Source organism: Mesitornis unicolor, unplaced genomic scaffold (assembly GCF_000695765.1).
Source record: "Mesitornis unicolor isolate BGI_N332 unplaced genomic scaffold, ASM69576v1 scaffold8319, whole genome shotgun sequence".
Lineage (NCBI taxonomy): Eukaryota > Metazoa > Chordata > Aves > Mesitornithiformes > Mesitornithidae > Mesitornis > Mesitornis unicolor.
Genome location: NW_010205184.1, coordinates 16,561 through 87,338, shown reverse-complemented (window position 1 = coordinate 87,338; position 70,778 = coordinate 16,561). Strand labels below are relative to the sequence as shown.

Here is a 70,778-nt window from a genome sequence, read left to right as displayed (position 1 = left end):
GGGAGATACCGCTATCCGGTCAGCCCTCCCCCGGCCGAGTTATCGTGACATGAAGTGTGGGGTAGCACGACCCTGGGCTGGGTCAGAGCACACGGGCGGGGGTGGGAAGGAGTGTTCAGGATTTTATATGAGTCGGGGTAAGTTCAGAGCACCAAGAGTGTTGCCTCGCAGTAGACAGAGACCTGCTTTACATGGTGGGCAAACAGATGCTGTTTATTTGATATCATGAGTGTTTGGCTTTTTTTCTTTTTTCCTGGCAGCAGACGCTGGAAAAGCAATTATATAGTTATATTTTAAACCAAGATGAGTTGTGATGATAAGTAATAGTTTGAAGTAACTTGTCCCTGTGTGTTCAATAGTAGTTACTGGCCTGGTGAAATTCTGTGGGTGTTTATCTATTCAGGAGTTCCCTATGCTGACAAAAGGTGGCTTTGCACAGGTTTTATTTCCCCCTTCTTCTGTTCCTATGCTAAACTGAGGGGCTTTGCTATCACAGAGATAGAAGAGATGGAAGCTGTTTCTTTTCAAATGAGATAGGTGGATAAGCTGGCAGTCAAATGTTTTGGAGCCCTGTGGTTTTTGAGTTTCGCTCATGACTGGAAAGTGTCATAGGATGCACAATGATTGTTTTATTTTTTTCTTATTGCCGCCTGCCTCTGCAGCTGGCTTGATTTTTAGTAGTATTGTGGTGTTTTGTTTCTAAGCAAAATGGGCTTAACTTTCTGTTCACATCAAGCAGCGATTTGCCACCTTTTTTGATATATAGATCTATTGTGTTTTTTTAATTCATTGTGCACATTTTTGCTTAATGAACTTCAACTCACTAGAGGTTTTTAAAAATCTTTATTACTTCTCAGCAGACCATTAGAAATAATACATGCACCAAAGGTTGAAAACTACTGACACTGCTGATACTTTTGTATTATCTTCATGCCAAATGATTTAATTTTTGACCCTTTTAAAACATCAGATACGTAACAGTGAGGAGTAGGAAAATACATTGTTTCTCAGAGCTTTCTCAAGACAACACACATGCATTTTTTTAATGTATTATTGTAAGGTTTAGTATCTGTGATAATATAGCCAGAGGACTTCCGTAGGCACATCTACATGAGCAGTACTGGCTTGTACCCTTCTTCTATAAATTGGTATGATTCACATGGGAGCCAAAACTGCTTGAGTGAGTTGGGACCATCAAGTACCACAGTATAATATGGTACAGAAGTTGATGATTGCTTGTGATCTTTACTAGCAGTGTCTCTAGTTGCTCTGAAAAATAGTTCATGTTTCTGGAATAAAGAATTAGACTTAATTTATGTTTGGTTTTTTGTTTGTTGGGTTTGTTTTGGTTTTTTTTAAGGAAGATCTTTTGCAGAAGCAGAACTTGCTACTTTGTACAGCCTCTGCGCATCCCCGCATGCGGGTTGTCCGCAGTCTTGCTCTGAAGTTTGCTAAAGCTGGGTCACTTGAATTGAAAGGGTGCCCTCTGGTGACATCTGTATTTAGAGCTTGGACTGTATGTAAAGAAGCACTCCTGCTAGTCTGAAATTAAATATTCCTCCCAACAAGGCTGGAAATATATTCTGCATCAAAATGCTGGTGTGGCATGGCTGGGGTGGGGGGATGAGCAGTTACTTGCAAATACATATGGAAGATGTACAGCAGTCACTTGGAGTCTGTTAGCTCCCTTGTGAAATACTCTGCCATTTATTTTGCTGGATTTTGATGAGAAATGTTTGATTTCTTAGTCTAATGCAGGAAAAAAAAAAAGAAAAAAGCCTCTTCATGAGGTTATAATGTTTATTGTCAGGTTTTGTTTATTTTTTTTTTTTGTTCTCTGAAATCAGCCTTTGTGCAGAATTTTTTGAGAGAACTCTTCCCTTCCACAGTTATCTTCCTGGTGACTGTGTAGACTGAAAATCCCAATGTTTAGATATTTTATTCACCTTGATGCTTTTCAGCATCAAGGAACAAGAATGAAGATACAGGGCTAACTCTTTAACTTCAGGTGCTTGTGTAAACTTTGATTTTAAAGTTGGCTGTGTTTGTAATAAATGTAAGACTTCAGAAAGCTAATGAAGTCTTAGTGTGCTAATGACATGTCTTTGAATATTAAAACATTTGAATTGATAAGGGCACACCTCTATCTTAAGCAGTTTCTTTCCTTATTTTTTTTTTCATTGAGATTAGGGATTAATCTTTTTCTTTGTTTGCTTGGAGCTGAGTCATTTTGGCTCCTACTTTCATTCAATAAATAAAGCTCAGCTGAAAACTTCCTTTAAGGGTGGGGAGTGTAATTGGTTGCATTTTGTCGAAGTAAAAGACATCAAAGGCATGGCATATTTCTGCTTTGAGTGTTGTTTTCCAGCCTTTGTTGGAAAAGATACTTAAAAATGCATTTTCAAAATAATGAGTAAACATTTCTGTTGATAACCTTTACATTTAAATACTTGGAACTGCTGCAGTAAAAATCTTTCAATATTTATGCGTGTATAGTATTTATTGAACAGAAGCTTTGTGGGCTACATGTTTTGTCTGTTTATGAACTAATCACCTCAAAAGACTGGAAGCAAGAGAGTCCTACTGTTACCGTTGGGCGTTTTTAAGTAGATGCTCTGTATGCTTCATCCCCTAGAACATGTAGGTGTCCGACTGCAACTCTTTTTCCTTTACAAAGACCCTTAAAGGCCTTGTAGGACTCTGGAGAAAATGGCATTGGAATCCTTCCTGTGGGCAAGCTGCTACCAGCAGGTGTTCTGCAGAGCAGGAAGAGGACAAGTGACATCGGAGCTGGAGTGAGCGAGGCAGCGGGGTGTCAGATGGAGCTCTCGCAGTGGCAGTCTCCTCGCTGGGCTAAGCTGGTGGCAGCAGCTTTGTGCAGTCAGGAGAAGCCGCATAACACAGAGAAGGCAGAGGGGAGGAAAAGGAGAGAGTGGCCCTAAGTCACAGGATGGGAGGAGATGTTCAGCATCATGGTGTGTTCTGAACACTGGAGCTTCTTGCTGTGACTTTCAGAAGTTGGCATGGTGCAAATGGTGGTCATTGAACCTTGCTGGCTGAGGAAGAGGGAGACTGACCCATTTGCTGATAGTATGGCAGAATAAAATACTGGGAAATGTAGTGGGCCGGTACTTAGTATTTTAAAAGACAATGTTCGTTATATGCATAGAAGGCGAATATTTACCCTCTTGGGCTCACTGTTCTGAGGTGTGCTACTCTAGTGCACTCACAGCCGGTCATTTCAAAACTCCTTGCAGGCTCCCAGATGGGCTGTAGTCTGCACAAATGGTATCTTCCTTGAACCCACAGAGATGCCTTGAGAATGCTCTCAGAATCCTTGCTGTCCCAGCTTTTCTGTCAGTGTAACTTTTGCTGTTGCTGTAACTTCAGTGCAGAGAAGTGACAGCCTCCATGCTTACTGTGTGCCTTTGTGTAACCATAGGATTCCCTTTTCCTTCCTGTCTGTCTTGTTATACAGTCCCGACTACAAGAATGACAGTTTAGGTAAAACTGCAGGGCAATAGTGCTCAGAAAAAATAAGCTGTGTACCTTGCAGGTCCTAGAAACTTTGCCCTTACTTCTGTAGGGCTGTGTCAATCAGGCTGTGTTTTGGCTCTTTGTGACTCTGTTGGGTACATCAACAAGTCAAGGTTTCTTGGCCCAGAAAATCTCTGGCTGTGCTGCAGTGCACCTCTCTGCCTGACACTGAGAGGCTCAAGAGCTGCTTAGTCAGAATATCAAGAAATGCTTTTGTCAGCCCTGCCATATGCAACATGTTCGTGGTTTAAAAATCTGCTTATTTCTCAGTGGTGAAGTGCAGCCTCCTTTGTTAGAGATTAAGCATGTAACATGGCAGTTGATTTGATGCCAGATTTGAGAGAGCAATGCATCTGTTGCTGCTTGATGGTTAAATTGAAGGCCCCTCCTTTTTTCTCTTGAAGGCAGGTGTTGCTTACAGTCCCCTATGGTAGGATTTATTTTGGTGCAAACTCTTAATAATAGTTAGTTACTCTGTTTCTTTGAGGTGTTGGACTTGTCACCTATTCTCCATGCCTGTTTCAGCATTTCATGTACATGTACAAATACAATTCGTTGGCAGTGTAACTTCAGGTTGCAAGTGAGTTGGGAGTTGCCTGCCTTATTTTCTCTGGTTTATATGGGGAGACTGTAAGTCTCCCCCATATATTGCAAGTGTGACCACAACAGTTAATGTAGCTCAGTTTCTCATCAGCATGTAGCTGAGATTTGAACATGGATTAGAACAAGCTGGTTGAAGTTCAATCCAGATTAAAAAAAAAATACATGATGATGTGGATGTAATTATCAGTGTTCCTAATTGAAGGAGTGCATTTGCCATTAGGCAGAGGTGCTAATTAGTGCCCTCTGGTGACTCCAGTTTCTTAGTTGATGCATCACTTTTATTGATGCAGTAAAATCAGTTTTCTTTGACTGGAAGATTGAGACCTCATAACCTGATTACAGCTGACCAGAATTTGGCTGGAGTTTGTCTTTGCCACTCCCATTGTTTTTAGATCATTACAGCAGTTTCTCAGTGCATGTAATGAAATACTACTTGGGGAGAGTCTGGGTCAGTTAAGGGAGAAAGTACAGCATTCCCCGGGGATAAGCAGAAATTCCAGAGGAGATTGATTGTTAAGTTTACTATGGGATCCTCTGCTGAAAAGTGGCCGGCTCAATTTAGTCATTTCTTGGAGCTTGTGAATCTCTTCACTTACACTGCTCATCCTGATGTCTGTAGGCTGTCTGAGGGCTGAAGCGCTCACAGTGGCAGAGAAGAGGTTTGACAGATGCTGGCTTTCATGCTGTAACTCCATTTTAAACCGATTTGGAGGCAAAATGTGGTGCAGGAGGTTTGACGGCATTGGAGCCATCTCGGGAGGAGTCGGTGGCATAGACGCTTTGGGATGTGGATGTGTTGCCTCTTTTCCTCTTTAATAGAGCTGTGGTGTTCGCAGCAATCAATTAAATCTTAAGTGACCTAGGACTGGCTGTCAACTCTGACCATTGTAGTCCTGTGGCATTAAAAGCTGTTTGATTTGTGCCTCTCTCATTATTCATTAAGGGACAGCTTTGAAACTATGGAATTTGCTCTCGTTGAGATTGGCTTGGATTGATCGTGCTGTGGAAAAAGAATATTGATCTTTTTTTAGAAGTGGAAGGTGTGTTTCTTAGATAATAGTGGCTAGATAAAACTGGCAAAGATCCTGAAAAGTGATCTTAATGCAGTTTGTAAATTGGATTGCTTTTATCACATTATTAAGATGCCAAGGATTTGGGATAATTGTCTAAATTATAGTATGATATTTTCATTTAGATTTAGAGTAAGTGGTATAATATCACAGAGTGACTAGAGTTGGATGAATAAGGGAATGAACAGGACTACTACAAAGCACATTTTCTGCTGTGATACAGCCTTTTCAGATTAATGTATTGGCTGGCAGAGGCCTCCAGTGAAAAGCCAAAAGTCTCAACTTACTAGGTTTTTCTTTGTAAGCTTCATAGCTGAATTTGTAGCTGAAGAGCCAAAGAGCCATGTAAGCACAGGTGGACTTTTGACTTTTTAGTTCCCTGTAAAACTCAAATTTATAAACTCTTAAGGACTTTGTGTTTCTATTCAAATTGTTTTATTGCCAAGTTGTTAGTTTAATCTTCTAATTGCTCTTAAGTTCTGTTGCTTGTTTTATAAGGTTGGGGTCCTCCACAGTTGTAACTAATTTAAATTGGTTTGTAATTGAATTAGGTTGTGACCCCACACGCAGTGGAGCAGTTTATTTATTGGCTGCTCGCTTCTCGCACTGTTTTGACAGAAATACAAGAAAAGTGAACTGCATCAGGGAACTGACTCTGCTTTTTTTTTTTCTTCCTTGCCTTAATTTTCAGTTTGATAGCTCCCCCAAACTGTTTATTCTTCAGCCATTCAAAATCCTGTGCTGATGACATGGCAGAGAAATGAATGAACAAAAGCAATTAGTGGTGGTGATGACTGGCAAGTACAAAATCAGAGTTCCCATAAACCAGCTGAAATCAGTTGTCTCTGGTCATAGCTGAGCTTGTGGAGTGCAGATTTTTGGTATTGGAGCACAAGCTCAACTCTCACCTTGAATCCCTAGCTGGGTTTGCAAGCTTGGGAAAGATTTCTTAGTGTCACGTTTCATGCAGAAATACTTGATGCATAGTAGGATCCTTGAGACATCTTTGAAAATTGATTTTGCATAGAGCTAAACGTAACAATTGTGGCATCTTTTACGGTAGGCTGGTGGAGTAAGTTGGGAGTGATGTTGGTGTTACTGGGAACTCGGCAATAGAACCATTTGTCTGATCAAGCAAAAACTAATCCAGAAGCCGGTAAAGTATTTTGAGGAATCCAAAAGCATCTGCAGTCCAGCTTACTTGAGTGAAGTGTTAGAGTGCTGGTAGCATTGTGTAGCTTCGTAGATGTACGTTTGGATTTTAAAATCCATATAAATTTTTTAAGTGCTAAAACAATAAAAGAAAAAAATGACCAAAAGATTTGGACTACTCTCCCATTAATGTATCACTCTTTTGTGCTGTCACTAATTAGTAGGTCTAATATCATGAGGTGTATTGATAAAGCATATGGTTAAGTGAATGATTCAGAATAATTTTATTTCCCTTCCTATTCTGTCACATAATTAACTTTCTCTGTGTGATTAAAGGGCACCTGAGCTGTGCAGCTGTTGCTAGCAAGTCCAGATCACTCTGCCACCAGCCTTGTCTTGGATTACCAGCCAGTTTTCCCATGTGCTTTATTGGTAAGTATACCTGAGTAGTGGCAGCTATCTCGTGTATTTTTAGAGTAATAGTCATGTATTCTTAGACTGACTAATTTGTTTGGGTGCTAGTTGTCAGGCTTGTCTGGTGAGTACCTTTAAATAATCATGACATTCTTACCAGATTTTATGGAAATATACAACAGGTATTTTGGAAAGGAATAGTGTATAAGAAGAGTAGAATCTATTGAGTTCAGTCCTTCTGTGTGGTTGAGGTGAACTTCGAGTGTCTTCTGGAGCTCAGAGTGCAAAATTACTGAAGGCTTAGCAAGATTTCTTCTTAGCTACACACTGACCCTGTACTGCTGAGAGCTGTGAATGTGGTGGACAGTGAGCAGCCCACAACTTTCGATGTTTGTTAGTAGGGCAGATAAGACCTGGGCCTTGTGGGTCTGCCTTAAGATGGGATGAGGATAAACATTATCTAGGTATATGGCTTTATTATTATTACTTTTTAATATGCTGTGCATGGATGGTGTCAGATATGCGGTTTCTAATAAACCTGATTTCCATTTTATTTATAAAATAGCAAATGTCCCTCTGCAGTAGAAGTGGTTTTACTGCTTTGTTTGAAAAGTGCTTGGCTAGCCACCCTTTGCTGGTTGATTCCCCCGTTAATGATACGTAATTTCTTCTGGTCCTCCTGTATTTTTTCCCTCATAGTCTGGGCCTATTTTGGATTTATTTTTTTTTGAGCAGATTTTGCCAGCTAACTCTTTGATAATAGATTTTGGTATTCTTAGTGATATCTCTTGCTAAAAGTGCTTTTCTCCTTACTAGTGGGCAATAACTTTCTTTCTAATCCAGTCTAGTGTATACTATTTCCAGTCATGGTAATAGATAGTATTTAATGGTACTTTAAACAAGTACATAATATGTAATGTAGGACAAGGTCTTAATTACAAACTTACCAAAGGTAGTAGTACCGAATCTAATCGCAGTATGAAACTGTGATTCTTTGTTGTTGGGGTTTTTTATACCCTTGTGTAGATCTGTCTGTGCTAGCAGAGTGTGATTTTATTTGTGGAAATTGTTCAGCTCTACTGGCAATATCTATTAAAGTGTTCAAAGTGTCCACTCAGAATACTTCTAAAGGAATTTGGAGAGGAAAATGATGTTACCCAAATTGTAGTCAGAAGATCAAACAAAAAATAAGCTTGATACTGTTTTCACTTGAGATGGGTGCCAGATGTACAATGTTTTATAAAGTTGAAGGCATATTAAAACGATACCAAAGAAGTGGAAAAACTGCTTCTGAGGTACAGTATTTCTTTACCTTTGAAGAATGGCAGCTATTCATAAGCAGAAAGTGTGCTGTAGGACCTGCTTGCAGATAGCGCTTCCTCAATGTCTGCATGTAATGGCTTGCCCTTGCGCTTAATTAACTTGTTGACTTAATTTTTTTTTACTGTGGATAGGGTCTGTGTGATGACAGAACTCAAACTGTACTTCATGTTGTGACTTGTGTTTAATACTTCTGAGAAATCAATCTTGACTTTTTCTGAAGCTGTTTTAATGGTGGAAAGGCTTCTTCATTAGGACATAGTTCATGTTTCGGATAAGGTAATTTCACTTCTCTTAAAAACAGTGTTCATATAAATCTGTGTATAAGGTTGCAGTCAGGGTCTTCAGTTTGTTAAAGAGAGATGTCTAAAAACTGTTAGAGACCAGCAGTCAGAACTGTTTTCGTTTCTTCTCTTTTCAGTAACAAATGCTATAACTAGGAGAGGGAAAAGAAATATCCACATATTTGTTGTTACACGATCCCAAATTACTTATTTTTTCATGTGCACAGTGGAAAGCTTTAAAGTATTTAAGGTGTCAATATGCCAGGACACCTAGAGAAACTTACTTTCCTAGAGAAATCTCGAGTGTGCCTTTTGTCCTGTGAAATTGTGTGCCTTCCCTGATCGGTTTGATTAGCTAATAGGAGAAAACTGGAACACCCGCAGGTGTGGAAGCAGAGTTGTATGCTTGCAGCATGTGCCTGTTAGAAGTCCAAAGTGAATATATGCAAAAAGGGTATGAATTCTTAAACAAATTTAGACTCAGAGTAACGAAGGTGTATGTGCTAATGATTTGAGGCCGACGCAGTTTTGTTGAAGAATACTTCTTGATCAGAATCATGTTAGCTTAGTTGTAAGATGACAAAAACATAAATTGAAAGGGTATTGCTGAGGCCAAAAAGCCTTTTATAAAGGACAGCTTAGGAAAATGTGAAATCTGTTGTGCAGGTCTAAATAGTAATTCAGAGGTGTGTCATACTTGTGTTATGCTTAGTTAGATAGACACAGGCATCTAGTTAGCCTGTGTTAAGTGATACTGCTAAAAAGAGAAGCTTCTTTGATAAATAATGCAAGTAGCTAACATGAAACGTCTTGCAAAGCTGTTGCGCCCACAAAACCTTTGTTAAATCTCTCCTTTAGTAAGCAAAGGTATATTGTAGAAAACTTAAAAGATTTAAGTAATTATTTCAGCTGCATCTATTTTTTTTAAAAAAGCTAGCTCTTATTTTAATGACTTGGAAAAAAAATCCATGGTTTTACTTTCCTTCCCTTTCTATGAAATGATAGTCTTAAGAGGGAAACGGAATCAGGCAGTAATGGATTTAAAGGACATGGACAAAGTGAGATCTCTCCAGGTAACAAGGGAAAAAGACAGACCTGCCTTGTTGTCTTGGGAGGTGCTGGAGTTTGTGTTGCTTTTAGGTGTCAGATGTCTGTGTGGACTGGTACCGAGTGTCCTGGGTATCTTCTTGATTTTACTTGTTGGAGTGAGGGAGGGAAGATGAAGACAAGTGATGGGCTTCAGCAACTGAAGTTTTTGTTGGTGATGTCTCTCTGGTGTTGTCTTTTCCTGTTACATTCCAGGTCATTAATGGAACTGGGTATCTTTTTTTTATTTTCCCCTAGGGCAATAGGGTGTGTTTCTAGGATCTTATCATTGGACTAGCTGATTGGTAGTTCTTTGCAGCTTTTTCTGTATTTATGATTCTCCTAATGTTGGTAGAAGTGCTTTGCTTACAGGAAGAAAATTGCATTCCTTTGGTTTTCATAATTGGCATCTCCTCTATTGCAGAGGAGGCTGACCTTTTTTTTAATGTAACAATCCTCAAAATCAGAATACACATCTTGGAAGAGAAAAGGGGGTCTTGCCTAGATTGGAGATGCCATTTGCAAACTGTGTTCCTTTTTGGAGACTAGGGCTGGGCTAAGCATGCAGTTGTGTCCCAGAGTGAATTGATGCTGTTTGCTTCATTCCGCAGTGAGGGAGCTGGCTTACGTGGCAGTCTCTGTGGTAGGGCAGCCCCGCTGCCTGCTATTTGATAGCTTTGTCACGTTTGTGATGTTTGTTAGACACATGCAACTCAGCTGGGAAACCCTGCTCTGAAGAAACTAGATTCTTAGATTGAAAAGATCCTGTAAATCACTACATGAATATTGCATTTAAATTGGTAGCTGCATTTGCTGGTTTGCTGAGGCTGAGGTTTTCCCTGTTGCCTTGGAGGCAGTAGAAGATAAGTATGTGTAGCTCATTAAAATATCTTGGCTTTTAAGTGATAAAGCTGTTTCACAAGTGTCCCACCTGCCAAAACCACACTAACCGTGTTGTGGCTAGTGACTTCAGTCATATTTCAACAGCAAGGTACCGATAATCTCTTTATGATGTGGCTGGCTCTTCTTTATGTTTAAGTAACATTCACAACCAAAATGAACTTCCCCCATGTGGCAAGCTGAATATGAAACTTTAAAAAAAAAAAAAGATAAAAAAAATTTCAAAGTGCAGCCAAGGTATTGGCTTTTTCGACCATTCTTTTAGCAGTCAACTCACTTTCAGGAGTAAACTCATTTCCTGATAGAATAGAATGGGGAAATAAGTTACTAATTTGTGTGGTGTTTGTGGGTTGGTCTTTTTTTGGGGAGGGGGAGAGGTTTGGCTTTTTTTTTTAAGTTGTTCACCAAATATATCTTGACTTTGAGAAAACACTGACAGATTTGAATTTATTTAGTTAAAATATATCTGTGTTTTTAAACTGTGGAAAAACTTATCCATGTTCTCATTTCTTTCACCAAATAATTTGTAGTTAAGATTTTTCAAATCTTCATGGACAGTATCAGTTGCATCTGTCCTGGTGCTGACACCATGAAGTGTTGCGATATCACCAAGTATCAAAAAACAATGAAACCTTTTGTCAAAGATGGACCAGGAGAAGTGGTACAGGTGGGACTTGCTTGTTGTCTCTCTCTGCTTCCTCCCTTACGTGGTTCCCAGCTGATTTGCTGTTATTTGCTCATTGGACTCTGCTTCACAACATGAGAGGTTGCAGCTTTTCTTTCCTATTCCTGAGTTACGGCCTTCCATCACCAGTACATGGACCAGGACACATTTCTCCTTCTGGGGTCTACAGGCTTGCTCACCTCTGAGCCTGTGTATGCATGTTTGGCAGTCTTGCTTTTCTCTGATGTTTTTTCAAGAAGGACAGAACGGGCTGTGATGTACCTTTGGTGCCCATTAATGTTAGAGGGGATATGCTACACAAATAACATTTTCATCTGGGTTGATTATCCATTGCAGTGCTATTTCTCCTTAGCAAGGAAAACATACCCATCCCACAAGTTGATTACTTTAAGTGATGGGTTTAGAAGTAGCTTTCTGTGACTGTTCTGCAGGATCTTCTTTGTATTTATTACAAAGAGTGTTTTTGTTAGAGACTTGAAGCCAAATTTTACCAAATCTTACTAGAAGGAAATAAGGGTAAATTCAAACATGTTCAAACAGATCTCAAGCTCTTAAAAATAATGTTTAGTCACACTTTTGGAATCTGAAAAAAACCACACATAAAATTCATATCATCAAGAGAGCAAGAAGTGAAGTAGATTGTGTGGTTCAGTTCTGCTTGGTCAGTATATTTGGATATGCTGCTTTGTCTCTGAACCTACACACTGTTTTAATTAGATTGTTAATGTGTTTTGTCTTTTCTTTAAACTAGTGAATCGGAATACTTTAGGAGGGACATCTGGGGGTCATCTAGTTCATGCTGTTGCTCAGGGCATGGCAAAGAGTTTATTAGTAGAGCAGTCTGAACATACTGCAAGGTGAAGTATTTTAATGTATTTAGTATGTCATCAAAGAACTTTCTGAAACTTTGCATTCTGGAACTGCAAATTCACACAATTTCTGAGCTGGGAATCAAGTTCACTCTTGCTGCAGTGTTGCAGGGATAAGATAACTTGTCCTAAACTCACAATAATTGGACACTAACAATGCTTAAACGGTGCAGAACTTAAAAACACATAATTCCACACAAAAGAGTTCTCCAACTGGCAGCCCGTGGGCTGTGATCTGCCCCGACGGGGCAACAGAATGTGCTGCTGGTGACTGGGCTCCCTGTCCAGCTCTCCCAGCTCAGTTTGTTTACTGGCACATCCTTCTCTTCACTGGGGCTTTTTTGTTGCTTAAAGCAAGGCTAGTTGCTGTCTGTGTACTTTGTCCGCCTCTATTTCTTATGTTGACAGATTTCCTTGTACCTCAGGACAAGGACAGTTTAATGTCAATAATGATGAAGCAGCATCAAAGCCTTGTTCAAATTGTAACTTGGGCTACTGGTTCCAGATACTCAAACTTCCTGAGACCCTTTCAGTTCTCTGTATTAGTCATGGCCTTTTTTCATGTGTTTTTTCTCCTATTCTAGGTGAACCTTGCATGACCGCAAAAACGCTTCTTTTGGCCAAGCTATGTATTTATTTGGGTAGCTGAATTATTTTGGTGGTTTTTCACTAAAACTCTTAAGGCAGCAATACTGGACGTGACAGGGTCTCAGAGAGGTGTTAGTTGAGGTGAAGAATCAGCTTTCATTGGTTTGTCCAGGGTGGCTGATCTCTGTTGTTTAAGAGTAAACCAGTGCTATTGATGAGTCTGGGCCAGAAGATCCCCACTCTGTACGAGGGGGGAATAATGAGACTTTTGTGCAAAATTTAGCACAGAACTCCTGCAAGTCTTCCTGTCACAAGTTGTGGAGAACAGAAAAGCTTCTCTGGTAGATGTTTTAGGATCTCAGGATCTTTGCTTTTGTTCTAATTGTGATTTCCCCAAGATTTGCACTACTGCTTTGTTTTAGCACTGTGGTGGTTTTGGTTATCCTAGAAAGGAAAGCAAATTATTTTCTAATTGGTGTGCTAAATTAGAGATTTCAGCTGTTAATACTGAAGTAGCAGTTTATAGTGGCTTTTTTGGGAAGGTGCCAGTCTGTGAGTTTTTTAAAGATACAGTTAATGACGGTGAATGGTCACATAATAATGATTTCTGTGTTCCTAATTGTGCTACTCTGCCATCTCCTCGTGTGGACTTTGCTGCATTATAGCATTCTAGATTTACTTTTTATCAGTTAAAAGATTAACACAAAGACTACTGTAATTTTCTTTTTAGTGAAATGAACCGTTAAACAGCATGAATTCCTTAAGAAGAAATAGTGTCATCTGCTGTAGAACAGTAGATTTGCATTCAAAACACTGTTCTCTTCCAAATCTCTTAGCAAAACTGTATTGTGTACAGGCAATCTCTCTGCCATTGCTCTTGGAACCAAGTTTTCAGCTTGCACGTCTCTGCATTTAAATTGATTTTTAATGCATGCATCCATTGATTTGGCAGAAATAGACAGAGCTGCATTTTATAAGCTGAAGGATATGTTTGAATAATAATTATCCAGTCATCCACTGAATATCTCAAATATCCAAGTAGAATTTGGATAGGATATCACTTCTGCAATTACTGTGCTGAGTTCGTATTGCTGGAATAGTCTTAAAAATCCATGCACATGTGCAGCTTGTGCCTTGACTTCTTTAATGCCAGTAAACTGTGTCCAGGTTTGTGTTCTCCTTTCCTGCCTTGTTGATCATATTGCCACTAAATCTGATGTAGAGCAAATTGATATATGCACCTTTTTACTAGTTAATTTTTTGTAGTCCTCATTTGAAGCATGGCTCACAAACAAAATAGCATACCTCTGCCTCCTGAGGAAGTAATTTGAGAAATTATTTGATTTCATTGGTCCCTGGGTAGTTTAAAGTTGTCATGTGTGCTTTATCATTAATCTTTTTTCCTGGTTTTGTAATGAGAGATTGAGGCTTGCCCTTACTACCATTAGAGGTATACAGGTGGTTTTGCATAGTTGGTTCTCATGCTTTGCTAGCTATGCTCTTCAAATTAATGCTTGTGCTACATCTCAGCATCTTTTTGATGTCTGCTGGAAAACACTGTATTCTACATCAGTTATACAAATTCTACAAGCTTTAGATATTTATTATGTCATTCCCTCTTTAGAGCAGATCCTTTCATCAGTAATGTAGATAGACGGCTTAGAAATGGCTCCAGCAGGACTCTTGGTTATACTGTCCATTTACCTGAAAGTGCATTTTGTTTTTCTGATTCAACTGTTGTTCTTAGTGCACAAGAAGTAAGGTGGGTGTTCCAGAATTCCATGCCTTCAAATAAGTTTCTGTCTTCCCTGAGTATCTAAAAAGACAAATTTCCCCTGCAATCTACTATAAGTTTCTGTTTTGATAACAGGAAAAAAGGTCTGATACCATCTTAAATATACTATCCTCCTTCATGAAGATATTCACTCTAAATCATTTAAGTTCAAGTGAACTTATGCTTGGTTTCCACTTTCAGGGACTTCGAGTAGGTCATTGACCTCTGGTTGGGCCATGGATTTATCTCGTTCTTGAACATTTAATTTAACAGTTCCAACACCCGTTTGGTTTGTTGAAGCCCTGGATTTGTGTGAATGATCTTGGATTTTCTCAGTTTCTGTAGCATGTTTTATTAGGCAGATGCTTTGGTGGTCAGCAGTTACTGACTCTTCCTGAGTGAAGAAGAGTATTTAATAGTAAGCTATTGATATTTGGGTCCTTACCTGCTCTCTCATTAGTCGCCTGATTTACTGATTTTTCCAAAGGGAATTAGAAATGTGGGAAAGATGTGGATGCTTGGATGGCTAAGTAACTGGTCTGGGGGGTATTTGCTTGTGGAAATTGGATACTCTGAGCTCGACACATTCTCATAAACAAATGTGGGGGATAGCGGCACAGGCAGAAAATCCAGCTGTCTTCCCCAGTTGTCTGTTGTAGTTCCCCATAAGTCATTGTACCAAATATAGGCAATTCATACGCTGTTAGATTTGTTTCCTGTTAACACCATTTCTATAGCAACGATGCAAACTTCCATATAGATGCAGGATGTTAATAAAAGAATAATTATAGAGAACATTGAAGTGCTGTCATTACAGGTGTTATTGATGAAGACTGTACTCATCTCTCTGGAAGTTGAATTTTAAAGCAGACTAAGATACTGTTTATGTCTTGTTCAATAAAGATCCTCATTGTCTATTAATGGCTTTACAAAAAAAACCTTAAAATGTTTTCTCAATAGTATTCTTCCTGAATGCAGAAGTCAGGCATTCTGTGTGGGAGGAGAAGTGCCTCCTTTTTCCTAAATGTAAATCTTTTTGTCTTACTGCACAAACAAAGTGTGCAGTTGAGGCAAGTGTATGTACTGAGTCTTGAGTTCTGTGCATTTTGAGGCTGTAACTCGGCAGCAGTTGATACTTTGTCATCTCTTGCTTGTTAAAAATCCATCCTAGGATGTTTTGATCATCTTGGTTTTGATTTGGCTGGTCACAGTTTTGACTCTAGCACTTAATGCCTGCAGGCTCAGTTTTCACCACTGCTTTGTCTTCTGTGTGCTTTTGGCACGTGAGTTGTGGCAGTTGCTGGTGACAGAGTTCCTGTAGTGTGATGGTAACAGAGTTCATGCTGTCAGTTGTCATCTGCGTTTCAGAACTTGTAAGTGTGCAGTTGCACATAAAGTTTTATTTAAACATTTTTCCCAAGTCTTTTTCCTGTGAAGTGCTTTTTCTGTTCAGAGAGAAGGCTCGCCATCCACGTGGGCTGTTTGTAGATTGTTACGATGGTTTTCAAGTTTGTGTTCTGTTGGATTTTTTTAGTGCTGCCTTATTAAAAAACAAATAAGCAACCCAAAAAAAACCCCAACCAAACAAAAACCCACAAAACCAACAAACAAAAACCAACCAACCAAAACAAAACCCCCCAAAACCAACCACAGACAAAACCAACAAAACTGATAGCTACATGGCTATGTGGGTGGGGGTCTTGGAAAAGATAGTTGAGGAAGGGTTATCATTTACGGAACTGCCTAATTAATTAGAAGTATCTGCTTCTAGTTTAAATCATTCCTATTCATTTTTTAATTTGACCTCTCTTTACTTTGTATTCATGGAAATAAATATGAGTAGTTTCTGTCTTTCAAAAATGTTTCTAGGGTATAATTTCTCCTGGTGTGTGTGTTTGGGGTGAGGAGGGATCCTCCTCTGATCCTTGACTGCGCAAGCCTGAGTTTCTTCTTCAGATACTCAAAGAAATGTTGCTCAGTCGGGCTAAACTCTCAGTAGGCTTGAATTCTGGAGAGGGAGGTTGAGGAGGACAAAACCTTAGCATACTCCATGTGCTTTCTGTGCTAAAATGATTTGGTTCCCTAATGCTTACCCTTCTGGCACATGGGAGGAGAAACAAGCCATACATCGTAACTTCAGATGTTCAGTCTGTTCTGACAGCAATTGTAAAATAATAGCCAGATCCAAAGGAATAAAACATTCTTCTATGCAGTGACCTTCCTGAAGAACTACTAAGTGGAATAGAGGCTTGTAGGTTATCTCTGAAGAAAGAAGCTCTGGGAACCGGATAATTTCTAAGCAGTCTGTGAGCAGAAACTTCAATTCTTACGCAGCTATTTACTTAGTGAACCTATATTTTGTCTTTTAACTCTCCAACTCTGCTGGAGAGACCTTTTGTAAGAAGGCGGCAAACCTCTTACAACCCCAGGCTAAACTTCAATAGCATGTACACATGCTCACATTTTTGGCTTACTCCATTTGTTGTCTGCAGTGATTCTTTCCTCCTTGATTCATGCCTGCATTGTGTGAGGGCCAGGATCTGCCCCTGCCCGCAGCTGTGCAGCAATGCTGGCGCTACAATGTGGCGTCTTGTGCTACAGTATCTACCAGTTAACCCATTAAGCAGAGCTGACTTCTACCATTCAAAAGTCAGAACACTGAGGAGCTCCTGCTTGCTTGTAACTAATTCTTTAAAACTTCCATTTTGAGCCGAACTTCTTTATTGTTGATGCAAGTTGATTACAAACTGATACTAATAATTTGATTTTTGTATTAGGATTTAGTAAACACGCAGCTGGTGCCCCTGTCCAGAGGGATATTCTCCTGGATTTTTGATTTTTTTTTTCCTTTATCTGAGGGAATTGAAACTATGAGTTTTACCAGCTTTTGAGATTAAAAAGGAGAGCAGGGGGGTACTGGAGCACCATAAAGAAAGTATCTTGATAGCTGGAAACTGAGTAAGACATGATTGAGACAGAGCCTTACTATGTATTAGCTTAATGTTACCTCTCTCTTTTCTCTCCCCACTCCTTCCCACACCAAAGTCAGAGAATGAAGTGCGTAAAAGCATCAGTAAGAAGATTTTTGTTGTCCAGAATCTGAGTGCACAAATGATAGTGAAAGTGCTGTGTGGGTAGTGTCTACTTAAAATTATTATTAATTTCACTTCATTGTTTGTCCAGATAAAGGCTTTTCTAGGCTAAGAGAAAAGAATCTAAATTCAGGACTGTATTTGAACGAAGCTGTTGGTTTTTTTTATTTCTTTAAAACCTCATTGTCAAACCTATTGAAATGATTTTTTTTTGTTGTTCTGTTTGTTGCTATTCTATGAGATTCTGATTTCATCTTTGAGCTTGAACAGCGGGTACTACTGTGACTGCTGTGCAACAGATGCTTAGGGAAAAAGTGGATGCGTGACATAACTTTGAGTGCTGGAGTTGTATGGGGGATGATGTTTGCAGCAGAACAATCAAACCAGTGAAAAAACAAGTCTGTGTTACTGGGTTGGCTGTATTGCTGGTGCAGGCCCCGTATGACACTATTTCTTTCAGGAAGGAGTCTTATCAACTTAAGCAGCTATGGTTTTTTGCTTTTAATACTGTTTTCTGGAAACTGTTCAAGAACCCAATTGCTGTATTCTGACTTTGAGCATAAATTTACATTTTATTCTTACTCCTGCTTTATCCTCTTGATATTTAAACATGACAAGCATATCCTCATGCAGATTTCAGTTTAGCATAAGCAAGCTGAGGTCTCCTGGTTTCCACTTCTGCAGTGGAGTCTTCAGAGAACTTGGAATCCCTTCTCTGTATGTATTTTGTTCAAAAATATTTGCAGGCCAGGTGACCAGACCTGCAGAGAGTACAGCATCAATGTCTCTGTTGTGGAGGCCGTATTTGTCTGTAGCTACTGCAAGTGTCTTGATCTCATCTGGCTGCTTCATGCTTACAGCGTTGGTGGCAGTCATTTCCAACTGATGTGCTGAAATGCGTAGCAAGAGTTTTACAGGTATCAACCCAAATGATCCTTTAATGATGTATTTTAATTTTTCATTCTCTTGTCCTTCAGGTAGTTTTATTTGTCCTGTATTACAGTGCTTTTCTGTATTTCCAAATACTTTATCATGGTAATATTTGTACCAGTGTGGCATATTTGATAACTGCTAGTAGTCTCTCCACACTCTGTTGTTATGCTCCTCTGTCTCTGTTTTTGTCATGTCTTCTCGTAGCATCTCTTATCTCATTTGTCACTACTGGCAGCTTATCAGATGCTTTACTGAGATTCATGCATCTGACTGGAGATTTCGTAGTATGTGAAATTTTAGATCTGGGATCTGATTGCCTTCAATGATAAATTTCCTTCAGGAGGATGAGAAGTAAACTTCCTTGAGCTTTTACTCCATCTCTATGATGGAAGTTTCTATTTTTATCGGTTTTGTTATCTTTTATTACCTCAAAATTATATTATGCTTACAGAAAACTGAATTAAAGCATGTGTTTAGGTGCTTTCCTATTTTCTTTTACTGCTGTATACATGGTGTCTTTATTCTTACAGTGAGGTAACCTGGTTTGTTGGTTAGGTGGGTTTTTTTGTTTGTTTGGTTTTTTTTTGTGGGTCAAGTGTAAAACTGAAGAATATAGTTTGGAAGGTGCAACTTGGTTTGACTTGACAAAATCTTCTTTCACAGTTATATTCACATTGTTTGTCCCATTGTCTATCCCTTGTTGACTTTCTGCTTAATTGTGGGGCTTCTGTGTGTGATGTTTTCTGTTTTGGTGTGGGGTGTATGTTTTGGTTTTTTAGTGTGTTTTGTAGGTTTTCTGTTTTGGTTTGGTATTTTAGCAGTTATCTTTAATTTTTTGCCTTCTAGCCAATAAGCTTTCTTCCCATCTCTAGACACGTTTCTAGCGTTACCTGCCTGTATGTAGCTCCTGTAGACTTTGAGAGCTTCTAATGGGAAGTAATTATTAAAGGACAGCGGCTTCTGGGGCAAGAGAAGGCCACACATTGCTCCAAGTCAGGAGCATTAAAAGCCTCTGGGGAGTTTCCTGTATCCTCGCTTGCGCAAGGTGCAGCACATTACCTGAGTGAGCCTCACATCACCTACATAGTGATCTTATGGGAAGTGTAATCCATCTTCTGTTTAAAGAACCAAAAAACCCCAGGAATCAGTCTGAAAAGTATGCAATAACTGTATGCCTTATAAAGTTTAAGGAGAAAGTACCTGGAGCATGCATTAAAGTGCCAGCATCTGAGCACCGTCTTTTTAGTATCATTGGGTTTGGCCATATTGTTGTGACTTTTTAGCAGAGAGATGTTACCTCAAGATACTGAGGGGGTGAAGCACACAGGAACTCGGCACGCAGAACCACAAATGTTTCTGGGTGTTCTTCGTGTAGGATAGGAATGAAAGTGTACAGAATGAGAATTTGTAATAGAGGCTGTGTCTTGTAGCTGTGTGTGGTAGGGAACTTGAGATTAATTGGCTTGTTTTGTGTTTTACAACTTCTGATCAAAGGAGGGGTGAGGCTGGGCTGTATTGTTTGCAGGGAGGAATGACGACTCTGTGAAGCCCAATACATTTCTGTTCCTTGTCTAGAAAAAATAGGTTTTTTCTGTACTGTTTGTCAGAATACCACTGAAAGTTTCCACAAGATCAGGAGCTCAGGTTGATTGTGTCTAGAACTGATTATTTGGTTCCTACTTTTCTTTGGTCCCCAAAGTTTTTGGTAGTGGCTCTACATTCGTAGTTGATTATAATCTATGGAAGGCACTTTTCTTTTCTTCATGGGTATCTGTGATCAAAACAAATGACATTTTGTACTGACATTATGAACAAAAACGAAGGTATATTGGTCATCGGGACTCTTGAACCATTCATGAATATACACAGTGGCTATGCTTCCTCAAAGCTTTTGTACTGTTCTGGACAGGAAGTTTTTAATGTCGTTTTAGGGTCATCTCTTAAAACGCTGCTTGTGTGGTATGTTTTTGGGTTAGTGTTTGACCCAAGCTGACCCAAGAATGTCCCTCAGTTTTTTTGTGGAAAGGGCTTGGGCTTAGGTAAGTCAGATACTCTGACCAAGTTCTTTTAGATATACACACATGGAGGGTGTGGTGTTTAATATTAAATTCACTTACCTGAAGGTAGTTGATGTTACAGATTGACTTCTAATTAAGCAGAGTTATACAAAAGATACTGAAATCACAATGCACATGCAAGCAAAACTTAGCAAAATACAGCAATTGCAATGTACAGTTTGAACACAAGACTGATGTGATCCCCATTACTGGTCTCTAAAATATGATCACCATCATGATGTTGGGCGTGCTCAGTCACCAGGAAGGAATATGTGGGTTGAAGCCAGCTTAAGCACGTTGCTCTTTTTGAAATGCCCTTGTTAGTAGTTTACTTTTTGTACTCTGTATTGGGCTGAGTCACACATTCATTCCCCCATGCTGGGCTGGCTAATGCAGGAAGACATTCACTTTTTTAATGAACTCAGGGAGACACATTTACACCACTGGTTGATTCACTCAGCTGCTGTGTAGTCAGATGATCTGCTTAACTGCCACAGCTGTTTGTGTCAAACAAAGGCCACCCTCTGGAGCCTTTGTGCTGAGATGAAGTCAGCTTCTCTGCGCCAGCTGTGGTCACTCACACCCTTCATTGTGCCAGGCTTCGTGGGCACCATGCCCTTGCTCATCTCCACCAAGCTGCCTTCATTTCGAGGGTTTACGGGTCAGTTGCTGGCGTGGAACGATCATCAAATACTGCCGTGGGTGTCTTTGCAGAAAAGCTCAGACTCATTCGAGACAGCAAACCCTGCTTATTCTAGACATTGTCATTCTTTGGCGATGATGGCTCTTTTTTTTTAACTGTATTTTTAGTTTGCTTTTTACTGTGCAGTGTGCATGGCATGAAGAGGTAGGAAGATACCACGCAGTGTGTCCAGGCTTCAGGTTGGCATATATGCATGCTTAAGTATTTTCTGTATCATGTAAAGCATTTTACATTCCACATTTAATGCATTTCTGAGCACAGGGGCATTTATTAAATTGAAGAGGAGCAACAGACTGGAAGTTCAAATTACTCTGTGTAATGTAGTTTTTGTAATTGGATACACAGGGTATGCAGTGGAAATGGTGTGAGTCACTTGCACGGCGACAGTCATTCCGCATATCCAGCTCTGCTGCTCTGAACAGCTCTGCTCTTGTTCACTTGCTGATACTGCTCTTTGCTACTGACTGGTGTTGAGCAGAAGGGTGGTATAGCAAGCAAATTATTTCTTTGTTGCGGTGCTAGGATTTTTTCCATATTTGTCTGAAGTGCTACCCTGGCCGAAATTGTTGCTGTGACGTTTCGTTGTTGTAGGAGCGGTGATGATCTTATGTCTAACGCAGTTTTCAAGAGTACGTTTGGAATGTTGCGAATTATGGAACTTTAGAGTCATCAAATGCTAGTTTGTAGCACTTCAGTACTAATTCTGCCCTCTACTGTATCTCCACAAGGTGGGAAAAAGTAGAAATGTATTGGAACATACTGCTGTAATGCAGCAGTGGGTGCAAATTTAACATTGTGTGGACAGCTTCGTTATGGTGCAGCCTGACTGGCAGATACTATATTTTGTAATCTCTTTTTCCTTTGCATGCAGGATTTTTCGAAGTGATTTTCTACTTACTAAAAATAAAAATAAAAATCCACCTTTTATGTGCCTCATAGGAGTCTGTTCTCAGCACAGTGGCCACTTTCAACCGTATTTGGTTAAGGGGCAGAGTTCTCACAGTTCTCATCACAGCCTGTAACAGGGTAGGAAAGGACAACGTGTGTCAGTGTGCCCCCCATCTGTACCTGCCCGGTACCGTCCTCTAATTGGCAAGTCTCATGTTGTTGCCAGGCTCACGGACCCCATTTAGGTTGCTGATTGGTGAATGTGTGTGTGCTGTGTTCAGGTAGCACAGGAGGAAGTGTCCGTCTGTCTGGCATGTAGAATGGGTGGGCAGATGCAAACAAAACTCCTCATAGCTTAGGGAACAGGTAGCAGACTGGAGCTGTTATGTTAAGAGAGCAAGGGTAAGGCTTGAGATGGTGCATTGGGAAATACGGTGGGGAGGGAGGTTGCTAGGGCCTGTCTGGGTGCCTTCATCACTAGGAAGCAGGGCTTTACCCCTGTTGCTAATAGAGGAATTATTTACTCTTCTTTATCTGGCTGCTCTGCCAACTCCATAGGCTTCTATAATATCCATAACTTACTTTAAATAGCATCATCTAAATCTCTCCACAATAAAAAGCCTAAACTTCAGTTTGTACTTTTCCTTGGTCAGAAACTGTTCTCCAATTCTGTTGTCGCCCACTGTTAGTGTGGGGAAGGGGAACAACTGAAGTGTATGTGAGACAAGGATCAAATGTGTAACCTTTAGTTTAAGATTAGCGTTGTATGATACGATTATGGGCCGTATAGTATGATAAAATTGTGCAAAATGTCCATTTCCCTTATAATAATAGTGGTCCAAAAATACAAATTTTTAAAGGGTAGTATTTTCAGCAGAGGATATTATTAAATGGGGACAAGACTACCATTTTGAACATGTGGAGAGCCTGAAACTGATTTTGGAGATGATAGCTCTGTCCTCTACTGTCATTGTGTAAATGAAAATTATGACCCATCAGTTAGAGTTTTATTTCCTTGCTTTTTTCAGTTCAGTAAAAGAAAAGGATATAGGGGAGCGGCACTGGGGAGCTGGGCATTTGGGAATATTCCATGAGACAATCTGAAGGGTAATTGAGATAGGGAAGAACAGGACAGCAGTAACACAAGCTAAAGACTGTAAGCTAAGTATTTTTTCCTCTTTGTATGGTTTCTTAGTATAATACCAGCTGAAATCTAAGCGCAGTTAATGTGTTTTTAGTGAAGGAAGCAGAATCTTAATGATAGCCTATATGCAAGGAGGATAAAGTGAAATACGGTGTCATCTGTCCTGTGAGTGAGACAGTCCCATCATTGTTTTTTTTCTAAAAACCAACAAACCAAAACAAGAAGGCGTAGCATGTGAATAGTTGTTCTGAACTGCGGAAGTGCAGCTCAGTGTAGATCAGATAGGGGCTGTATCCAAAAATACACAGAAGCTGCAGCGTTTGGCTGAAACTTGCGATGTGACTTCTCCAGCCTGCCTTTCTGTATTGCATTCCTACAATGGCACTTCAAAGTTACTGCTTTTAAATTATATTTTATTGTTTAAATATTGCAGTTTCTTGCCTTCCAGGCTCTTTTGATACACCTGGTTTAGGTCACCTGGGGAAGGAGCTCTTAGGATTTCTTTATTTGGTTTATTTCATTGTGCAGAGGTGTTCAGTATGAAGTACTGTAACAGGATTTGTCATGTGGCATTACTGAGTTGCCGGTCACCTTCTCTATTTATTTGCAGACTGTGCAATAGTCCTGAGTTAAACTGCAAACCTAAAGTGAATTTCATAAATAATGGCAAATTTGGGAGCAGTCGTGCTTGTTCTAAACATTCACCCATGGAAATTGATTTATAAGAGTTTTCCCACTAGAGGGCACTAACATCCCATGAAATTTAAGCCCAAACCATTTTTTATTCTCTCTGTAACTCTTAGGTGTTGGGAAGTCTCACTGGTTTTATAGTAGCTGCCAAAAGTTTCCCTTTCTTTGTAGCCTTTTCTCTGTAGAACTGAAAACTAAAAGTTATAGCATTCTTACAAGGATGCATTAAAAGTTAGTGTGTGGAGTTTTCTCTTGGTTGTGTTTTTTTACAAAACAATAATTTGGGTAATTTGTGGAGAAAAGTGTAAGTTCCATTTGTACTCTTAAATTGCTTTTAATGTAATCTTCACTTGAAGCTGGTGAATAGGCATATAAGAGAGGAAACTACTGAATAACGTTTTTCTTAAAAGATATCTAATAGAGTGAACATCTGGAATATACTTTTTAAAGCTGGTAATCAAAGGAAAAGATTCATATGTGAACAGATGTGGCATGCCGAACTTTAGGTTAGCATTAATGCATACACTTACACATTGAAACCCGGCGTATAGAATATAGTATGGAAAAGAATATGAAAGCCTACGCTGCCAGTAAGTAATGGATTGCAGTGGAACCTTCAGTTGTTTGTCTTGTGATGCTTTTAAGTAGGGAATTTTGGAATATGTGTCCAAATCCAAAGTTCAGACCTCAAAGTGATGTAGCCATTTTGGAAGTACTTTATTTTTGTTACGGATTTAAGATACTGAATCTGTTCAAAACAAGTGACAGAAATGACTTGTGATTCCTTTTTGCAGGAATGGTTATTCAGCTGCCTTGGAGATGATCCTGCTGCTGTAGATGTAGGGCCAAAGATTAATGGTGTGGGCAGTATGGACCTAACGAACGGACAGTCAAGCAGTGTTAATATTGCAGCTACTGCTTCAGAGGTAAGGATTGAAAAACTCAGTTGTTGCATACCTAAGACCGTAAGTACTCCATTTTTTCTAAGTGCATCAAAAGTTAGTTTTTCTTCTGATTTCATGCAGCAGATTCCTGATTTCTGTGTTGGTTTCATGTGAATAACTGAAAGTTCTGACCTTTTTATACCAAAATAAAGCATGAGCTACCATTTACAGCCTTGCCGTAGCTGAAGGTACCTTTTTTATGTTCTCTGCCATCGCAGCTAGGCAAGAAAGCTTTTTCTTTTCAAGTTCTAACTTTAATAGATGCTCTCAGTGCAATAAACTGGGCTGGCAAGGCCTGTGGGAAATGCTCTCTCCTTTGACAGGTACTTGTGTGTGTGTATGTGTGTGTGTGTGTGTGTGTGTGTGTGGAGGGGCAGTGTGCCTCAGTAGCACTGGAATAAGGTTTTTCCCTTTGTCTCTCACACTATATTCAGGCGTTGGTGTGGGTCCCCTCCTGCCCACTGCAGTTCCTGCCCCCGAGAAGTGAACAACTCATAAGTTGTTAGCTTTTATGTCAGCCAGGCGATGGAGTTTGGCGTCCTATGATGCCTCTTATTTTGAAGTTAAGACGGTTTTCTGTGTTTTCCGTTTGTCACCTACTTACGAAAAAGGGGTGGGAGGACGTTAGTACCAGAACCGAGTTCCTTTTGCCAGGATCATGTGAGGAGCTGCTGAGAGTTGTGACTGATTCCTAAATACTTAGCAGTGTTGGAGGGTTTGCAAGACCTAGTTGGTTTGTTTTTTGTAGTTTTAGTTTTATTTTCCAGAACTCTTGCAAATCACATGCTCTTCAAGTTTTTTTTTGTTAATGGCTTGTAGTACTGGGATGAAGGGAGCTGAAAATCTGCCTCCAGTACACATTGAGTGATCGTTCCAGATGCGTTGTTTGCCGTTTTTCTTTGGCGTCACTGAATATATCGTTTGGCTTGTACAGGTGTACAGATCTAACCTAAGCTTTCTGCTCAGGGGAGGCAGTTACTTTATTGCTGATGCATTTTATTCTTAGTGCTTCTGCCACAGTGTGAAACATGTTTTTACCGTAGTGGATTTCAGTTTCTTGTTTTCTTCTTCATTTGTCTTTGGTTTGAAAGACAAGGTATTCAAGAACACTACAAAATCAGAAGTGATGAGAGCCATAAAATCCTGAAAACAGTTGCTTCCTTGAATGAATCTTTGCACCTTGCTAGAGGTGTTCACTTTATTTATATATTTAAACATGTTTTTGTGGGAGGGCTGCATGTGTGCCATGCAATTGCATGTGCAAATGGCAAGTACCACAAACAAGGTGAAAGGAAAACTGGAATACTGTGTTATCAAAAGGAACGAAATAATCTGTAGCACAATTTCACAAGGATTGTCAAGATCTAAACAAGAAAGCTGGCATCAGTCTCCAGGACCACTGATTGTTTTTATACAGATTCTTGTACTTCCCTTATCATCGTATTATGAATCATTGATTGACCATTTGTCAGCATGCAGCTGAAAAATGTTCTTGGAGGAAAGCTCTTTTTTTACTTGGCAAGGCAGTCTTGAATGTTTACGCGTTGTCCGATAAAAACTGAGTGCAATATATATATTGGCAAAGTTACATGAATCTGCTTTCAGCAAGTGGAGGTTTTTTCCCCTTATCTTGACTAACACGAGGGAGGGAGGACTTGTAACTGAAGTGTTTCTGTAAATATGTTGGTTACTGAACATGCCTGTCTGGGCTGGAGCTTTTGCTGGTGTTTTCAAACACAGGTTTTTCAGAGAGTTGGCATTGTTAGAATAACCTAACTAAAACCAGGCATGATTATGAACAGAATACATATTTTCATTATTTGTCCTTATCACAAAACTGCTTAAAAGTGAACGTGGCTGAACTCAAGGAGTTCAAATGCTCTTGTTTCTGTGAGTGGGAAACCAAAGTCAATACATAGCGCAGCTCTAAATTACTGCCTTGTTAGGCTTTCAGAAGACATTAGCACAGTACAAGTGTTTGCCAGCATCAGTGACTGTGTGCTGTCTTTCTTCCTGCTTTGGCATCAGCAGACGTGATCCACATGTTACTGACAGTGCAGTGGAATGGTGCTGAAATTTGGCTTCCACCAGAAGCGATCTGGTGAAGTGGTTGTTCATGAGCGTCTTGTGTGTGTGACCCACAGCCATGGTCTTGAAAACTTTCAACTTTAGCAGTAAAATTACACAAAAATTACCCTTCATTATGTGGGCCAGAGTCTAATCTTTTCAGCTTTCTAAGAGATCAGTTCCCCTGCAATGGTGATTAGGATCGAGTGCTTGAGGATACGCCGGTCTCCAGCGTAGGATTGGGCAGGTTTTGGGTTGTGCTCAGTGTGTTTTGCTGCAGCTCTACCAATAGCAGTTTTCTTTCTCTCAAATCTCTCTGAACAAAGTATTAACAAAAGCGTCATGGAAGCTCTGTTAGTGCTTCCATCGAGGCTGTGCCATTGCTGAAGCGTGCAGGTGCCATGCTGTACTTCAGGCATTGAATTTGATACAGTTATTGACTGTAGTAACTGTGGTCCTTCATGATGGTGTGTCTCAACTTATTTCTTACTTTTTAGTTGAGAATTTGCTTTACATTGGGTTTCTGAAAGTGAGAAGAAACTTGAGAAGCAAGAAACATGCTTAGTCTTTCAGGTTTTCAGAGGAGAGTGTGAGGCAGGAAAATGCCTGCATGCTGTATGCCCATTTCTGACATAAATGTGCCTGGGGTTCAGGTGTCCAGCGTACATCTGGGAGTGACATCTGCACCTCCATGAGAAAAAACCCTTCTTTCTTGTAATGCCTGACCAGAGCCGAGGTTTGCATCTATACACCAGAGTAAGCGGTTACTGGTAAGACAGATGTATTGTTTTTGTATGAAACATGTGAAAACAATACGTGAAAGGTACAAAACCAGTACAAAGTGTTAATTTCATACAAAGTGCTTGTTTTTTGAACCATATTTGTATTTTGCAGGGAAGCTAAATATGTTGTAGATAAAGAGTAATAGAATAATATCCTAGGGTCTTGTATTTTTTGCAGATGGGAATTACTAGCATTGAAGAAAAAGCAAAGCTAAAATTGTTTATACCAAGTGTCTTCAACAGGAACACATGCGTAGTTCACAGTGTAATTTTTGTCAGTTTTAACGCTTCTAAGAGAAACAAGAAGAGGCTGATACCGTTCATTGGTGTTAACTGTTCCTTTGGGGCAGACCCTGTGTTTTTCTTCACCATAGTGGTATTTTTTCTGCTTGAAATTCAGTGTGACTGTATTGTTGTTGTTGTTAATGTTAACTTTGCTGTCAAAAAGATTGGGATTTAATTATGCATTGAAACATAACTGTTGTTTTGAGGAAAACCTTTGGAATACATTGAAGTTAGTTTCAGAGCGTCTGATTTCAGTGGTGTTTGTCAGGAGAAAGTACATCTTGGGACTGACTTCTAACTGATGACTTGCCCAGTAGAAAAATTCTGTGGACAGTGATGTTTGAAGAGAAATTTTGCTTCTGAGAGTGTAAAACCAAAAAAGAGGAGGAGAAAACCAAAATATCCAGCAGTGTTTTTGTTTGTTTCTGCAGAAAAGTAGCAGTTCTGAATCCTTGAGTGACAAAGGTTCAGCTGAACTGAAGAAGAGCTTTGATGCAGTGGTGTTTGATGTTCTGAAGGTTACACCAGAAGAGTATGCGGTAAGCAATTAAAGTAGTTTTTGTTACGTACTGTGAGTCTTGGTGGTGACTTTTCTCTGTTTCTCTGTTTCTGTGCTTAACTTCTTTCATCCGTGGGTTTCAGAAATGGATCCTGCACTATTGTCTGTTGCCTGTATTCTGTTTACTGCTGAGTGATATTTTTTGGTCTGTCCCTTCCAGGCATTTTTCACACTTATGTGTAACATAGAGCAAAGATTCTTAAATCTATATGATGCAGGTTAATTCTGACATGCATATTTTAGCCGCAATAATATCCTTTTTTTTTTTCCTGGAGGTATTTTAATTTTTAACTCTGGTAATTCTTATACCTAGAGAGTTTTCTTCTTTCAGCTGCAATGGTGCCTAATAATGAGGTGGATATCCTGCAGAGAACCAAGACAAACGAGTAAAAATGTTTAACCAAAACAGAGTGATTGTTTAAATTTTTTCATTTTTTTTTAAGATGACAGATGATTCCTGTAGGTGGTTCAAGTGTGTTACTAGAAAGACTGCTAACAAACTCTTGCTCTTATGGCATTTGTAATTCAAGTGACGCGATTCATGATGGGTTGTCCTGGGAAGATTACTGATGCGTGTTAGTACATATCACAGAATATTCCCGTTAAGTTTGTTCTGTTTTTTAATTGTCAGTAACTATTTTAGTCAATTATTAATGGCTAAATTGATTTTAATGAGCACACTGAAAATTTAAAGCATCTGGATTATGAAGTGGTGCTTACACATTAAATTCTTCTCGGATACTTAATGGGATTTATTCCTGACTGAGGTTCAAGTAATGTAGTTTGGGCGTCTTCCTTCCTCCATTGTCAGGAACAGTTGGGCAGGGAATCACCTACTTTTGATGGGAAGTAGGTGAAGTAGGTCTCTTTTTTATGAGACTGCTGTCTTTTCAGTTTTGTCGTAAGGTATCTCTAAATACTCAGGGAATTCGGGGCTAGGTGCGTGAATTCAAGTAGAATTACGCGTTCAGGCCAGAATATCTACAGGTTCCTTTGAGTAGCTCGGCTATTTAGCCAGTGGTGGTTGCTGCTGAGCAGCAGAGTGTATCACTTCGTCTCTGGAGCTGCTGTCATTCAGTTGGACAGCAAAGAAAATAGACACAGGTACTTTGTCTTGTATTGCATTTCATAATCCTTCTGCTCTACTGTTCTCAGCTGTCTAATCCTCCATCTCTTGTGCAGGAACCTTTTACTTTCCTTGGTGTTCTACATTCTGCCTACTTAGTAAATCTTGGTTAGATAAAAATCTTTCTTAAAATCCAGTGGTTTTACCGTTTTCATGTTATGCCTCAATCTGTAGAGTTCCACTCACAAACAGGAATCTTTAAGTGTTTCACATTACAATTACAGACCTGTGGTTGTATTTTTGGTTTATGCTACTTGATACAATTTTGCTGCTTTCTCAGTTCCCCAAAAGAAAACATCTTTACTTTTAGCCTTCTCTCTTTTAAAGTATCTCGTTCTTCATATTGGGTTTCATTCACTGTAATGGATCTGAAATGTCTTATAGATAGAACTCTGAACAACTGAGCAAAATGGCCGGTAGTCAGTGTCCAGCCCTTTGGCAAGGCTACAATTACTTTAATTTCTCTTTGGGTGTTTCTGTACACAGCTGTACTTTGTTGAGGTTTGCTTCCTCAGGCAAGGTTGTCTGCTTTTCCAGTAGGGCTTGCTAGCTTTGAATGCTGTCTTCTTCTGATTATTCGTGCTGAAGGTCATAGAAATAAGTAAATTTGCCAAAAAATGAGATACCTTGGAGTAAATGTACCTTTGACCCTTAAGCTTGTTTTTATTTTATTGGCCATTTCCTTTTCTTCCTGTTTTCAGTCCTACCATAACAGAGAAGTATAAAATCTTCGTTTGGATCTCAGTGTTAATGTGAAGACTGGCAGAATGCTGCACTATGGCCGAGCTCTTTGAGGATAACCAGCACTGGTGGGAGTGCAGACTGGTAGTAGGGTTGTCATTATAGTAGTGGGTATGTACCTCTCAGATTGGACGTGGACACGCTACCTTCTCAAAGTATGAAAAAGCTGCTAGTTTAGTGATAGGTCTTGTAAAACGTCAGTGGTCTGCACTGCATCCATCTGTGACTTAGCAAGGGCTGAATTCTGTTACCAACTGTGGAATGAATACTGTTTTCAAAAACTTTTTGAAGTGGTGACCTGAGGAAATAATCTGTGGGCTGTATAAGTACCTTATTCAGGGAGAGAAAAGATTAAAACCAGTGATAGAGTCAGTAAAGCAACAATAAAATCAAGTTGCTGCACAAGAGCTTGCTAGACAGCTGTCTGATTAATGGTTAGGAGACCTTGACTCGAATGAAAAAATAATCCCAGTGCATAGGTAGCATAAAGATGAGAGTTAACTGATAACGTCAGCATCGGCATTGGGAAGTCTCATCCTGTACCTTACGTGTTTTGTTGCATTTTGATTAAAATGGGTCACTGTGTACAAACGGGACAACTAGAATTATGCTGGAGAAAGAAGAGCAGAAATCTGAAAGATAATTAAGTTTGAGAGATACTGGAAATGGGGTTCATGCCAGTAATTTCAGTACTGATATGAGACACAGATGTCTTCAGTTCCCACTGTTTTAGACATCGTTGTTGTTTCAAAGGTCGATCTGTTTAGTCAGTTAGTGGGTAAGAGACAAGTTGGACTACGAAAGCTATTGCTTGTAATCCTGTATTTTTAAGAAGCTGCTTACCAGGCCAAAGAGAAACCCAAGTGTAAATATTTTTTGTGATTTGATTTCCATCTTCATCCCTTTGGCAGTCGTCTGACGCTATCCTGAGTGCACAGTTGCTGTGTCATTTCATGTAATGGCCCTTTGTTCAGTCTTGTACTGACTTTCTAGTAAAAGTACGCTGGCCCTCTGAGGGATCTTGTTAGTACAGAAACGGAAATTCTTATTGTAATATGTGTGATAGTCCAGTTATCCTGTTGTTACCAACCGTGTGTGTTAAATCGTTCGTGAGGTTGAAGGCTGCCTTAAAAAGGGCCAAGTTAGAGCTGAAACAGGTGAGGTCTTCAGGGGTAGCTGCTGCTGTTGCAAATTTAGAGTTTGCTGTATCCCTCTGAAGCTTATGAAACCACAGTTTCCAGGGGATATATTGAATGCCTGCATCTTTCATGAATTTGGGGGAGAAAGAATCCCATTCAATGAATATGAAGTTGGACACATTTGTTTTCTGCTAAGAATCCTACAGACAGAAGGCTTTCTAGCTGTACCTAATAGACTGTGTCTGCCTTAAATACCTGCTTTTAGACTGCTCACTTCTTTATTAAACAGCTAAAAGCCACAAAATCAATTGGTGCCAGGATTCCCCACTGGTGTCTGGCCCTGCCGATGGAGCCGTGGTGTGCGTGCAGGGTGGACGCAGTCACGGTGAATGCGGTCCATTTTCATTGAAGGGAAAAGTGTGGTTTCGAGTGTACAGGGCACAATTTGTGGGGGAGGGATGTGTTACTGGTGCAGAGGCAGCAGAAAGGGGGGGCTGGCGAGACTGAAAGAAAAAGGGAAAGTGCTTTGGGGACATGAGCTCCAAATTAAGGTGCTGGCGAACCTCAGGTTGAAGAAATATTTATTTTTTGCTTTACAGTAAATTCTTATTCCTTAGACTGCTACTGTTTAATTATTTGACTGTTTATTACTTTTTTGACTCACTTCTCCATTTTATGCCTTAACTTAGCCACAGTGGTGTAAATATTTGAGGTAGAATTAAGGGAAGCGCAGCTGTATAAATCCATTGCTTTTTTTTTTCCACCTAGTTATCTGAGAAGGATTCTTTGTTCTTTGCCCTGGTCTCTGAAAGCATTACAAAGTAAGTCTGCGTTAAAATGTATGTGTATTTCTTTTCTTTTTGATTCCAGTTAAGCTTTGTGAAGTGGATGTTGGGAAAAAGATTACTGCTGAACTTGGAAACAATACACAGATCGAGTTTATTTTTAAAATGCTTAGACGAAATGAGGGATTTTTTTCGGAGCTGTTCTTATGACAGTTAAGTATCAAGTTATCTGGATCTGAAAAAACAGCATAAGAGTGTGTTTTGTAAAGGAAGGAGGTCTCGAGAGTTCTGGAACCGTGTCACGTGTGTAATAAAAGTGCAGCAACAGGTTTTTAAGTGTGTGGGGTTCAACAAACCCATTTTCTGCTGCTTTGAACAGAATAAAATAACTCAAACTGGCCTGAGTTCCCCTCAGGAAATCTTTGGCTCATGTGCAGGACTGAGGCAGATTCCCAGTCCCCTCTGTGGGTTCCTGTGCAGCTACTGGTGCGAGTGGCGCTACTGGTGCGAGGGGTTCCTGGCAGCAGCGTTGGTTTTGGCCTCTCCTGATCCTGGTTGTTGGTGGATTTGGGAGTTTGAGGCAAGTCTGTCTGCCGCATCCGAGAGCAGTTGGAATGCAGTGAGGTACTGTGCCCTGGGAGCTTTTGATGAAAAAGGACCTCTGCTTCTATGTGTTCCTGTTAATGTTATTTTATGGAAGAATGCTGAAGAGTATGTTCCCAGTGACAGCAAGAAGAAGTAACTTAGTTATAGTGTGTGGAGGAACTATTAATGATAGGAGTTCTGGGGCAGGCTTTGTGAGAAATCAAGTAGAGTTTCAACACAGGAACTTTAATCCCCCAGCATTCATTTTGGACAGCAGAATTATTCTCCTACTGATGCAGCGCTTAACAGAGGCTTAGCTATTTTTTCAGTGAGGAAAATTATTCTGGCAGCCTGGAGAGACAGGGCTAAGCCAAGTTGGAAGGCTTAAATATAATTCCGTCTAAAAATTCAGATTAGGGAACAATTTATGAAGTGCTGCTTGAACCAACATGGCTTCAAGGAAAATCAGATTATGGTGGTATTCTTCAATAACCAAAATGTAGGCATTTTATTTTTTTTACCTTGGACAGAAGCTTAGTTTTTCTTTTCACAGTGAGAGTCTGTCCACTGCCCTCACAGCAGGGACATGGCAGGTACAGCAAGTGGCCTGTCAGGAGGAGTTTGTGATTGAGAAGGTCTAGGGACTAGAAAGGTGGGAGTATGAGGAGTGCTGAGGGAGCTGGGGTTTAGTCTGGAGAAAAGGAGACTGAGGGGAGACCTTATCGCCCTCTACAACTGGCTGGAAGGAGGGTGTAGCAAGGTGGGGGTCGGTCCCTTCTCCCTTGTAACTGGTGATAAGACAAGGGGAAATGGCCTCTAATTGCACCAGGGGAGGTTTCGGTTGGATATTAGGAGGAATTTCTTTACTGAAACGATTGTCAAGCACTGGAGCAGGCTTCCCAGGGAGGTGGTGGAGTCACCATCCCTGAAGGTGTTTAAAAGACAAGTGGATGTCATGCTAGGGGACGTGGTCTAGTGGTGGACTTAGAGCTGGTTCGATGGTTGGACTCAATGATCTTAAAGGTCTTTTCCAACTGAAGCCATTCTATGATTCTAGTCCAGGTCAAGTGGGAGCTTTCATATAAGAGCTATGGAGAGGAGCTTGATGCAGTGGTGTTAACTGCAGCTAGAAGTTCTTAAGTTTCAGGGCTTTATGGAAGGTGGGTGATCCATAGACATTCACAGAGAAGAGAGAAGGAACTGGGGAATATTTTAAAATTTCACGTCATTGAACTTCTCCATATTCCTCAGAGCAGCACAATGAGATGTGGCTCTTAATCATCTGCTGGTAAAGTTTCTAGCCTGACAACCTTGTGTGAGAGGGGGTAAGTCTGGTTATATGAAGCTGTGTTGTTAATAAATTTTGAAGTACTTGTTAACAAGTCCAACATCTCACCACGGGACAGCTGTAAGGTTTTGTTGGGGACTGTCCCCAGGCAAGGTCTTTCAACTGCACACAAAAGCTCCCATGGCTGTGCAGGGGAGTAAAAAGTTACCTTCCACCTACCACTCCAATGCCTTAAGAGCAAGATGACTGTTCACCATTTTTAAAGGATGGTTTTTCCTTGTAGGGTTCCTCAAGTGATTGAGGATTGGGAAATATTTTAGTTGTATATTAACAACAAACCTATCAATCATATTCTAAGATTATTATCTGGAGTAAACATAACTTTAGTGAGTAGGATTTGTACTGAAATGTTAATGACTGTTGAAATGCCTGCGTCTTTGCTAAGGATGTTTTAATATAACCAATATTCAGATTTGATTGCAGCGCACATTTGTTTGGTTTCACCTTCCCCGCCCCAGCCACTTTTCTGATTAAGTTCTTCTATTGAGAAGATACATTCATTCAGCCACATATTTACCTAAAATAGTACATTTCTGAGAGCTCGGTATACTTTAGCACACAAATGGGAGAATAGAGATTGAGTTCTCTGGCTGGTGCTTCAGGACTGGGCTCTTCACCTTGGAAACCCAAAGGGAAGAGCCAACTCTTGCTGTAAGTTGGGGCTGCTTTATGGTCAGAGTTGGCTCAGGTGAGCAAAAAGAGTCTTCCCTTCTGTCCTCGTGTCACGAGTGTTCTCCCTTAGTGCCTGTGCCTGCACAGACATGGGTACGTGATTAGATGATCTGCAGAAGTGGAGCATTACCTTGCTCCTTCCTGGTGAGTGGGAAGTTTGCAAATAACAGGCACCCCCAAATATCAGGCAAGTTTCTCCTACACAGTGGTACAGACTTTCGGTATTCAGGTAAGTGCTGCTCTCATACAGAAACCCTTTTCTTAAGTGCTCTCAACTTACAGTCTTAAACTTCTAAGTAAGATTTGGAAATAAACAAACTTGTCTCTTTTAGGATAAATGTCCTCTGAACACATCTTGATTATTAGCTTCAAGTCCATCTTAACTCTAGAAATTAGTTAGATTTTCCCCTTCTTAAATATCTTTCTTTAGGAGAAAAATCTTGGTCCACTGACTTGTCAGATGTCTTTCCCTGCCCCAGTGAAGATAGGCCTTGCCTGTCTGCTTCCTCTAAAAAGCCTTATGTAGATATCTCAGATAAGAGGGCATACTATTAAATTGTCAGGATTGCTCACCTGGGTACAGTGTAACATAGCCCAGGATGACATCAATGACATGTAAAAGTTTCTAAAGCTCTTCTGTGTGTAACATAAAGACCCAGCTGTACCCTTCACCTATAGCAGCGCAGTTTCAAGCATGTTGTGGCTTTTGACAAGGTGGTGCTTGTCCTAGGCCCTTCCCAGATAACCTGCTTACGTTAGGAAATTGTGGGAAATAGCACCAAAATTTACCAGCATTGTCTGTACACACGTTCAAAATCCTTCAAAAGCAAAGTGTTATTAACCACAGCTGGAATAGTTCACGTTGTGTGGACAAATCTGTCCACTCCTCTTGCTAGGAATGACTTGCTGCCAGTACTTCTTGGCAAGATAAAACTTGATAAAATCCTCTTGAAAAGAGGCTTCGTGTGAAGATTTCTGCGTTTCTGACCTTGCTAGTCTATAATAATAATAGTAAAAATATATTTAATGCTGTCTTTAATTTTAGGAAAATAAACCATTTTTATTTCCTCATGAATAAATCATTTTTTCATAAGCCTCAAAATAAAACAATAGGCTGGTTTTGGTTAGCAAGGCTGCTTTCACTTTGAAAGGCATCTTTTGGTTTTGGCAAAACTTTATTGTGTGTATTTTACTGCAGTTGCTGTGGCTGCAAGTCAAGTTATGTTGAAGGCAAAGAGTATTTTAGCCTACTGTATTCCTGATCATTACTGGTCTCTGCTGCTTAAAACAGATTTGAGGGGTATGTCTGTCCCATATCCTTGCCTTATCTAAACTTCTATGTTACACTCTAATTTGTGCTGTCGAGACAGATGCTGCAGCTGAGAAGCTGGTTGTTAAACCACATTAAGAATGGTAATTTGTAGGTTAATTTTTAAGTTGGCATTTAAATATCTTCAGGGTATTAATGAATAGCAGGTAGAAATCATATGGCTCGTACCACATGGGGGTGTATTTGTGTTACAGGACTAAGAATGCCTCGTTTATGTAGAGGTTTGTACAGGATTTACTGTTACAAAGGTGTTCAGATGTGCACGTTTGTGAATGTGTATTGTCTTATTTGCAGTTGAGTATGTGGGTTCATTAAATTGGTTTGATTTAATTGGTCTGACATTAGCCCAAGACTAGAAAAATCTAGTATAGCTTTAAAACATCATTGCTTGGAAGAAGGAGCTGCCAACTGAAGCAGAGCCCAGGCAAGAAACTTTGTGAAGTGGAAGCTCAGAAAGGGCTCATTACTGCTGTGATGTTGTACTGCAGAACACCAGAGGATTGCGTCCAGTGTCGCTTAGAGAAACTGGCACTAATCTATGTCAATTGTTTTGATGGTCATGTGTGATTGCTAGAATACAGACCTAAAAATTAGATTTAGAGGTCAAGGAGATCTGCTACAAAATGCAGATCTGGTCGGTTTTGGCCAAACGCATCATTTCTTGTCTCATTAAGGTAGGTGTTCTCATTAGAGTAGGTGCATCTCTTCGCACCTGATTTGTTTCAACTAGAACATCCCAGCTAAAACTTTCCTGCAAGGCTGTTCTGTCTGAGAAGCTGTTCTGGTCTCCAGCAGTGGCATTCAGTGGAAACTGCCATTTGTGAGGGTCACAGAGCTGTCAGTGTGTGCCGCCGAGTGTATAAATATGGGAACCGCCGTTTTCAAGGAGTCCGTGGGAATAAAGCTGTGCAGCTCGCATCTGAGGAAACTGAACAAGGTTTCTGGATTCATTGTTAGAAGGGTCTTTGTGATATTTAACTTGGCTGGCACTGGTATTTATGTACTACCTATGTACTCTATGAAGGAGGTGGTCTTTTTCTTTGGAATAAATAGACAGCAATCCTAAATTGTAGGCTTAAAATAAGGCTTTGTGAATATGTTTCAAAACACAAAAGCTGGTCTTTGACTCTGTAAGTTCCTCTTGACCCTTTTCAGAGCGGGACAGACATCCCAGAATGGAAGTGGACACGTTGGTTCTGACTTGCTGGAACTGAGATGGCTGTATTTGATTTTTTAACTGCTGCTGTGCAACTGAAACATTGCTTACCTTAGTTATTAAAATACAACCTGAGTATTGATTGAAAATCTTAGGGAAGTTTCAATAGAATTGTGTTTGAAATGAAACTGTCCTTGAGCAACTGAAGCGGGTTCCTTGTATTCTTGGATAGCTGCTTGTATAGTGCTTCTGAGGTCAAGCTTTGACTTGCATACAGAAGTGCAGGATTATGCTCCTGAGAATAATTTAACATAATTTATTTTATTAAGTGTAAAATTTGGAGTAGTTTATGCTCTGGTTTTGCAGGACAGCTCTGTGGTAGGAGCTGAATTAGCTACAAAATGGAAGTCAAATAATAAAAGGAAACAGAACAAATACAGCTCTCATGCAGCACAGCAGCGTAATGAGACGCAAGATTAATTTTCAGCTTAACTTACGATTTATTTTTTATTCCATTTCAGGGTCAGATAACGCTAATGGATGTCCCTGTATTTAAAGCAATTCAGCCAGAGGTAAGCAGTTAATCGGTTTAATATTCAAATTTAAATGAGAGAGTGTCATGTGTCAGTGTATTTGTTGTGGTTTAGGCCCAGTGCGTAACTGAGCACCACGATGCCCCCCAAAAAGGCTGGTCAAAATAAGGGCTGGGAGGGCTTCTCTCCGTTTAAAAAGGTCACGGGTCGCTCCACCCGCACTTGGGGCCGTGCTGGTCAGGGCCGGTGCCAGAGAGAGTGAGGCATGCCCTGCACCCCCCTTGAATCCATGAATTCGCAGGGGCACTGATTGGCTTGGCCCTGGCCAGAGGTGGGTCTGACAAAGGCAAAGGGGGAGCTTTTCAGGTAGCTTCTTAAAGGGCCATCTCCATGACCTTCCCCTGTTACCAAACACACAACCAAAAACCCCTCACAGAAAACCCAATACAGTATTGATTATGGAACTGCAAAGTGTAAGTATGTCAATAAATCTTAATGTCTGTCATTCATATAGCTCTGAAGCAGATGGTTTTATAACACAAAAATATCTGAAACTAAGAATTTGTTTGGGGAATGAATTATTAGTATTTAAATATGTTCATCTAGTGCTGGATATGAAGTATCTAGGTTTTAATGTTTCTGAATAGTAAACATTTTGATTTGACTCTTCTGGTCATAACGTCTTGGGTTTCAGCTCCTGATACCCCATGCCGTGCCTCATCCTGTCCTCTGTTTCTCTCACTGGTTTATATTTTTTTTGGGGGGGTAGGGGGAGAAAAAGTGGCTGTAACGGCATCTTCAAGCTGGACGTGACATACGGGTTAATAGATTGATGACTTGTGTTCTCTGTTTTGTTTTCATATAATGCCATATTCTTTTTTCGTTGTGCCTGACTGGAACTGATGTTTTCAGAACCTTCAAGTGACTATAACAGATGATGGATTTGTTTCTCTTTATTTCTGTATGGTTAGCGTTTTCCTCTGAGCATTGTTTTGCACTTCTGAAGGTTTGTTTTTCAGTTTATTGTCCACTTTGTCAGTGATGTGGAAGTCTTTTTCAGCTCATCGGTCACCTTTAGACTATCATAAGCTATTTTGTTGGCAGCAAGCTTTTGTTTTGTCATTGGGTCACACTGAAGAGTATTTTGCTTCAAGTGGAGAAACCTGCTGAATCTCTTGTTGTGGTTACTGATTTCATCCTTTGTGTACTCAAGTTTTTTGAAGGCTTCCTTTTGATCTGTGCTTGAAAACATCGTCATGATGTAGCTTTCATGACTTCAGCAAGCTATTTCCCAGCCTATGTTGATTTGTGTGGGGGTTTTTTGTTGTGGGGTTTCATTTTTGATCTTTCTGGGTTTTTCGGTTTTGTGTTGTTTTTTTCCCTCAGCATCCTTGGAGTCTTTTTGATTGGCAGGATATGTTTATCCTGATCTGCTAATAGGAGATCTCTTTTTATAAAGTTCTTCTCCAAAACTTTAAAGCATTTCACCCCTTTATCTGGTTCTTCTAAATATTTTCCTCTTATGTGTGTTTGTGCAATTCTTTTTCTAATGTTGAGCATTATGGTATCTAGGGTCCCCCCCCCACCCCCGAGTGTTGAAGTTGAGTAAACTCTGGGTGCTTTTACACAGTGTCTCATCTCTCATTACACTGAGCTTCGAAGGACTGGATATTGAAAAATCAAAGCACTAATTTAACTTGTTAGGACTTTTGCTATGATCTGCTGGTAAAGAAACTCCACTGCTTGAGCTTGGTGGCAGTTGATTCTGTGCAGTTCGCTTCCAGCGCTGCACAGGAGGAGCAGGCAGCTGCGTGACAAGCAAAGTTAGATGCAGTGGCAGTGATCCAGTTCTCCATACCTCATCGTTTGTTGCTCTTTTAATGCTCCTTCCTGTATGTCAGATGGTTGTATGAGCAGAGGAAGCATCAAGCAAGCACATTTAATTTTGTTGGCTGTTCTTACTCATTGTAAACCATAAAAGGGAAGAGCAGAGTAAAATAATGACACTTACCTAAAAGAAAAACTGAAAGTAATTCCTTTGAAGAAACCTGTATGTACTGCATAATTAAAATTGGTGTGATGTCTTCACTGGAAAATACCTGTATGAGGAAGGGTAGGTGTTTGTGACACTTCAAGTGTTTGCTCAGAAGCAGTTGAAGGCACTGACAGCATGCAAGTATGACCTGTCCATCAGTGCTGCTTCCCAGGTAGACAGAGGCCTGCCCTGTTGGGTCTCATATGCCTCTAAGTTGTGCTTCTCCCTTAGGGAAAATGGACATACAGATGAACTCTGGGGTGAGAAGAAGCTAGACACACAATTACCATGCTTTCCTCCCGTTTTGCAGAGGGGAGAACAGACTTGGCACACGTAGTTTGCCTACAGGTGCCTTGACAGCAGATTAGTGAAGTGGTGTAGATGTCTGCGTTTCTTTGAATTGCCTCCCAGACTGCGTGCCGTATCCACATCATGATTTAAGCTGTGGATCTTCACACATACCTTGACGTGCACACTCAAACATTATTGAATATGCAATTAGAAAACAAAACAGTGTCGAGCTGATTTCCCCTGTATAAAAGGGCTTCTAAGCTGAGGCTTTAATGAGTGACTAAAAGGCATTGATAGAATTTTTATATTGGTAGAAACTCTATTTAGAATTGAATTTCACAGCTCTCATCCATATGTATGGTGGGAGATAATGAACAACATCGTTCCCAGTGTGCCAAGATTTAAAAACTGGGTGTTTATCATAGATTGTTGTGATTGCAGAACAAATCTTGGTTATACAGGCTGTGAATCTCCACCTGCTTCCCAAGCTCTGTAGAATGGTATATGAATTAATACTTTCAGCCTTTAATGTGTTTTCACTTGTTTTCCCAAATAAGGGTTTAAAATAACTGGAGATGAATTTTCACCATCTTTAGGAAGTGTTTGAGCAGTATTCCTTAGATATCAGAGTTTATCTTGACTATCTAAGTCATTGTGTTGCCTTTTTCATTGTGTTAAAGTATCCTCTTAAAGTGTTGTAGGTTTGTTTTTTTAAGAAGCAGCACCAGGATTTCATCTTTATCTTAACAAAACCAAAGCTGAATAACACTTTTTTTTTGTTACAGCAATGTATGGCAATTTTCCTTGTAGCATCACAGCCAATAAGCATGCTCCTAGCACACACTTACACTTCTACAGCCTTTTACTTCTGTCTGTAGCAAAGAAACAGAATTCTTTCTGCCTGTATTTGAATATTCAGCATGCCTGTTTCATGCTTTTAGGAAAAAATGGATGGGGACCTTAGTGTAGCCTACTTAAGTAGATGATCCTTGTGGTCCCTTCCAACCTGGTGTTCTGTGTTTCTGTGAACTTTGGATTAAGTTACGGTGGATCGCATACATTTCGGGTGAGCCAGAAGCACGGACTTGAACAGTTCCTGTGGCTTAGACAGGACATAGTGACATGAGCCTCTGCCTGAGCTTTAAGCAGGCTCTGTCACTCCAAGGGATACTGAAAACACCTTTCCTCATCATTAAAAATGCCTGCGAGTTAATTCTGAGAAAAGAAAGTAGAAGGAATTACTGTTGCTTTGTTGATTAATAATTAGTGGGCTGCAGTATGAGAAATGAAGATCATAAATAGCACACCTCTGCTAGGTAAACTTCTGTCTGTATGGGAGCAGCTGACTTGCATTTTCATTTTTGGGAACCAAAAAGAAGGTGGAGTTCCTCAAGTCCATGGTGTGATTTGGTCTGTTCCCCATGGACGACAAATGGTGTGGTGTTTTTTCCTTTTCTTGTAGTGGTTGTGGCTTTCTAGAGAGTAGTGACTAAAGCAAAAAGGTACTCATAGCCTTGCTCAGTTGTGCTGCTGGTAGCTATGTTAACGTTACCTAAATGCCAGATGTCCCCTTGCAGAACACATTATCTTACTTTTATTGGAAAATCTGATCAATTATTTTACATATTTTAATGCATTCTCCAAAATTATTTACCCACATGTACTCACGTTGAAAATCTGTACTGGGTCATTGCCTTTAACCTTTTTATCCCCTCTGCTTCACTAGGCTAGGCAGTGAAAAAAAACTGGTTTCTTGAATATTCATCTCTACCCGCTCAGAAGTTGTGTAGCGGTTCCACTATTAATTCTTTCTGTCTTCTTCTATTTTTGAAACTTTCTCTTTGTCTGGTATATAAGGGTTTTAACGAGAAGCACAGTCTCTCCTCCTGCCATGTGGTACAGGTTATGATTTAAGTGTTCCTGTAGTATCTTGTTAGGGAAAATAAAACTCTGTAGATTCAAAAAGGAACAAAAACCAAAATGAGTTATGAAGAAAGTTTAGCTTTTGTGTTCTTGATCCTAAATCTTTCAGCCTTGCCTCTCATTTTAAATATTTTACACAAAATAAGTTGTTAGTTGTAGTAATATAGCTCCTGTGCTTGAGTTGACTAGAAAACTAAAGAAATAATCCTTGTGAATACTTCAGATTTGAAACTTGTGGCAGAAAAAGTGCAATTCTAGAGGAAGAGAAGAGAACCGTGCCTGAATTAAAGGAATAGGAGACACGGTCTCTGTAATTAGCAAAGAAGTATTTTTATAGAAGTATACAAACGGCTTCTGAATTCCAATTCAGCAGATCAGTGTGCTTTATTGCAGCAGTGTGTGCGAGTCACAGAATCGCTCGGTTGGAAAAGCCCTCTGAGATCATCACGTCCAACCGTTCCTGTCTACCCCCTAAACCATATCCTTAAGTACCTCATCTACCCACTCTTTAAACACATCCAGGGATGGTGACTCCACCACCTCCCTGGGCAGCCTGTGCCAGCTTCTGACGACCCTCTCAGTAAAGAACTTCCTCCTTATCTCTGACCTGAACCTCCCTTGGCACAGCTTGGTGCCGTTTCCCCTTGTTCTATCCCCCATCACCTGGGAGAAGAGACCAGCACCCACCTCTCCACAACCTCCCTTGAGGCAGTTGTAGGTGGTGATGAGGTCTCCCCTCAGCCTTCTCTTCTCCAGGCTAAACAACCCCAGTTTCCTCAGCCGCTCTTCAGGTCAGGTCAGTGCTCATCAGGACTGCATCAGGCTTCTCCCAGACTGTGTGCAGTGACGGCAGACACCTGGGTGGCTTCTCTTCTGTTGATGGCTTCTTAAGGCGATGGGATGAGCAGTGTCAAGGGCAATGATTTTGGGCAAGCAGGTTCTGGAGAGGAGGAAGAGGGTTGTGAGCAACAGAATTTTCCCTGAAGCAGAGTGATCAGGTCATAATGTTAAGAAACTGTGCATAGGCAGAAAGGGGAAACTACTTTTATTTCATTTTCTGGTCAAGAGAAAAGCAAGCTGGCTGTGCGGGAGAGACGGGTCTTGCAAGTGAGATGGAGAAGCTGCGTGCAGGAGGTAGAAGACCAGGTTCAAGTTAAAGTAGCAAAATATATATATATGCATTTGTTTTGTTGACCACCTTTGTATTTCTTACTAACTGAAGGGAGGGGAAAAAAGGCTTTTTGAACTCTCAGAAGTCTGTCTCTCCTGTGTCTGTCCCAAAACAGCAGCGTAGATGTTGGCTTAAGCCATAGAAGAATCTGAAAGGATTGCACAGGTCCTGAGGGCCCGCGTATGTGTGCCTTGGCACATCTGTAAAGGGATTTTGATATGTGCCTTTCCAGTCAGGAGCGGGATCTTTTGCTTTGCAGTATGCAGTGCTGTGCACTTTCACTATATAAGAATACTGATAGAGTTGAAGGGTTCTCAAATTTGTTGCTGCTAGCAGTTGTTGGGACTGCTTTATTACTTCTGCTTCCGTGCTGAACTGCAAGCATGACAGGAGAGGATGTGCCTTTGCCTCTGTCACTTTAGTTGGGATTCTGTGTACTCTGGAACAGCCTCAGTCCCGTACTTATCTTAAACTACATCATAACAGATCTGGGGTTATCTGCTCTGTCTCCAGTTGACAACTTCTGCCTCCTACTGTATTCCTTCTGTATTCTTGGCTGAACTAGAATTTCAGAGCTTTAAACAGTGTGTGATGTGGTCAATAATGTACAAAGAAGTCTGTACCTTTTTGTGAGGCTGCACGAAACCGCATTTCATTCCAAGGTGAGGATGATAATGTACAACTCTGTATACAATTTTATAGCCAACCACAGGCCCAGGAATACGGACACGATCTTAGATGAATATGCTAGAAATGTGTTCTAGGAGCTCTTTCTGCTGTCTCATTGTTTAGGTTTCCATAGTATTTATCAAAACATTTATTATCTACTGGTCATTGCTTTCTCTTTCTATTCAGATAGGGAAAATCTCAAGATTTTTCTGGAGCAGAGTCTTCAATTGTAAAAGTCTTCTGTTAAAGCTGGGAGACCTCTTCTTTGACATAATAATGATAAATATGTGTGTGTGTGTATATGTATATATATGTGTGTGTGTGTGTGTATCTATCTATGACTTGCAATCTGAGAGTCAGATCTTGTCTGTGCCCGACTGGTATTAGACCTGTAATTTTGCATGTGTAAGTATAAATTAGACCTTAACATTAATACTGCTACTTATGTACTATCTAAAGATTCTTGGTGATGTTCTCTACTTAAAAATTGCCGTTTCTGTTGCTAATCGCATCAGTGCCACAAACCTCCATGCCAGCTAAGCCAGATCTGCTTCTGATGTCTGTACCGTGGAAGTCCTTAGATGTGCAGTACCAGGGCAATGCCTGACTTCCGCCTGGAGTTATCGTTGGTTTTTCACTCAATGATGAGAACTGAAGAAGTACAAGGAAGTGCTCTGAATTATTATATGTTTTCCAAGATAGGTTTTGGTGGCACAACTTCCTAGTGAAAGTTGAAGGAATAGCCCTAAATACAAAGCTAGAGACTCCGTGTTCTTGCCCAGTGCCTGTGGACAGGAGCGTCTCAGGGCCTTCTTTAGCAAATACCAGCGTGTGACACACTTCAAGCAGAAGAATTCAAGGCCTCTCTTAACTGGCATGAGACTGTAGTAGTTTTGGGACGCTGGTTGAAAAGATGTTGAGAAGTTCCTGATTTAAAAAAAAGAAAAGTCAAGCCAAAAACAAGAAGTGCAAAAAAAGCAGAGCTTAGAATATCGAGATACCAAATTGCTTTAAACTAAGAGTGTCTTAACAAATGGCACAGGTACCGGTTATGTGTTGAATCATCTCAGCCACGTTGTATGCTGGCTGGACATACGGCGTGCTGCTGGTTTCAGTAAGTAACTTTCTATGCGTTGATAACACTGAGAGCACTTCAGAGTGGAAGATGTGAACAGAAGGCATGACTAAATACAAATGAAAGGCTGTATTATGCTGCTGCAGTAAGTAAGCTGTCCCTCTATTGATGATTTTTCTCGGTAGGACTGTGGAATATGTTGTGTGCTGTATGTTGTATATATTTGCATCTATTCTGTATGCCATTGTATATGAATAGAAGAGCTCGGTACATTTAGTTTATTAAATATTAATTAAAACTGCTTTACTGAAATTAAGTGGTAGTAAATAACGAGGAAAATGATGTATTGGCCCAACTGCTGACTAAGTTTTACAGACAAATAAGAGTCAGGGTAACTTTGAAAAGGCATTACTTTATAACTACAGGCTTTACAAATAATTTGTCAAGTTGTTGAGGCCTGCAGTTTTTAGGATGACTTAAGTACAGGAATTGTGTGATTCATTTTTTATTGTTGTTATTTTTTAAGCAGGTCCCCTTGCTCCCTGTTATTCCACAAAACTATTTGCTTAAGTGCTGAGTGTTGTTCAACTTATAAATAAAATTGGCTTCTTTGGAAGGAAAAGCTGGACATAGTGTTTCTTTCATTGTCACTGCGAAGCATGACAGCTCTGGTATTTCTTTAATGCGGTGTGCTAGGTAAAATCATGGGACGTGTCTACACTGAGTTAATGAGGTGTATCTTCTCGGTGGTCTTTAAATATCTTCAGAAAGCAATTTAAAACAAAAGAGCATGCTGCCCTCCTTAGTTCAGAGTCACATTTGAAGCAGGATTTTCTGTGATAACAAAACGGATCTTGAAATATTTTCAACAAAAGAGGACTCTAATAATTCAGACCAATTCAGAAATGGCACTTTGCGGACTCTCAATTTACACTTTTTCTGATTTATTTTTTCTGCAACTGTATATTTATTACTTCGGTGGAATATTGCTCTGTCGAGTTATTTTGAAACTTTTCAGATTTGTCTGTCTAGATGCTCTTGGCTCTGAACGTGGTATGAACTAATTTTTCAGAAATGCATTTTCATCCTTGTTCCCCCAGGAGCTGGCAAGCTGTGGCTGGAACAAAAAAGAGAAATACAGTTCTGCACCAAATGCTGTGGCTTTCACCAGAAGATTCAATCACGTGAGTTGGTTTTTTCCCAGTGTCATTACACGTACACGTCTAAGAAGTCTGGGGAATTAGGTGTTCTGGCACATCACTGGTGTGTGATCACAGCCGATGACTTGAAAACTTAAGCTGTGCACTGTAAGGAGCTGCTTCTCTTCAGGACATACAGGAAGACCAAGAAAGTACCATAGCAATCACTCTGGGTTTTGTTTTAAATATCAGTTACCGATGGAAGTAATTTTTATCCCTATAAATGCTGGCTGCCCTTTATTTAAAGACAGAATCATCATTACAGGTTAAAGGCTTACCATACAGGATTGCTGGAGTAGTAATTAGATGTAATTTCTGTTAGTTGAGTGACTTTTACTCCACATAGCTGTTTTGCTCCCTAGAGATACAACCCTTTTGTCAGTAGGGTTTTTTTTTAAGGTGGTTCTGGGCAACCTTAAAAAAATACCAAACAATTTTACCATACAGAACTTATTTGGCATAATTTTTCAGGTAGTGTATTTGAGATTTATGGCTTCCTTACTTATAAATGTCTCTGTGTGAAATCAGCTTTTAAACTAAGATCAGAGTTGTAGCTTTCTCCACCATTAAAGCTGTATAACTCCAGCTATGTAGTTCGCCAACCAAGTCTCACAACTGTAATGCATTTTTAAATGTAATGCCGTATTTTTGTGTTTCAGATGAAGTAATTATAATCATCTCATCTCTCCTCTTGTAAATGTTTAATAATGTCTCAAACTTACAAGCTCTGTTCCAGACCTATCTTGTGTGCCCAGTCTCGGATCTACAGACATCTTGGTTAAATCGTCTGTAACTCAGAGCGAGCCACTGACATTTCAGGGGTGGTTTTTTCTATCAATGTCTGTGTACTTTCTGTTATTGCTCACATTCAGGATCTGACCAAATCCTATTACTCTCATCAACAACACTTAGAATATTATTTCTTAACCTTCTGATGACCGAAATGCTTGTCCGGGCAGGAGTTTTGGACACTTGCCCAATTCTTCTCTTGACTGAAGAGAAAATGTTACGCCGCAAACTTCTCATGACCATACCGTCTGTTGAAATCTGGGGCTTTGGAGTTAGGGTTTTGATTTTCGGTTGGTTTTTTTGGTTGTATTTAGCTGAAAGTCACTGCTTTTAGTGGGCTACTTTTACACACGTCTCATGCCAACGTGTGCTGTCTTGTATATTCATGTAAGTTATCTCTTCAAGGAAACATTTTGTTTTGCTGAGTATTCTTGAAGTGTTTTTGTAGTAAGGGCCATTTTAGGCGCTGTACCTTATCAAGGACTTCACTTCTTGTTCGTTATTGTATGATGTGCTAAAGCACTGCAGAAATTGGCTAAACAGAAAGGCAACTTCAGACACATTAAATAATTGGGAAAACATGCTTAATAGCAAGAAGGAAGGAGGGGACACCTCATGACGGGAATAAGCAGTCAGCTCTCTGCAGAGTGACTGTTTGCCTTCACAGAGCTGCTGTTTAAAATTACCTAACCTGTAGAATACTTTAAGGAGAGAAGGAAGGAAGATTTGCTTTGTGCAGCTGGCCAGAACCAGGATGAGATACCCGAACTTTTAAGTTGTTAAAGATCTTACATGTTGCTAAAATACTAACTCTGTTGTTAAATAGCGTTTAGAAAATTTCCCAATACTGTGGTTTTAGATGAACGTATAGGAATTCCATCATGCCAGCAAAATCCCACTAGTTTACTACTGTGATCCTATCTTAATTCTCCCCTTCTTATTCATCTTAATGACTTTTGCAACTGCTTTAGATTTCAGGGTTTTTTAAAGGATGTTTCTATATTTTACTCTGAAAAATTTATCGTATCTCTTCATCGCATTACTACTTGATGGGTGATAGTCTTGGTTTTGTTTAGTCTTAGTTTTTGTAAAAATCCATGCAAAAGTGGCTATATGTGTACAATAAAGGCAATAAGGAGAATAAGATGCTAGAAATACCTGCCTTTTTAGTAATATATTTCTTCATAATAGCTGCTAGTCCTGTTTCCCTGGAAAGCATTGCTCTGGGCTAAGGGGAATCTTACATATTTTCATGACTGCAGAATGCATGTTAGAAGGCTGTTGATAGTTACTGCCTCTTTCACCTGTCTTAACTGCCATTTTCTACTATTCTTCGTTTGTTTCAAGGAACTGTTATGTTTGATTGAAAGATAAGTGACCTATTTAATCTGAAATAAATTATAAACCTAGGTGATTCTCAAAGCCCTGTAGTGTCTTTGAGCTTGTTCAGTAACTTTCAGTGGACTAAAACAACTATGTTGCTGTTTAAAATTTTTCGGTATGGTAAAGGAGAACCTTGAATAAAATGCAGCACTCTGACAACTGCTCAGAGCCATTCAGTAGGATTTCTTTCTTTTTTTTTTCCTCTCTCCCCTTCCTTCCCTTTGGCTTCACATCTGAAGGCCTTGCTAGAAATGATGCAGTTAGAAAGGGACTAAGTCTTATTTGTAAACTCTCCCTTTCTGTAGTTTATTTTTGGGGAATACCAGAAAAGCAATAGAGATCCAAACAGAATTTATTAGCTTTAAAATTGACGCCATGACGGGAGGTCTGTGGTTTCTTTGGATGTCATTGTACTGACATTCCATATGGTGCTGTATGCACAAATACAGCTGCAAATGTTCTTATGCTAAGGTTTAGGTTTGTAATTAAGCCTCACACCATTTACGTGCTTTATCTGCATCCATAAAAGCTGGCTGTGGTCCTCTTGTCAGCTGGGTTCCTTCACTATCTTTGCTAATGATTTCTTAAGACTCTTCTTGGTACGTTGAAAAATTTGTTTTATGTTGTCTTTAAGCTCCAGCAAAGACCTGTCCTGACAGGATCAGTCCCTGGCTTTCATTTCCTTACAGGGTTTCAGGCACTGTGTTGGCTCTACAGAAGACTGCCTCTTGCTGCTGCTCTTCATGTCTACAAGAAGTACATTGCCAGTAATCTGAGTTGTCCTTGGGATGCTCCTGAAACAAGAACAGGGGTGAAATGTAGAAGTGTCTCTGCTGTGTCAGTGTGTTCTGTGTAGTTAGCAGTGAAATTGAGACAGGCCAGTTTGAGGCTCTATTCCACTGATTATCTCCCAGAGATACCTTCTGTATCTGTATCTATCTCCCATTGATTGTCTTCATACAAGGGGACTGGAGAGGGGAGGGAAAAGGGGCAAGCAGTGTTTCAGTTGCCAGCACCTATTCCTGTTAGTACCTCAGCTTTTGGCTCACTGAGACAGTACCTTGGATAACATTTGATGTGGTGTGGCCCTATGGTTCCAGATCCATCACTGTGGAGGACTCAGTCATTCCAGCAGTAATGTCACATTTAGATTCACCGTCCTCCTGGAAGCAGTGAAACCCAAGACCTCCTATGGGATAAGCAGTGGCAGCTGGGAATAAGAAGGCACAGTGGAGTAAGCAGTTTCCATCTTCCTTGGCTGGTTTGTCGTCTTAGCCTTCAGTTCTTACCACAGGTGCTTGCTCAGCAGAGTGTAGATCCTGTTGGACACTTTCTTGGGGGTTTAAATGCTTAGTCCTAAAGTAAGTAATCAGGAAAATCATTGCAACTTTTGGCTTTATCAGGCATGAATACATTTCATCAAGCTTTTGTTAACCTTTGAAATTTCACTGGGTTTAAATTATGCATTATGCATCTGTGTCTTGGCGAGTTGGGGGGAAAAGGAAAAAGAAAACCATGAACAGCTCTCACTCTGTAAGTAAAGAGAATATTAAATCACTAACAGCTGCTTCACAGCGAGTTGGTCTGCTGATAGCATTTTGGAAACAGTAATGATTAGGTGCAGTTGATTGCAGTCCACTGAGAATGAAGTAGTGTATTTCCAGCATTAGTTATGTGATAATTTTATGTGGTGCCTGTAAAAAAAAAAAACTGAGTTCAGGGAAGAGAAATCAATTGAGTCATTCCATGCCAGGACCCTTTTATTCTTGAAGAACACATTGCTACGTGGTACTCCGTAGATCTACGCATCTACTGTTAGGTATTGTTTTTAAATAGAAAAGCTAAATAACTTTAAAAAACCTGATCTCTGCCTTTTTCAGCTTTCTTCTGAAAAGTTAGCTGTATACTTCCATAGGACTGTTGTAACTGGTAAATCTGTCAGAGTGCAACATCACGTTTTCCTACTTAATAAACCATTTTTCTCCGCCTTTTGAAAATAGCAATGACATGAAAACATTTCATATTTTATGTAAAGGGAACTGTTATTCTCCTGATTATCAGATTATCTGTGTTAAAAACTTATTTCTTGAGGTTTGTATTTAAATGGGAGTGAAATGCACTGCTGCAGAGCTTAAAATAGAGAAATTTGTCAACTGGAGTCAATAAATTGGAACAATTTTAAAGCAAAAGATCCTACTTGAAAAAGGCAAATTTTTGTAATTTACTAACTGTGTGAAACGGTGGGGGTTTTGGTTTTCATTGTTTGAATGCAGTCATTATGTTGGAGAGGAAGTTTGTCTCAAATATTGCAGTGCTGCTGAACTGCAGTGAAGTGTGATAGTGCAGTTTTACTGGGGTCATCAGAAATGTAGAGAACAGGGTGGGAAAGAGGTTAGTGTGCTTCCTTTGGAAACAGAGTGAAAAGACAGGGATTCTACCTTCGCTGTAATGATGCAAGGTCAGTACTGTCTGGTTTACATTACGTGCTTTTTGTGGAGCGCATCACGATGTTTTTAATAGATATTTGGAAGAATGATCCAGAAACTCCATTAGAGGGAGTCTGCTAATTAGCACAAGAAGCACAATTAGTTTTGGAACCAATGACTGTGAACTTTAGAGCACCAGTGTAACAAAATTAGCATTTCAGATAAGGCACACGTGGGATCATTTAAAAGCTTAAGCTGTGATTCAAGAAAAGTTATGTTCAAAAGTGTGTTTTTTCTAGGTTCGACCTTAATAAGAAAGAATATAAATATAAAAACAGAGAATCATAGGATGTATTGGGTTGGAAGGGACCTTTAAAGATCATCCAGTCCAACCCCCCTGCAGTCAGCAGGGACACTGGTACCAGATCAGGTTGGTCAGAGCACTGTCAAATGTGACCTTGAATATCTCCAGGGATGGGGCCTCCACTCCCTCTCTGGGCAACCTGCTCCACTGATCTACCACCCTTATATCGAAGAACTTTTTCCTAATATCCAACCTAAATCTCCCCTTTTCCAGTTTAAAACCATTCCCCCTCATCCTATCACTCCATGCCCCAGTGAACAGCTCTTCCCCAGATTTCTTACAGGCACCTTTCAGGTATTGCAAGGTCGCTGTAAGGTCTCCCTGGAGCCTTCTCTTCTCCAGGCTGAACAACCCCAACTCTCTCAGCCTGTCTTCGTAGGAGAGCTGCTCCAGCCCTTGGATCATCTCTGTGGCCTCCTCTGCCCACAGCTCCAGCACTTCAGTGTCCTTTATGTAAATATATGTCAAGGGTTAAATGCTGTCTTAAACTGGTATCAAAGGCACTGATGCCCAAGGGCTGTGGTTTATCTTAACTGGTTGATATTGGTGGGACTGTGTGAGAAATAACGCTTAAATGCAATGACAACATATACGTATGATTTATGTGAAGAACAAACATGAGTAAAATAAGAAAGTAGTCTATTGAAACAAAATAATTGTTTATCTTTCAATATTTGGAATAAATTAAGTGATGGTGCTGTCTAACAGTGCCAGTGAACAGACGAGATCAGCTAAAAATGAATGTCAGTGCCAGAAAAGCAAGCCAAAGAGGGTTGGAAATGGTTAAGTGTGTTTAATTCTTTATCTCCTGCTTACTCTGTCACTGAAGGGACTGGGTGGCTCTCAGCTTCCAAGAAAGTTTTGCATTTTGTTCTGGTTGGTTTTTCCTGCAAGAGCTTGGACGTGTGGAGACTGGGTCTGGCTGGGACCGGGAGGGAAAGCGGGTTTCCTTGGGTAAACAAGAGTACGTGTGGGGCACCGCACTGATGTCACTGCTACAGCAAGGAACTTTCGCAGGAGTCGGGGCCAACGTAGTGAATTGCTTCTTTTTAATCCTTTTGAAAAGGGTTGAGCATTGCTCTGTATTTTCAGCAAGTGTTTCATGGTCTGGCCTACCGCGAACAGTCTCCAATTTCATCGACGCTCTCTTAACTTGAGATCAAAGAGATTCGGGATTTTAGGGCACAGCAACATGTGTTGTCTCAACCTGACTCTTTATGAAACGAAAATCTGTGTTAAAAGTTTAAATTCCCTTGATTTTTCCAAAGGAAAGTACCTCTATATAAACTCATTCATCAGTCAAAGGAAAAGTTGGTTTTCTCAGGCTTTGTAACTACAGCAGAACATCAAACTGAGGTTTAATCGTGTTTTGGGGCAGTATTTTGGAGTACTGTCAAATACTTTAGTATTTACGTATTCAGTACTTACGTATTTTATAGCAGCGCCGTTTGCGCAGAAACATTTTTAATATTTGTCAGGGTAACACTTGATCTGGAGATAATCTGTGGGTTTTTCTTTTTAAAAAAAAAAAGGGAAAAAGAAAGCTGAGCTCCGTGTCTGATTCTTTCCTGGTTAATGCAGCCTTAGACTGAAGGAAAGCCGTTGTCATGCAAGATCTCTGTGGTTTTTTTGTAGTGGGTTTTTTTATTTCCTCCATTTTTCTGGTTCCAAAGAGCTGTAGTGTTTTGACAACCCAGCTCTCATCAGATCACTGTAACTGTACTGAAAACGTAATTATTTTGGAGGTGTGGATCTTCTCACGCTATTTTGTCTAAAGAACTGACTTATCGTACAAAATTAAACAGAATAAACAGGATACTTCATTTATTTAATTTGGAATCTTGGGCAGCAACCTGAACGCGTATGCAACATTGGTTTACAAGAGGTAGTGTAGCATTACTTTTAAAAACCAAAGCAGCATGACCGGTGGAAGGATGTTTGCACATGAGGGTGTGCATTTCTTCACACAGTGCTTTCAGTGGTTTTAATGAATAGCAGTCACGTTGTGTCTTGCTAATAGTTCATTTTTGCCCCCTAACTTTTAGTAAATGAGTGACTAAAAGCTACGGTATTTCTTACAATTTGCTAATTCTTTGTTGTTTCGTTGCAGTTGTGAAGGCGTTCATTTTCTGTCGTTGTTCTTTGTGCTAAAGTATTTGTGAGCAGAGGAGAGGAAAGCTAAGGATTTAGACACATAAGAAGACATTGTCAAAGTGTAGCTTTTATGAGGCGTTTGTAACTGCGAAATGCAGCGACCATCCCTCATACCATACGAAATAAACCAGCGATTCTTGTGCGACAATGAAGTTGGTCCTATGAAACTTAACAAATTAGGATGGTAGCGTGCCGTGTAACAGGTAATTGGCATAGCCAGCAATAAGAACATAAACTACGAACTCTAGGTTATAGCAGAGACTCCCTGCCACATGTTCCAGTTTTGCTCAGGTAATACTGTTCGTGCTGTTCTTATTCAGGTGTTGAGAATTTGGAAATGTTAATGAACTGTAGTTGAAGCTGTTCAGCTCGACTGAGAGTTGGATAGTGCAGCTTTAAACTTGTGGAAAAGCAAAACCAAACTATATAACTCAGTTTTAGTTTTTATATTCCTGCTTTTTCTAGACTCTCGTACTAAAATTTCTTCATGATTTTATTTTCTTGGGAGAGAACTTTGCAGTTTGAGAGTTTTGCCATTTGTTTTGTGTCTGAGATCTCATCCTCAAGGTTAGCCTGAAAATGGGTCTGTTTGCATAGATTGTACCAAGTGACTGTGCTGAGGTTTTCTGGAGCTGTACTGGCAGCAGAAGGGATTTCCTCAGTAGAAAAAGATCCCAGTGCCTTTGTGTGAAGCTAACTGATGTGATGGGTTTTACAATGACAAGTTCTAGCCACCTACACACTTAGTGAGAAGAGCAGGCACCAGCACACGTGCTCTCCAGCAGAATACGGGAGTGCATGGCTACTGGTTATGAAATGGGGAAGGTGAAGAGAGCAATAAGACAGAAGATTCAATTTGAAGCTTAAGTTGGATTTATTAATTGAATTTAAGCAACTGCTTGACCATGTAATAGTTGAAGGTATCTCAGGTAAGAATGAGCGGAACAGCCAAACGCTTTGAAGGAAGTGTTTTCTTATTAGTATCTGAGTTATACTGGTTGCAATTGTGTAGTATAAACATTTGTATCTTCTAGGATGTATTGACATTTAAAGCTGAAAGTTGAATGCTCTGAGATTTTGAATGTGTTACTCATGAAATAAAAATATTAAAAGCGTGCTGTTGAAGCTCTGTATTTTAAAAAGACAAATTTTCTTTTTAGGTAAGCTTCTGGGTTGTTAGAGAAATTCTGCATGCACAGACTTTAAAAATAAGAGCTGAGGTTTTGAGCCACTATATTAAAACTGCAAAGGTAAGAATTTGGATGGTGGGGGGTGGGGTTGTGGGATTCACCGTGATGAAAGTTCTTGTGCTTAAGTTGCTCAGTTCAAAAATACACATGGGTAAATATTTGTCTGATACCTGATTTAGCTGTGGTTGTACCTGTTGACATGAATAGCTGTTTGGCTTAGGCATGTATCAGAGTTGTCAGAAATACTGACAGAAAGCCCTGAAATGGAAGCCTTTGTTTATAAGAAATAGCTTAACTAAGGAAATGCAAAGATGCCTTACTTCAGATATTGTTCATTAGATAATATAATTGGCAGGATGCATTTTCTAATGTTGGTGTTTCAAACGCTGTGAATCAGTTCAGAGAGCTTCAGTCAGAACAGAAATTGTTTGTTTGCTTTTACTGTTGGAAGGAAAGGGTCTGTTATCTCTTATTTCTGTTGTGGCATGGATAGTATCAACTTAAGAAATACTTCTTCAAAAATATACCTGAATTCAGGGAAAAGGAAAAAAAAAGCTCTCACCCTGTGATATCTTTAGGACTGACACTCATAAGAAAAAGGGCCAGCAAATCATGACTTAGGTGTAGGTGAACCAGCGTCCTGGCCATTCAAAGAAAATTATTCATTGTAGTGTGAAGAGAGGGATTATTTATCAAAGCTGCCTCACGAGCCATGTTCCTCCGTAGAAAGGGGAAGATTCACCTGTAGTGGTGGTGGTGCAGAGCCGATCTTGGAAGCTGAGCAGGGTTGGGGCTGGTTCATACTTGACTGGGACTTGCTGGCCCTGGGTGTTGTAGGCTCTGCTTTGGGCACAGCACCCTGATTGTGTTTGGTCTTATCAGTGGACTTCAGCCAGCAGCATCTGCAGAAACGCTGTGGGTTTTGAGACAGTTATGTGCTCCAACAGTTAACGTTAGTTTAGCTTTGCTTACCTACAAATGGTAAAAATCACAACTAGAAAAAGCACAAAACTGTCTATGGGGTGGGTTTATGTCTGTTAATTCACTTAGTGTTTCTATTACCTTGACTTCGTTTACATGGGGCTCACGTGAAGTTACTGCAGTTAGTGCTGTTTGAAGGATTTTCTCTTTGCACCAAAGCTTGTATCAAAGTGCTTGGTGCCAGAGGTCACACAAATGAATTAATTTCTTCAGAGAAGCTGTAAATCCACTATACAGTGAATTTTTTATGCTGACAGCTGTTAAATAGCTAGCAGTCCTTTAATGGTATCTCACACTATATTGCTTTATGTGCAAACTACTTGGACTTGATAGTTGCATTCCCCTGAAGTTCCCAGACTTTGCTGATCGGTTATGACTTCTGTGTTGATGGTGGCAGCAGCTAGGAAAGCCCTTTTTTCAATCGGCTACACTGTCCTGTGGGAGAGTGAAGTTTATTGCTATGTTTGGAGATGTGTCAGAGCAGGGGGAAAATGTTACAGTGGAAGTGGAAGGACAAGCAGCAGCAGTACTGTTTGGAAGAATGGTAAAACTCTGTTATGTGACAAATATCCGCCCCTGCCTCTCCTCACAAAATACTGGTTGCCCTTTATGCACAGTTACTAAAGAGTTTCTCCAAAAGTGGATTGAGAGAGGGAAATACCTTTTCCAGGAGGTGTAGGGAGACTCGTTCATCAGCAAACGTGGTGCAGCTGTAGGGTTCTGAGCACCCAGAAATTGCTACCAGGGTGACCTGACAGTAGGCATTACATGTGGGACACTTCTGAGTAATACCTGTGAGGACTTCACTCCATAAAAGGCTGTTTAGTTTTCCGGCAGTGTGTGGAGAAAAAAGCATTCACCCTACTCCAAAACAATCGAAAAAACAGCCTTGCAGTATTGCTTTGGGCCTTGCAAGTATAAGGTCTCCTCTGATATTCAGCATTTATTCAGAATCAAGGTACTCTAACTTTTTTGTCCTGCTGTCTCATGGAAGACCACCTAATCAAGAAAACTTGGGTAAGCTGAGTTTCAAGGAGGAAAAAAAGACTTCCACTATTTCTTGATTTGCAAAGGTTCCTTATATTATTGTGTCACTTCTGGCCAGAATCCTAAGGTATCCTGGTGAATTTTCCAAGCAGGTTAAACAGGATTTGCAATGCTGTGACTGAGTATCCATTTCTCTTTAAAGTCTTTCTTGTTAGGGGAAAAACCTCAGTCTTCATCCAAAACTCCTGAAGGTGGTTCAGATCAGAGTAATTGATATTGCAGAACAGCTTAAGGATCAGCATTTTCTTACGGATTGTTCGTAAGCTTTCTTGACAGTAGTACCAGTAGTCAGCTGGCCAAGACAGATTGATCGTTTTGGAGACAGAGGGAAAATTAGAAAAAAGAGGAGAGGGAAATTTCAAATATATAAGGAAATGGGCTTATGTGCAGTGTGTGCTAGAGAGTTGTTAAGAAAATCCTTTTACCCTGATGTTTTTTGCGTTCAGTCTTGAATTCGTTGTTCCTTTCCACTCGTTAGTTGCAGTTGTCATATCCCCAAAATTCTTTTTTAGTGAGAGAAATACGTCAGGTTATGTGGCTTTTGATATTTACCCTCGTGGTTTTATCCTGCAGCAACACTTTTCTGGGTGCTTTGCTAGCTACGTGGCTCGATACCTGCATAAACCTGTGGTTCCAAGTGCACGTACAGTATTAAATAGAGCCATGGTTACATCATTCACAACTGGGTTATCCTTTTTGGCAGGTTACAGTTGGAAATTCTGTTGAATGCTATGAAAAGAATTTGTTGCATTTGAATGACAGAAAATTTCTGGCACTTCTGATACATGTCCCGAGATGTATGTGTATATAGATTGATTTTTCTCTAGGTGTTCTCCCTGGGCTATGAAACAGCTGGTATAGACTAATCCAGAACTGTGTAGCTGCAGTAATGAGAAATCAGGGGGTGGCATAAAAGCGGTGTGGGCGCACAGCAGTTCACTGTTAATGCTTCATTTTAGACCGTGCGAGATTTCTTCATTTGTAAGTTGTTATTTATTCTGTAATTATTATTGACAGCACTTAGAATGTTGTTTATTGTTATTGCATGTATTTCTGTCCTCAGAAACTGTATGAGCTGAATAATCTGCACGCTCTTATGGCAGTTGTGTCAGGCCTACAGAGTGCTCCAATCTTCAGGCTGACTAAAACGTGGGCGGTAAGTGAGCAGCAGGATGATGGAGGCTTTTCATTTATTCTTAGGAAAATACATTCTGTAGCTTGTTTTCAAGAATGCAGTAATTATTACAGAAACTTTTAATCTTCTTGTGCCGTGTGCGTAATGTTTCTAGTGCCTCTTAAGTCTATGGTTTCCTGTTGAGTTTTTTTCCCATTCTGACATAAAGGTATTTTCCTTTGAAAAATAGTTCCCTGCAGGTTCTGCTCTATGCAGAGGCTTTTAATTTGGCCAGAAGCTCTTTTGTGTTTAGTTGCTGGAAAACTGAGTGCCAAAGTGGGTCGTACTTTAATCAGTTAGTGGTTTATACTGTTGGGCTTTTTTTCCTATGGAGAGCAGATGTCCAGAAGCTCTTGATTCAGTTTCCATAAGAGATTTGTAGTTTCTCTGACTGATAACTAAATCTAGCAATTTTCCTCAGAGTTTTCAGCATTTATTTCCATAGTTAAAGCAGCTGGATTACACAGTATGTTTGTAGGTCTGCTTTTGTACAGTTATGAAAGAATGGGTTTCTTTGAGAATGTTTTTATTTGACATCTGATTTTTGGCCGGAGTTAATACTATTTTTGTATAGTTGCTCTTCTGATCGAGGATACCTCAGGAATCACTTTTACTCATTGATACCTCAGGGCTGAGAAAACACTGCGCTTGGTTCAGCCCCACGCTGCACAGTTATCCAGCTGTGTAAACAGATGGATTGTGACATTTTCAAGTGTGAGAGAAATAATCAAGCGACTGAAATACTCGTGTGTGGAGGACCCATATAAATAGGTCATTAAAAAGAGCTAAAAGCTTTCAGTGAGATACGTCAACACGTCCTTCCACGTTACAAAAAATGTTTCTTTGCTAACCGAACGATAATGTTGTTGAGTTGATAAACGTTACCAGAATTGAGCGTAGTTCACTCCTGCTGAGATGCCCATCTAGAATTCTGTGCGCATTTTGCAAATGCACAATTAAGACAGACACTGTTTCGAAATACTGAAAACCGCTCCAGGGAAATCTTAATGAAGTTAGCGCTTCAAAATGACCCTGAGAAGAACTGCTGTTGTTCTGGTTCTGTCATGTCAGTGAATTGATGCCTCAGCAGTTGTACGTAACTGCGATGCTGAATGGATTGTTTGTCGTGTATTACTCGGAACAAACGTCAGCTATGACCATAGATCAATATAGCCGTATTAATCACTATCAAAATTACGCCATTCAGAACTGAGAATTCCCAGTTTCTTTTACTACTTGGTTAAACAGAAGTCCTGTTTTGCCCTTAGGGATTATTTGTGTGCTGTTGGCATATGTATCCGTTCTTAATGTTTGCCCCCTTCCAACTTCTGGGATGCCAGGTAGCTTCTCCCACATTTCTGCAGGTATTTAATTTCTCTCACAATCCCAAGCAAGTCCATGCTTTTCATCATCTTATATGAACCTTTGCCAGTTCAAGTTGCAGGCTGGCTCCTAGCAGTGAGCACTGCAAACTGATTTGAATGTTTCTCTCTTGAAAGTCCAGTTTATAAATTCTTGAAGTAATTCTAAGCCTTTGGCTATTATTTCAGTCTCCAGGTCATTTGAGTGAGTTATACAGCAATCATCCAAAGGATTTCTTGCCCATTTCTGAGACAGCTTGTAGCAACTTGCAGTCATATAAAGTCAGCAAAATAGCTGCAACTATATTCACTCCCTAAAAGAAAAAAGAGGCACCTTATATGGTTGGAACCTAGAGTTGAAAAGAGCTATTAAATATTTGCTTGGTAATCTAATGTTCCTAAAAAAGATGAAATTCATGTCTTCTGACGATATGTCTGAATAAGTCTGAAATCCGTCTCACTGCCTGCACACCCTCTGATCTCTGGAGAATAATAAATGCTTCTAATGTGATTTGCCCTGTTCAAAACTTGAAGAGAATTATGAACCTTTCCAAGAAAGTTCATAGAATAGAATATTCTGCTTTTCTCTATTTCATGTAAAGAAAGACTAGATGACCAGCTAGAATTTGGGCAATGTAAGCAAATAATCATGAGACGTAAATCCGTCTCACTGCCTGCACACCCTCTGATCTCTGGAGAATAATAAATGCTTCTAATGTGATTTGCCCTGTTCAAAACTTGAAGAGAATTATGAACCTTTCCAAGAAAGTTCATAGAATAGAATATTCTGCTTTTCTCTATTTCATGTAAAGAATTCTAGCTGGTCATCTAGTCTTTTGGGCAATGTAAGCAAATAATGATGAGACGTTTGAAGTGAGGCGAGTGAATCCTGCCGCACTCTGCCAGCACCCTGAAACCTCAGCTCTCCTTTCCTGCATTTCAAAAAGGTTGTCCTCGGTGCTGGCACACTGCAACAAGAAAGCGAAGAGCAGTCTGGGAGGCTCCAAATCCTTCCCTGCTACTATAACCTATCAGACTTAGCTCTTTTTTTTGTCCGTGTGTACGTGCATCTCCTTATTGTTCTTTGCATCCTTTGAGCCTAAGAGACAGAGGAAGAAACATTATTTAGAAAGAAGTAACTCCAGAACTGAAGAAATAACAGCTGGGTCCTTATTTGCCCTTACAGAAACACTTTTTAATGTTGTTGGCTTCTCTGTACTTTTCTACACGAGTGCAGGAGGTGAAGACACGATCACCATGAGCACGAGAGAAAGTCTGACAGGATCAACTTGTTTAAAGAGTATCCAAAGAGCCTGAAATGGTATCTCTGACTTGAACAAGACTGTGCCAATCAGCATGTTTTGAGGAAAGTACAGTTAATTTAATTCAAGTCTGAATTTAGGCCATTACTGTATCTGTTAGTCTTGTCTTGCTTTCCAGTCTGCAACATACACGAGTCTTCCAGACACCAAATGGCAGCAGAATGTTTTCGAATATTAAAGGCAAGCCAGTCTAGGCTGGTTTAAACTGGACCCATCTCTGAGGATAAATCCTGTGTTCTGATGGTTGAAAAGCAGTCCTGCCTGTCTGCTGTTTCCTTGTCCTGGAATTGGCAGGTGTCTGTCTGCAGTTTTAATGTATGCGAGATGCTGTTCATCCGAATATTGGGACCAAAGCTAGAGATGTCAGTTAATTGCTAGAATATTGGAGATCAGTATGTCTGGAGAACAATTCACTTTTAAAAGTGATTTTCTTCTGAAAGCCAGTGTTCAGTTTGGTGGCGTGATATGAAGATAGAGGATATAGGAAGTGTAAGTAAAGAGAGCAGTTATTTCAGTAGTGGGTTTACAGAAGGAACGCTTCACCTGTATCATGTTCACACAGGTTGATCTCTGACTGAAGGAGAAAAGCGAATATGCATAAGGATTTAGCAGTCTGACCCTTGTGATTTTTACACTGTTGGGTGTCTTACAAGGGAAAAAACGAGACTGGGGCTAAAACACTGAGTCTTCTGCCAAAGTGTTCAGCGGGACCACGTTACACTCTTCTTTAAATTCTGACTCTGAATTGGAACGAGGCCTTGAAGGTGATTTTGCAGCAGTAGTTCGGCTAGAAGTTTTAAAAATATCTTCACTTACTTTCCCTGTCTTACACAGAGAGCCTGGTTGGTGTTCATTCTGTCAAAGGAAGGGCGGGGGAGAGGGGAGGAGGAATGGACAGCAAAGGAGATCCACGGCTTTTAGGTTCTGTAGTCAAAGTGGCCGTTCCTGTAATCTAGTCAGTAAAACTGCTAGTTGGCAGAACAACGTGCACAGCCTGTGTTCAAGTCTGTCGTGCCTTCTGTAAAGAAGGATGGTTGCAATCCTTAATCTTTTCCAGGCCTTCAAAGATACGGATACATGTATATCTGCATTCATCTTTTTAACATTTTATTTTAGATTTTGATGATACGGTTTTGCTCTTTGGAAAATTATTTGTTGAGATAGCTCTCAAATCAAGAATAAGAACATAGGTTGGAATGTAGAAGCTGGATTAGTATAAAATTTCTCTCTATCTGACGAATGTTAACTTACGGATAATCAGAGTGAATAAATTACTGGGTTGAAATACTGCAGATGTGGCCAGCACATGAAATGGTGATGTGTGGTAGCTAGATTACTCTTTTGATAGAACTTGTATTGTTTCAGGGGAATCTTCCAGGACACCAAAGTTTCACCTGGTTAATTTTTTAAAGGATGGTTTAAATTTAACAGCCAAAATGGCTGCTTTTATTCATAACTGTCCAAGTACTCAATCCTTAAGGAGTAAATGCTGTAATTTTGAAGCAGTTGTGTTTAAAAAAAACCCAAACAACCCAATAGCAACAATAATGATGGAGTGGAGGTGGAAATCTGTGCTTATAAGGGTAAAAGAGAAATCATAACGATCAAACTTAAACTCATCTGGTTTTGCCTTTTTTTTTTCTCTAGCTACTGAGTCGGAAGGATAAAGCCACCTTTGAAAAGCTGGAGTATGTTATGAGTAAAGAAGATAATTACAAAAGGCTTAGAGACTATATCAGCAGCTTGAAGATGACTCCTTGCATTCCCTATTTAGGTAAGCTGAAGTATTTCTAGTAGGAGCACTAATGACAAATGTACTTCTCCAGTGATTTCAGGAACTAAACACCATCTTATGGGCATTCATTAAACTCTTTCAATACTTCAGAAAAGAATCTATGACCACTAGTTGGTTCTGGATACTCTGTATAGGGTAAGAAATAACTTCAGTAGCTTCAGAAAGAAAATACCTATTAAACCTCACAAACACTTCAGGTTGTACATACAGTGTCAGTTTTCTAGGACATTATATATATATACACACACACACACACACACACACATATATATATGATGTATAGATGCACTGATTGGCTTCTGGAGAAGTTCTTAAAATGTTATACCCGCTATCGCTCAGAGAGCTAAATACTTGACTGTAATGATGGCTTTTAATTTATGAGAAGCTGTAAATCACCAACCTGTGAGATAAATAAATGTAGAACTGAGGGTTTGGAACATGCTAAAATCTGGAGATGTTGCTGCATTTAATTATAGTAAGGTGACAAGAGAAACTGGGTTGTTATGACTGACTCAGCTTTGAGTAACTTATATTCCTCTGTGTCTGAAAACTAGATAAATGTCTTTAATATGTATTGGTTTTGTTGCCAAGCTAATCTAGTGTTACTTAATGTATTTGTTTAAAGTGATCAGTGTGCTTTTTTTTTTAAGCGTGGCTTTTCTTTGGTATCACAAGATGTCAGTAGTCATAGAAAATTAAGGAAATGTTTACCCAGTTTTTTTTCTTTTCCAGAAAAAAGTAGTTAATATTTTCGCAGAGACGAATTGCTCTTCCACCTAGATTCAAGATGACCTCCTGTGGTCACTAAGGCTTATTAAACTGTAATTTCTTTGTTCCTGAAGTTTGAGACTTCCTGTACTCAGCTGGGATATTAACTTTGTCAAGTTTACGAACTTGACGGTCACCTTTGCACTGTGATCTATGTGTCTGTCCCAGTATTATTTCAGTCGCTTCATAGCGTGATATGAGCGACAGTACCGTCGCTGATGTTAGAGTCTGGAGTGATACCTCAAAACTGGTTGGATTTTACATGGTTTATACTTAAGTAGCAAAACAAAAGACTTTATTATTTGTTATTTGTATTTATTATTTGTTCTCCATAGCAATTTCAATGGCAAGTAGTCCTGCAGAGCTCCTCATTCTGTCTTTGTTTTTTACTCCCACGTTACATCCCTCCCAGAAACATCCATCAGTTCCAACGTGGCCTCGGCAGCTCTTAATTTCCTGTATTTTCAAGGTGTTGGTAATTGTTTGTACCTAGAATGGAAGACTCTGCATGAGCGCGTTTTGTCTCGAGTGCAGGTGTGAAAACTGCTGGTGTGGTGTGCGTACCATCACATGCTACCCTGGTTGTTGACGTAGCTGTTAAAAGCATATCATAATGTGGTCAAGTGTGCCACTGCACCTTTCCCATCGTGTGTGCACGTACAGTGTATCAGCACTGTATGTGGTTCTGAAGTGTGGTGTCTGATTTACCAGGTGTTTTTTACCTATATGCCTTGATTTTTGAACGTGAAGCCAGGCTCAGATTGTTCCACTGATGATTATAAACGTCCCAGGCCAATGTGCTGTCAGATCTTTTTTAAATCTCATGGTACTCTGACCCTTGCCATTATGGTCTCCTGATACTTACTGCTGTGCAGAGAAATCTTTAAGCTTTGGTGTGTTTGTCTCACTTTTCAGAAATACTGCCTTACTATGTGCAAGTGTGTGTGTGTGTATGTGTATATATATATATAAAAATTTTGGGAAACAATGTTTTAATTTTTGTGCAATTACAGATGTTTTCCTCAATACATTAGCAACTTCTTGTCTAACTTTGCATTAGAATAAGCTTTGGGCTTTACTTCATGGTTTGTTGAAGTGAAATGTGTACTTCTCTTCTACTTAAAAGAAAGAAATGCTCATTGCTGTGACCCGCTGTAGTTAAAGACTGTGCTGTGACCCGGTTTAATATGGTATCAGTTCTTGTTAATGACATGAAGAATGTCCTCAAGCCTTTTATAATTCCTCAAAGGAATTGCAGATGCCCACTGGTGCACTCCCTCTAAAATTAATTTTGTAATGTTTAAATAAGTGGCAAAAGGAACAAAAATTGCCTTGAAATTACAGTCGTGATTAATCTGGATCTATCTTGGAAGATTGGTGTTGAGTCCATTTTTTCTTGTTTGATCAAAGTTTTAATCTGCAGTAAGACCTGAGTAGATTTGCAGGAGCATTAGTTCTATAATTTCCTTCCCAAGGCATTTTTACCAATGTAAGAGTCATACAGAGCAGAAGTAACTTAGGTTGCTTGTTTTACTTGCTGTTTTACACTTACCAGCTATAGGCTATAATTCCTGAAAGGATCTCTTTCTGCTGTTACTTCTGGTATAAAATCATACATGGGAGTAGTGCTGAAATGCATAGAAGAGTCTACCTAAAAGTCTGCGTTTTGGAGCAGTGATCATGGCTTGTGCTAGGGAGGATTAACCACGAGGTCCTTTTCCTCTGATGGTAAAGGAGAGGTGGGGTGGGGCTTTCTTCACTGTTGATGTGGGGATCCTCCACTTGCTGTGCTCCCCTAAAATGCTCTTTAGAAGATTGCAGTGACTCAAATCTACCACACTTCTACGTTTACCATTGCAAATCCCCTCTGGAGCAGTGTTGGCACTGGTTGTGAAGGACCCTGTGCGCTGGTCACGAAGGACTTTTCTTGGAAGGTCGTAGGGAGAGTGAGCATGTGAAGGATTGTCAGCTGTGATTTCAAGGATGAATGTTTTTGTCCTTCAGAGGTTACTAGGTTTACCCTCATGCAACCAAATATCAAGTGTGGGTGTGGTGGTTTTTTCATGAGTCTTAACATTATGAGATAAAGCCTAAATGCTTTTTTTTGGGTAGTCTTTTGAATGGGAATGGAGGCACAGAGGAAGAGATTGCTTTCTTATTGCCACAGCTCGCTCCCTGTGGACAAGGTAAAGATGTCCTTCCTCATTTTACTAGGGGGAAAACGTAAAAATGATTTTTCAGTTCCTTGCAGCAATAAGTGTGGTGTGAGTCTGGAGTTCTAGAAATGCACATGAGAGCAGCGTATCATCATTATGGACTCACTGACGTAAATGCACAGGTCTGAGCACCTACAGCACCAATATAGATGCTCAGCGTTAGGTCCCCGTTACACGATGGGATATGCCAGCACTGGTGCAACACCCAACTAGAGCAGCCACAACAAACGGGAGCTGTACGTGTGATGTTGTGTTTCACCTCAGAATAAAAACCCGTTCTCAAAGGGAATCTTACCATGGAGTTCTGATTAATTTTCGATTGCACAATGAAACAATTGAGCCATATCTTGAGAAGTAAGATTTTTATTTAACTAAGCAGTACTACCTCGTGAAATACTTTCTTACAGCTGTCTTTCAGGAGTTCTATCCAGAAACAGGAAAGCTGAAAACAGGTTCTTGAAGTATTTGTCTGATGAATATTCAGCTATTTCAGTGATAACGCTTGCAAGTAGACTTTGGAAATACATGTGCAAACCATGTTTCGGGTTTAATACAGGTTCAACTTTTTCAAGGTCTTCTCAGTTAAATTTGGGCTGGTAGTACAGGAATGGTGAAAGGTATATCCTTCACACAGACTGCTTCGGAATGGCCAGTGCAAGAAGCTTGAGAGGGGCTGCAGCTTCTCTTGCAACAGTTTTCTAAAAAAGTGTGAGAGAAAACGTTGACGTTTAAGTCATTTACCGTGCTTAGAAAATTCAGCCCCAAAGCTAAGAACTGATAGAGTTACAAGCATTTGGAAGTAGTAAATTATTGTACAGAGTATAAACCAATCTGAAGAAGAGACGCTCTGCTTTCCCTCCTCATCATCTTCAGTTGGCAAATTAAAATTGAGTCTTTCCTTTCAGAGCACAGCACTTGTACAGTCTGAGCTTTCTGGGTATATTTTTTTTAATAATGTTTAGTTAACATCTTCCATCAGCTTTAAATTGGAGGAGACTCACTTCTTAGATGTCTAATATGTAAGATTTAATTTAAGGGCTGGGTGCAAGCTAGTTTTACTTAGGGGTTTCTGTAAAGTACACCTTTCACTGCCTGGGCTGAATAAACAAACACGGTTTTTGTAGCAGGTAAGAGATTCTTGTGGTAAAAAAAGATCTATTCCAAGGAGAGGAAATCTGTCAGTTGAATGAACTAAAGCTGTCAGAAGTGTTCTTTAAAAAAAATGTTTTGGAGTGCATTTTCAGCTTTGAAATTTACCTTGAACTGCTCTTCTGGCCAGCTACCGTGGAAAAAAATAGACCATAGAGCTGCTGAATTTGTATTTGTAATTAAAGCACATTGTCTAGAACACCTGATCGGTGAGCTCTGTACCATGTTTCTAACAAATGCTCTTTATATGAAGAAAAATTTCAGAATTGTAATCTTAAACATTTGTGTCAGTTAACATTCTTGGAACCTGGGAATGGAGTGTGCTGGGGCTGATTCCCCCTCGTCCCCCACCAGTCCAGATTAAATATTGTTGGAACTTGTTGGCTGTGGTCTCTGACCAAAGATTGAGCTACAGCCCTCACAGCCGTGTGTTGTCTGAGGCTTTACCTGCTCCACAGACTGCGTTTTGAAAGCAGAACGCTGTTTTCTCCCCTCTGAGCTACAAATGAGATTTTTTGCATAGCAATTGGTATTGCCTGATTTAACATAACAATAACATGAGGTTATTCCTTCAGCCATTAGAGTTTCTCAAGCTAAATAGAGGCAAAGTTCCTTAAAATCCTGAAGGGACGTTCGAGGTGCCAAACAAGTAAGTTGGTTACAGTTCAGAACAGCGTATCTAGTTTTTGTGTAATATCAAATTAAATTAGGTAACCTGTGTGGCTAAGTACAATTATTGAATAATTTTATATACTGGGAAGAAAGCTTTAGTTTTGGAGACTCTGGTACCTAAAGTGACCATTTTGTTGTTTCCTGTTTTGCTGCAGTATGTTTTGTAGCATTTGTTAAAGGTTGGGAAAGTATTTTCTAATTAATTGCTTAAATTACAGGTTAATTCCAGTGGAAGTAAGATATCCAGAAGGTAAAAAATTGAATATACTTGTATGGGAAGGGAAATGCGCATGTCACAACAGCAGTCCAAGTTTGGGGTGGCAGGAAGAATGCACTCAGAGCTGACTTGTAGTCTCGGCTTTACTGTGTCCACAGCAAGCTGTGTTAGAGGAAAACAAAATAGTCAGAGACTTGGTCTTTCTCTACATTAGTACATGAGAGCACTTGTTCAGCTCCCTAATATCAGGGCTCTTTGCTTTGTCATTGAAGTTCAAAGTAGCAAGAAACACTTTTGTTTAATTAGGTTTGAGTGTGGAGGTAGAAAGTATAAAAAAGTATGGAACGATTAGGGTGTCTTGAGTTTATCAGTAAATCCATACAGTTATTTTTCTTATGTTAGGAACTTTTTGCCTAAGTATTTTACAGAAGGTAGGGTATGCAGCTCTTAAGGAATTCTCTACGCCACTAAGAAATGTTATGTTTCACGTTTAATTCACGACTTCATTTTGAAATGATTATTTGTTGCAAAGACTTCTCTGCTGGCAGAGCTTGAATATCTTGGATTTTTTGCATAGTTTCTTGGAGTAAATCTTGAACAGTAATGTGAAGTCAGATTTTCATTGAAAGAAATACCAACATTTTTAAATAAATTGTTAAATAACTAATCACTTTTCACATCAAAGCAAGACAACGTCATTTCACATATTTACATTTAAGGGTTGAGCTAACCTGAAAAAGCATAAGCTTTTAAAGTGAAAAAGCTTATATCTTGTCATATCTGTATTTTTTACCAGCTTTAAAGCCTGTTTATATAAAGTATGTTGTACTTGAACAAAGATGAATCTGCTTTGCAAGCACAAACATCTGCTTTTGTGAATGTGTGTTAAAAAAAACACTGTCACAGTAGGAAAGGTTTCTAACAACAACAAAAAAAGAGAGGGGAACACAACAGCAAAAAAAGACAGGAAAACTGTAGACCTGCTTTTTGCAGGGGCAGATTGTGCAAAATAATGATTAAAAAGTAATATGGTTTGGTTTTTTTTTCTGGAACTCAAGCACTGAGAAATTTATACATGGTCACTTGAGCACTGTGGGATTTTCCTCCTCAGTCTATAGGTCTGATCATCATTTGAACTGCTTTCAAGGAGTAGGAGCCTCCTCGGTACTCAGCCCAAAATATTCCATCCTGATACTTGCTCCTGTAGTGGCCTCCTCTGTACCACACCCCGTTAAGGTTGGAGTGGGCACACGCGTTGTACCACCAGCCGCCTTTGTGAAAATGAGCACAGTTTCCTGTGGGACAGAAAGACATGGGTGAAATTCAACACTGAGGAGGAGAAATGGAGATTAGCGAGGACATTCCTATTCTGTCTTCGTTTTGGGGGGGACTTTGAAGTACTTCATAGCCTGTCCTGGTCCTATCAATTGCTGCTGCTACCTAGATGATAAATTCTGTTGTAACAGCAACCGTTACCTGAAGGGGGGATGATTAACACAATATTTAATGTGACAGCTGAAAAGTGAGATCAACTCTTCTCAGACTACCAACAGTGCTCGGCCATGACCTAATGTTCAAGGAACTCAGGTTATGTAGTGTTTAGGAATACTTTGGTGGAAGCAGTGTGAGCGGACACAGTCCTCAGCAGCACACAGGGCCATAGTTCCACAAAGAGTTGCTTGTAACTCATGTGTTTACTGTTACAGGCTTGTTTGAGTTTGCAAGATTTGTCTAGCTTTACGATTATTGACAGCTGAGAAAAAGCAGTTAAGTACTACACTTCCCAGCCTTTCTTTTACTGCTGAGGCTTTAAGGGAAAGCTGGAGGGAGAGCATGGAAAAGAACAACAAAAAAGCGTCCTTTAAGGAGAGGGAAGCAGTGATCTGCCCGTTTCTCAAGGGCTGGTGCATAACTAAGCCTGTGCACAATTGCAGTTCCTTTCTTGCTGTTCAGAGGCTTTAGCTTGTGGTGAGTAATGTTATATGGCCACAACATTACTCTTGAGAGATCACCTGGTAAGGTTTCCTGACTGCAGAGAGTCACATGTGACTGATAAGGATGTCATTGAGCTAAGTATAAAGCTTGATCAATGAGGGTATTAGATTTGAATTTCTGAATGCTGCAGGGGGTAGCCCTGTTTAACATGATTTTTTTATCATTATTGGTTTGAAGCATCTTTCAATAGTTGTTTTATCAGAATGTACATACTTGCTGGTACTATATTCTGTTTTAAAGGTGGTATCACTAATGGAATCTCCTGTATTCGCTTTTCACATGCATGCTGGTTTCCTTACCTGAATACATATCCCTGTCTCTGTCCAGTGTGGTAAATTGCTTCCCGTTGTGCCATATCATGGAATCGCCTGCGTTTCCTTGGTAGGTTCCTAAGCGGAGCCGGTAGAATTCGCTTTCGGGCTCCAGGCGGAAGCTGCTGTATTCTGCATAGACTTTCTTATTGCTCCAGTCCTCCAGCTCAATCAATAGTCTGTAATTATCTTGATTGGTAAGCATGTAAATGTTCTCCAGTCCCAGCCAGTACTCCCCATCAATGTTTCCAAATCCTTTCTGTACAGAAGAGGATCAGAAGGTGATGTTAGCTCACTGCTGCTTGTTTGCAAAACTCAGGAATATTGTAAACCAGCGGGACTTGGGTGCGGAAGGGCTTTGAGCTTCTCAATGACTGCTCAACCCATGCATTTAAATGCTTGTTTTCCTGGCCATTTGCTCAGTTGGACTGCTAGCCCCACGAGGTAACACCAGAATCAGTAAAGGTGGTAAAACTACCCATATTCTGTGATGTGCTGTTCTTTTTAAGTTAAAAGGAGAGAGAATATGGAAGCTGAAGCAGTACGTTTCTTGACAAAGGGAAGGGGATCTGTAAGAATGTATAAAGAATAGAACTTAAGAGGCTGTATTTCCAGGTTGGAAAAGGTATTTATGGATCAATAGTCTCAGTGTTGAAGGTAAATGACTTTGTTACCTTTTTAACACAACTACTCTTACTGGACATTTAATCACGTAATTCATCTGTACTCTTTACTAGATTTATTAGAAATGAAATACAAAGACATCTTTCCTTTCAAAGAACAGCTACCAACATGGTAGCTGTGAAGTGATATTTCATGTCTGGTGTCTCCTGTTTCTGAGTGCACCAGTGTTGGTAGTCTCTGGTCTTGCAGCTAAGGTAGGTACATTGCCCACCGTAGCTATCCTTTACACTTCCTAGTTCCTGAGGTTTTCCTGTCCTCCTCAGGCCCTTGATTATGTAGGACCTGCAGTCGATTTCCTGCTTCAGATCACTTCCTGGAGAAGTCTTTCTCCAGTAGATAAGCACTCTAGACTCCTGGCTCAAGCTGTGGTTTCACAGGTGACTGAAGTTGATCTAGCGTCGTGCTGCTGCCAAAAACGGTAGCAGTGCTTTTCTCCTGGCTCGTGGCCACATCTGCAATACGTAGTTGCACGGTAGCTGTGCAGCCACGCAGAGGTAGGGCAAGTAGCAATGTGGGTATGAGAGACAGCTCTGTTAGCGATGCAGCCTGCAGTTTAAAGGCAGTCGCAGAGGTGCA

At 40.0% G+C, this 70,778-nt stretch overlaps 2 protein-coding genes across 2 annotated transcripts in view; one reads left to right on the top strand and one right to left on the bottom strand.

Moving 5' to 3' along the window:
- The first annotated feature begins 24,658 nt into the window (after positions 1-24,658).
- On the top strand, positions 24,659-62,189 carry LOC104546032 (ras-specific guanine nucleotide-releasing factor RalGPS1-like). The gene is made up of 7 exons (XM_010191316.1): positions 24,659-24,715; positions 28,299-28,406; positions 37,830-37,880; positions 46,106-46,189; positions 54,481-54,570; positions 57,602-57,694; positions 62,043-62,189. Exons 1-7 carry the CDS (start codon positions 24,659-24,661, stop codon positions 62,187-62,189), a joined length of 630 nt encoding a protein of 209 aa, XP_010189618.1.
- Positions 62,190-68,087: 5,898 nt separating this feature from the next.
- ANGPTL1 (angiopoietin-like 1) overlaps positions 68,088-70,778 on the bottom strand; it is a 17,185-nt gene continuing 14,494 nt past the window's right edge. Inside the window, exons 4-5 of the mRNA XM_010191315.1 lie at positions 69,507-69,777; positions 68,088-68,507 (exon numbers count right to left, since the gene is read on the bottom strand). Coding sequence (XP_010189617.1) covers positions 68,320-68,507; positions 69,507-69,777 — 459 coding nt within the window. The 3' untranslated portion in view covers positions 68,088-68,319. The remainder of the gene's footprint in view (positions 68,508-69,506; positions 69,778-70,778) is intronic.

Coding starts and splice junctions, on each gene's coding strand:
- LOC104546032 (XM_010191316.1), top strand. CDS start 24,659: ATGGACCTAACGAACGGACAGTCAAGCAGTGTTAATATTGCAGCTACT. Junction 28,407..37,829: donor TTACACCAGAAGAGTATGCG/GTAAGCAATTAA, acceptor ATTCCATTTCAG/GGTCAGATAACGCTAATGGA. Junction 37,881..46,105: donor TTAAAGCAATTCAGCCAGAG/GTAAGCAGTTAA, acceptor TTGTTCCCCCAG/GAGCTGGCAAGCTGTGGCTG.